The sequence below is a fragment of the Protopterus annectens genome, chromosome 10.part0 (assembly GCF_019279795.1).
Source record: "Protopterus annectens isolate FY-2018-M chromosome 10.part0, PAN1.0, whole genome shotgun sequence".
NCBI classification, from domain to species: Eukaryota; Metazoa; Chordata; order Ceratodontiformes; family Protopteridae; genus Protopterus; species Protopterus annectens.
This window is the reverse complement of record NC_056744.1, coordinates 1,486,297,979-1,486,370,067: the sequence shown is the minus strand read 5'-3', so window position 1 is coordinate 1,486,370,067 and position 72,089 is coordinate 1,486,297,979.

Sequence of the window (72,089 nt, the reverse complement as noted above, 5' to 3'; positions counted from 1 at the left end):
TTTCTGGCAAATTAGTGGTAAATCATTACAGATGAAAGTTAGAAAATCATGAAAGGCATTTGAGTTTCAGACTTCATATTCTTCAGAAAATTAATGTAGTATACTGACATAATTTGGTGATTTAATCATTGCACCTAGTTTGCAGTGGTCTGCAAACTTTATCAGCCACAACCCCTTAGTTTTGACCTGAATGTCTGAGAAGTATATACCAAAAAGTAGGGGGCTCAACACTGACCCCTGTAGCAACCCACTGGTTACAGGTCTGCTGGTTGATGTGGAGTCACCAACTTTGATAGTGTGTGTCTGGTTTGTGAGCCAGTTGACAACCAATCTTACAACAAAGGGGTTTACATTCAGTTTGCTAAGTTTATCGGTAATGCCTGAATGTGGGATTGTGTCAAAAACCTTTGCCAAGTCAAGGTATGCTGTGTGCACCGATTTGCCCTTGTCAATGGCCCTGGTCACATTTTTAAAGAAATTCACAAGATTTAACAAGCAGGGTCTGCCCTTGTCAAAGCCGAATTGGGTAAGATCCAGGGTTTGGAAGTCACCTATGTCTTTATTTATGAGGTCCATAATGATACATTCCATGGCCTTACAGATGAGACTGATCAGGCATATGGGTCTGTAATTCTGTCTGTTGCTAGGTCACCTTTGTGAAGGGAAATAACTGTTGCTATTCTCCATTCTGCAAAAACAAAGCCTGTGGTTAGACTATGATTGAAAAGGTTACTTAGTGGTGATACTAGTTCATGTTTTAGCCTGTTTAGAAGACAGCCTGGGATGTTGTCTGGTTCCATAGCGGCTATTGTTTTGCTTTGGACAAGGCTTTGAGAACCTGCTCTTCAGATATGTAGGGTGGGGGAGAAGTTTGGCAGAAGGTTTGTGATAAGTTAGGAGGGGATAAGGAAGTGAAATTTTCACAAAGCCTATCCATTAGCAGGTTTGCTATCTCTGTGGGGTCAGTGTGTATGATACCATTGGCTAATAGTTCTGCAAATGCCTGGGTCCTATGTTTTAGGCTATGTATGTAGCTGTAAAATACCTCATGGCTATCCTTGGATGCACTTGCTAAGTTTCTCTCAAAGTAGCCCTAGGAGGATTTGACAAATTGTCTTATTTGCCTGTTGAGGCTGAGGAGGGTGCTTTCCATTGTTGAGGCTTTATCTTTGTTTTCTTGGAAAGCAACCTTTTGGGTTTGTTGTAAAGTTTGTTGATGCTGGATATCCACCATGGCAGCTTGTTTTTACTTGGGGTTCTGGCTTTTGTTCTTTCTGGTACAGCCGAGCTTATACACTTATGCAAGTGATTGTTCGAGGCTTTAGTATAAGCTTCAGTGTAGCTACCACTTCCAGCTTGAGGTAGATCTTGGAATGCATTCATACCTTCACCTAAAAGGATATAGTTTGCCAGGTGAAGTTGTTTTAGTCTGATTTCACCCTTTGTGAGTTCTGATGTTAGTGCCAACTCAAAGGTGACTGATTTATGGTCAGTTTTAACTAATGAGGGTCTGACAGTTGTGGCATTACATCTGTTTCACATGCTGATGAGGACCAGATCTAGGATGTTTATTCTTCTTCTTGGGGTAAGGACAATTTGTTCCAGGGCATCTGAATTAACAAAGTCAAGGAACTTTTGCAGTAGAAGTTAGGGCTAGTGTAGGTTTCCCATTTGATGTTGGGATAATTGAAATTGCCCATAACCAGTGTGTTCTATAAAATTTGGATTGTCTCCACTTTAATCAAGTAGGCTTCATGGGCATTGTGACCTACGGAGGGGGATCTATAACTGGCTATAACTTGAATTGAGGTCTTACCCACCATATACTGGACTTGGAGTAACAACATGGAGTTGTCCATTCTAACTAGATGGTAAGTGAATTTATCTGTAATATAGATTGAAACACCACCTCCTTTGGTTTTCACACATTCATTTTGTGGTCTAAAGGAGTGGACAGCCTTGTAACCTTGCCAGGCCAGGGTATTCTCTGAGGTCTTGAACCAGGTTTTTGTGACTGCACAGACATCTACATCTTCTAGTGATAGAAATACTTCTAGGTAGTGCAGTTTTTGGTTTAACCACTTAGCATTTAGCAGCATGACCTTTATTTTGTTCTGATTGGTTAATTTCACATCAGTAATGTTTTTGAGACATTGCCTAAAAAAGGCAGTAGAGTGAGGCAAGAGCCTTTGCCAGCAGCTGTAAGCCTAGCGGTGCCAGGTGCAAACCATCTCTGGCAAAGCAGTGAGGTATGTCGACCATGGCTTTCCAAGCTGACTGGAACTGGATCCCCTTTGAATGACACCAAAATCTAAGCCAATTATTGAAGTCAATCATTTTTTGTTTATACAGTGGCATCATTATAGTTGAGGGTAGTATCCTGCTCAAGGCTAGGGACATACCTGCCTGGGACACATACTTGGAGAGCTCAACCATGCCTCTCTTCTTATAGTCCAGTGAGGTACATATCAGGTCATTCACATAAACATAAATTATGACAGAGTCATAATGGTACTTGCTGCTGAGAGACCTGAGTGCATGTGTGATCCGATGGATCCTGGCACAAAGCAGGCAGCTGACCTTGACTTTCCCTTTGCCCAACATGGTGAGTTGGACATCTGTGTGTCTCACTACTGAGTCCCCAATGACAAGAAAATTTGTTTTTTTGAGTGTAAGACGTTGTCGCAATTGATTCTCAGTTAGAGCGTCTTCTGTGTGGAGACATGCGTGAATGGGCGTGCCTTCATTGAAGGCTGTGCGTCAGAGCTGGTAACTCGGCACGTAAAAATCCACTGCCAAACATTAGTGGACCGGAGTTCCGCTGTGGCGACCCCTAACCAGGATAAGCCAAAACATACAACAACAACATGCCTTAAGGGCTTGGTGGGTAAGACACTGGTGTTGCTATGTGCCATGGGTACTGTGGAGACTGTGTTAGTTGTAGGAGTCTTGTGTTTTGGAGGTCTCTGGTATTTTAGTAAGTTTTTTGAGAGAACCTCTGCATATGTGGATTTCGTGTTCGATACTGGCTATGTGTACGAGTAGTGGTATGTGTGTGAATAGTGGTTCTATGTCCATATGTAGTGTTGAGTGAATTGAGAACCTTTTCCATGTTACTGTTTTGAGTGAGAGAGAGCATGGATTCAAGAATCTTTTTGTAGATACATCTCTCGCACTCTGTACTAGAATAAGTTGTTAGTAGAAGGTTGTCGGTAAGCATGAGGCAATTGCTACACTGCCTCAAGTGACCCAAGTCAACAAAGTTGGCAGGAGAAACAAGGGTAGTCCAACTGTACATAATGCTAAGTTGAAAATGCTGTCAGTAGGGGTGACTTTTCAGAATTGATCATGTTGGAGCTCAATGGATGGATATTTCTGCCTGGGTTTTAAGGAATAATTGCTGAATTTAACTGTCTGGCTTTGGCACACAATTGCACAGCTGTGCATGGTGCTGCACAGCCCAGAAACAAGCAGATACATGCTGAAATGCAGGGCCTAAATACCAGAAGCTAAAAACTTGGAAAAACATTTAAAAAGATTCAAAAGAACCAATGAGGATGCTTATTCCAAGCCGTAGACAAGCCTGCCTTTACCATACAGATCTCAATCAGCACAATCCTCTCAATAAAGTGCAGATAAGCACCTTCCAATCTAAGATGGCCTAGAAAACATGCTCAGTGCAAGCAAACAGTCTCAGCTACAGCAAGCCTGTATCTGAACTATGCTACAGCTACTAGCTACCCTAGTTTCAATGGGAAACACTAAGTTTAACACAGCAGAAAAATAGCAGTGAGACACTAAAAAAGCATTTAAAACAGCAGAAAACCAGCAAAGAGGTTCTAAAGAATGTTTTAAACAGCTAACAGATCAGTTATTTAAACACTGCTTGGCAGAAAAAAATGATATCTTTAAAACAGTGAAGCATAGCATGAACTACTTACCAAACAATGAGAATAGCAAAAAGAGCTTTCTAAACAGTGAAAACAGCAATACAATTCAATTTAACAGGCGCAGTAATGCAGTTTCAGTACAGCAGTGCAGTTTAGTACACAGTAAATAAATACAGTTTAAAAGTAGGTGGCAGACAATACAAAAGTGCAGTAGATTACATAAATAAGCAAAAAAATAATAATAAATAAAAACAGGCAACTGGTGTTTTTTCTGGAAGCCTAGAAGCCTCTAGTCATCTGATATATCATCTCAGACTTGTGGCTGGTAGCCCACCTCAGTTCAGCTCAGTACAAGCAAGCAGAAACCTGCTCAAATGAAGGGCCTAATTACCAGAAGCTAAAAACATGAAAAAAAAAAAACTTTAAAAAGATTCAAAAGGACTAATGAGGATGCTTATCACAAGCTTTAAATGTTTTTTTTCATGGGAGAAGGATTTGGGGAAAAAGTAGTGTTACTTTTAGGGCTGAACATGAGTTGTGGGTTACAAAACCATGTTTCACTAGAAATTGGGCTATGTTCAGGATGTATGATGGGATATTTGGCATAGTAGGACAAAAAACATTATTTGTGAACAATACAGGCCAAAATTTGAAAATTTGATTTGAGCACCCAGCAAAATTTGGTTCTGATTATTCTAATAAAGGCTTCAAAAAGTATGGGATGTGTTATATCTGCCCTTATATTTTAGATCAGAACTAGTTATATTTAACATGACTGGATATGATTCTGAAACTGAGATCCTGAGGAAAGGAAATTGTAACACATCAGGGAAAGTCTACATTGGAATATGTATCCAATGTGATTGTTACTACATTGGGAAAACAGAAAGAGCCTTTAAAAAGATAATTTACAAGCAGTTAAACACAATTAAAACCAAAACTCAAAACAGTGGACTTTACAGGCACACATTAAATTGTGACAAATATAGAGGTTTTAAGTTTGGGATTTTGGATAAAGTTGACAAGCAAAATAGGAATGGTGTGCGAGAACTGGATCTGGAAAGGAAAGAATTAGAGTGGAAGTTAAGATGCAATGCCACCATTTTACCAGGATTAAATGAACACACTTCTATAATGCCTGTGTTAAAAATTAAAGCATGGGATTTATGAGAATTTTGTGGAGTGTTATATTAAGTGTTCTATTAAATATGTTTTAATACTTGAAAAAATTTATTCATGAAGTATTTATTTACATTTTCCAATAATGATGACATTTTTATATTAAAATAATTTCTTATCTTTTTCAACTTTATATGATTATTGTTTCAAAAGTTTTAGAGTTTTAACATGAATGTTTTATTTAAGAACATATTTTCAAACAGTGCATTTATAATCACATCGTTTTGAAAAGTCTGACTTTGGAAGCTAGGCAGGGTTGGGCCTGGTTAATTCTAGGATGGGACTTTGTCTGGTAAAACCAGGGGGTTTATTTATGAGGCTGGTCATAGTACATTGTTTTAAAGTGTTTTAAAGAGTTTTTATTGCACAGTGAGGAAACAGTGTCTTACAAAATATTATATAGTTACTTACATGCATATTTACAAATATTGTATTTGTATATTCATTTATTTATGCAGTTTATACACATTGTATGATGCACCTTTAAGAAATGATAGATCATTAAATGATTATTTAATTAAGTCTTATTAACCATAGGGTATAAAAAGAGATGAGAGCTAAAAGATGGCAGATTCTGAAGAAGTCCAAATGATTTGTTAGGATGAAAGCACTAAACCTGTTCTTATGTTTTATTTTGTTATATTATTTTTTGGTGGTGTTAAAAATAAAATTTAGTTTTAATGGATTTTGGATCATTTGTTGGTAGGTTTCCTTTTATCATTGATGGATTTACAATATATTCCATTTGCATGAGAATGTAACAATGGCTGATGTCTTTGTGGCTATTACACTGGACTTGATTTAAGATTCAATCTTGGTTTACAGTGAGTGAATTAAGAAGACAATCTCCTGGATTTACTATTCCTCCATTCTGGACTAGCTTAGTCCTACACAGAGGCAGCCATTTAGGAGCAAGATGGCAGAGCAGCATGCATAGTAATGAGGCATGCTGCCTGAGCTCCTAGTCTTACATGGAATGTGTAAGAGTGCAGGGGGCATGTCTGAGAGCAGAGATCTCAAAATAATATACATGCCCCCACAATGAAGAACAGCAGAAAGGGGGTAAGAAATGAATGAGACCGCTCATAGGTGCCCGCATATCCCCACCAAAAGTCCCCCTTGTGTACAACAGCAAAAGTATACATAAATAAAATGAACAACCTCTTTTATTTTTTTTTTTAAATCCCATTAAAGCTAACCGTAGGTGCATGGGTGTGCCCATCACTTAGTTACGGTTAATACAGCTTAAATGACTGAAGAGGATAACAAGGAAGATATATGCAAATGATACAGCATAGCAATAGTATAGTGGGCAGAGAATTTGCCTTACGAGCAGGTATTCCAGGTTCGAGTCCCACTGCAGCAAATTCCATTTCCATGGCAAAACACGTTATGACTAATATTTATGTTGCATAACCCACTAAATAACATATTTTTATGAACTGGAGTACTGCAGTAAATGCACATGTGAAGTGCCAGTGTCATAAAGAATAAAGCACTAGTAAGCAGGTTTAAGCACAAATAAGCAGCAGTAAGCATGTTTAAGCACTAGTAAGTGAGCTTAAGCTCGTTTGCATGGTGGTAAGCAATCCCTACATTGGTTAAACAATTCTAAAGCTAACTCTCTGTAAGCATATGTAACGGCAGGTTAGTAGTGCTTACCATCATGCAATCTCACGCAAACCTGCTTACAAATGCTTAAAAGTGCCTTAATCACTCTGTATCCAATGGCCCTTCTTGTGCCCATCAACAAAATAAACAGCCATGCAGGTCTTGGACCCAGGACCCTATATAACATAGTCACATGTAGTTAACCACCAAACCATCACAGAAGTACAAAAGAATGAGGTATCAGCAAGCAAGTCTTCATCACAGTAAAACCAAACTGAACCTGTGAAAGGAATCAGTATGCAGTCATATGTTCCATAACCCACTACATAACATAAATATGTGAAAAGGAGTACAGCAGTAAGCCCAGAAGTGAGGTGTAATTGTAATAGAGTGTTGAAGTCCCCAATAAAATACAAGTACCCTGCAGAGTGTACATAATACACATTAATCATGGATACCAGGCAGATATATAAGATGTAATGAATAAGAAATCAATGCCAATGAAAATATAATGCAAAGTCTAATGTAAGCAATGCTAAGCATTGCACAGGCCAGCTTAGGAGGTGTAAGCAATGTGTAGGCCATCTAACTCATTGTGCTCAGTGGTATTCCCCTTTAAACCATGCCAGCCTTGGGTAAACAGGTTTGCCCATAGCTTAGCCTTTTCAAAACTGGCCAATCACGGAAAAGTGAGAAAAATCAGCCCTACTTAAACACAAGAGGTGGAACTACATCTCATAACTGGTTGTAGCTTCCCCTTGCAGGCACAATGGCAGTAAGAGGAGAAGGTGTGTGCTTTCAGGTGTAGAGCTGGTGCATCCAGGAATCCAAAGGTCATGGCAGGACTCCTTGTCAAAGACCATGATCAGAGACTGCTGCAGGGCAAGTACCAGGGCTCCCAATATAAGGCAGAGGCCTGGGACAGTCTCGCCCATGACCTCACCAGTGCCGCTGGCATACCCTGAAATGGTGATCAGGTCAGGCTTCTCTATGCCAACCTAAAGCAGCGTAAGGAGGACCTCTTGGAGGAGTGGATCCAAGAGGCTAGAGCAGCCGAGGATGTTCCAGTTATGTGTAAGTATCACCCCAGTATGTGTGTAATAATTTCCAGCTCTGGTATGTCATGGATAGGTATGGCTAAATAATCCTCTTATGTCCCCCACAGCTGCAATGGAGCAGGCTGCGTCAGTTGCCTGTCGAGGTTGCAATGTGAGGTAGGTCAGTAATACTCATGCATTTACTGCCATAGGAAATAAAAGCAAAAGTAGTAGTAAATTAATTGATGTATAAAACCTGTATTGTTCAAGACAAGTACTGCATACACTAGAGAATATGGCAGGAAGAGTATCATATTGTTTGTATGTTAATAAAAGTGTAATAGCCTGACAATAAAGGTCTAACTACTAGACTGCATGTGTATACTCTGGTATCATATGGTAATGTAGACTTGCAATCATGTAATAGTACTGTTGTATTAAGCACTGTTACCCACACTGTGCACCATAAATTGAATGTGTAGGAATGCCTGTATATGACAGGTGTAATCCCCAGAGGCCATTTAGTACAACTGAGGGACACATAGACAGTAAACAGGGAAAATGCAGACAACAAAAACCAAATAGCACATGCAACTGAGATTTGAACTGTTGTTTTTTTTAGCACACACAGCCATGGTTCGAATCCTGCCAGTGGTAGTAGTCTGCATACAGAATCATACCCCACAACTGTACAGATATGTCCAGAATGTCCAATAAAGTAGCCCAATATCTGTTGCCTATCAACATGTCTTCCTGGGAAATCAGTGGGATGATCCCAGATGTATAGGAACTGAAAATACAACTGATTGACACACATCTATGAGAACAAAGCTGGCACACTAGCAATTCCCCAATACCTTATGAGACTAAGAAGCCATGTATGCCCCATTTACACCCCGACTTGTCAAGCTGTGGTCAGAGTGTGTACAGTAACAGAGTGAGATGTATGTGCATAATAGTAATGTGGAATCTGGTACTATGTGTGGGAACATTCAGGTAGTGCTAATAAACATTTCTCCCACAGGTCTGTCATATACGAACACTGTGCCCAGAAATACAAGAAGGATACCCAGTACTGGTACTGTTCACATTAGTATGGCATGGCATTGCGACTGAAGCAGTTGCTCTGAATAATGAGGTATTACACATCACTGTCGCCCACACTGTCCTACAGCATATAACTGTCAAAGAAATCTGTATAAGAGGGTTGTAATACAAGGTCAGAATGCAAAATCACAGGGGATTAATAAGACAGAAAGTAGATAGGAGATATACAGCAATATCTATGTAGCAGACACAACTGTGATGGACAGTGTTTATAGCAGACACAGCCATGGTCTGAATCCTGGGAGTGGAAATAGGCTGCATACAGAATCATACCCCACAACTGTACAGATGAGGCCAGAATGTCCAGTATATGTGCCCATATCTGCTGCCTGTCCCCCTGTCCCCCTGGTAAGTCTGTGGAATGATCCCAGATGTTTAGCCAGCAAACAGGGAATACAAGTGATTGTCAAACATCTATGAGAACACACCTGTCACTGTAGCAAACCCCGAAACTGTTAGGAGAGTAATATTTCAAGTATGTCCTATCTACGCTCCCATGTTGTCAAGCTGTGACCAGAGGGTGTATAGTAACAGAGTGAGATGTATGTGCATAATACTGTACTAACGTGTAATCTGGAACTTTGTGTGGCAACAGTCAGGTAGTGCTAACAAACATTGCTCCCACAGGTACGTCAGATACGAACACTGTGCTGAGACATAAAGACCATTATAACCTGTACTGGTACTGTTCACTCTGGTATTGTAGGGAATTGTGAGTGTTGCAGTTTCTCTGAATAATAAAGTATCACTGATTACTGTCACCCACACTGTCCTACATAACATAACTGTGTAGGAAAGCATGTGTGTCAGGTCACTAAAGGTGGAAGAGGACAATATTCTAGATATGTCCCGGCACACCAGCATGTGGTCAACACATGGCCAGAGTCTGTGCAGAAAGAGTTGGATAGCTATGTGCACAACATCAACCTGGAATCTGGGAGTATGTGTAGAAACAGTGTTAACAAACATTCCCTCCTCAGGTGTACTAGGTAAGTGGTGCAGGTAAAACCAGTTCATGTGTAATGATGACAACAGCCATATCACTGTCCAAACTAAGGCTATAGAGTAGTGTAGTAAGACTTGTAAGGTACATATAGCAGCACTGACTAGGAAAGTAATGTGGATTACAGGAATATACTACTTGTTAAGTGACAGCTTTCTCTCCCCCCACCATATCTCCAACAATAAGCAACATACCCACCTCAAATGGTATGTAATGACATCTATGTTCTGATAATGTCCAATTGTTTGATAAATATTGTAATTCTTACCATGCATGTGCTATATTGAATTATTCCAACATTGGTGGCATGGTGCCATCAATGTACCTGCATGCTGTTCTTATTACCACTGTGGTCCTATATATGCATGTGTTCTGCTTGCTATGCAACTGTTCCATATCTTGTGTCTGGGTTAATGGGAATATCTATGCATGCTATTATACCTAACCCTGGAATGTGTTGACTCTTACTAGCCCACATATGGTGATGAAATCTGAACACTATAGCATGCTTGGGAAGGCTGGTCCCAGTGGACCTACCTGTCCCACCTCGGCTGGCCGTGACACCAGGCACCAGCATGTCTGGGGCCCAACCCAGGACCTTCCTGTCCATTGGTTCTGCACCAGCTTTGGGTGGAACCACCTCAGGGGATGGGACTCACCCCCTCGGGAGTGGGCATGGACAGGCACCTGTCACCTGGTTGGGATCATGGTGCGTAGAGAGATCAACCAGCAGTTTGCTGATCTTCTACGCCAGCTCGAGGGCCACATGTCATGACTAGAGGGTCAGCCTGGCTCTGCAACTCAGCCCCCAGCACAGCCACCTTTGGGACTGTGAAGGTGCAGTGGTATCTGCCCATGGGTGGGGACCTCAGTCCCACTGTTTCCACTAGGGGGCTCATGGGCTTCTGATTTCCCAACACCCCTCCCCATTAAGGTGTTTACCCCCCATATGTGTCATATACTGCCCCTGTATGCATCTTGTTTGTCTTGTCTGTTAACCTATCCAGCCTACCTCCCCAAATATACCTAATACCCCTCCCCAACATCCCAGTCTCACCTGAAAAAAGGCACTATCTATTCCCACAAAAAATCTTGCCCCATACATAGCTGTCCATTTCGCACACATGTCCACTGGACTCATGTAATCTGGTCTAACTGGCATCACAACTTATTAGTGTTGTCCTCACCCCCTCCCAGGGATTTGAGTGTCCAACTCTACCTCCAAATTCGGTGTATATGCACAGCTGTTGCTGTAGACGAAATGGGCAGCTATGGACCTTCCTTCCACCTTTCCTGCACATCCCTGGCTAGCTTCCCTACCATCTTTCCCACTTTGTGCCCCTTTTTCACCACTTTCCTATCAACCTCTTTTTCTTTTCTTTTAAAGAAATTAGTGCGGAGGTAAGCTGGAGTAAGCATTTTTAAGCAGCAGTAAGCAGGTTTAAGCCTGTTTGCACAGGGGTAAACAATGCCTACACTGGTTAAGCAATTGAGAAGCTAAATCAGTATAAGAAACTGTAACCAGAAGTTAGCAGTGCTGACCTCCATGCAAACGCGTGCAAACCCACTTACAACTGCTCAAAAATGCCTTAATCAGTCTGTATCCAACGGCCCTTGTTCTGCCCAGCAACAAAATAAACAGCCTCTGCAAGGCTCAAACGCAGGACCCTGCACACCATAGAGAACGTAATTTACCACTAAGCCATGTCAGATATACAGAACCCTGATGTATTCACAAACATATCATCCAGCCCAGTCATTCAACAGTACAGAGAATGTATTCCAACATGTAGATGTATGTGTATGTGTGTAAATATATTATCTAAACAGATACAGCATATCTATATATATATATATATATATATATATATATATATATATATATATAAATGTATATGAACATATATACATACAAATGCTTACATCTATAGATATATATGTCTACATCTATATGTCTAAAGATATACAGCAAGTTATGTATATATAAGCAGATATATATATATATATATATATATATATATATATATATATATATATATATATATATATATATATATATATATATATATATATATATATATATATATATATATATATATATATATATATATATATATATATATATATATATATATATATATATATATATATATATATATATATATATATATATATATATATATATATATATATATATATAGGTATATATGGACATACATCTGTAGATAACAATGAGAAAATAACTAAAGCATATATGTCCACATGCACCGTTAATTGGGTTGAGAGGCCCCAAACAATATACGTCTTGTACGAATAGGTATACCCCCCTACAGCCAAACATGTCTACCCTTCAATACACTACCAAGTGTTGCAGATCCCATAACCAGGACCTGACACGACATGGGCACAAGATGTTAACAGTACTACATCCCACCTGTATGATGTCAGGGTGGTATTGGTAACATATCATGCAGTACAATCTGGCTCCCATATGAAATGTACAATATGGAAGCTATCAACATCCCCAGGATACATATACACAGACACATATATGCAGATACAGATGTATATATATATATATATATATATATATATATATATATATATATATATATATATATATATATATATACATACATATATAGATATATGTGTGTCTACACATACACACGCAGAGATATGTACAGTAAGATACATATGTAGAAGGTGCACACAATATGGAACAGCCACTATACGTACAGTTGACACCTTAACAAGTGGACACTGTATGAGCCACCCATACAAATGATAATCATTGCCTGTAACATATACCCACAGAGAGGTCTTAGTATATAACATCACTGACAGGTTTGCATAAATGGAAATCCTTTATTTGTGTACTATTACCATTGTATATGCCATGTCATATAGCTGTTCAGACACTGACATCCTGATAAACAGAGTAATGCAAGTGTGACAGTTACACTAATACAGTAGTCTGGAAAGGTTCACAAATGTTGCTGTCCAGGCCAAGCCCTTCAAATACTACAATAGTAAAGACAGACTGGGCCACAGGATACCAAACAATCAACAGTATGTAATGCAGATGTATAGCTCAGCAGCCTCTATCTACACTCTGTACACAATCACTAGGTGGTGCAGACTTCAGTTGACACAATGGGATGTAACTGTTACATAACAAGGCATAATTGACACCATCACAAGCACACTGACAAACAGAACAGTCTGTATGGCAGGAGGATGTAGGCCTGCATTAACCCAATTTATGTAACTAATTTAAATATAGGTGAATTGTAGGGTACTGCACATCCAGATACCTTAAGGCAGCTCACCCCTGATATCACCACATTTTGTAACAGCCTAGGTTATGTATGGTGCATCCTGCCTAGACTCAATAATACAGGGCCATATACCACTGTTACATACACTGGCCTATGGAGTGCATAAGGACACACGTGTATTGTGTAGGTGAAGCCCACACATATATGGCCCCAGCCCCACTGTATGTGTGGTGGGTACAACAGCAGTGGACTGACTGCAAGAATGGCAGCATGATATACTCACAACCCACTACAGAACTACCCCTGACAGCATGTCATATGTGCAAAGCTTGGTATGTAGGTGGAGCATGTCGCTGGTGTTACAGGATAGTCTGCAACATACCCTTTGTCAGGGATTTGAGGTTAGAAACATAAATGGATGTAGCCATGTACTGATAGCACTCAACACACACTACCAGTGAAATATCTGACACAGGACCTGTGTGTTGGACAGACAAAACATGATAAGCACACCTCTGGCCATTAAGAGGATAGGCCCACAGTTGAGAGCTATGCAGACAGACTGTATTCCAAGGTAAACTAGTATGTACACATAAACCATGTAACACCAGTACTATACAAAGCATAACACAACTCTACTCACACTATGTCTGTAGTTCTGGAACCTCCTACAAATATGTTGCTGGCCTGAGTGTGCAGGTTCTCCTGTAAGAGGTATTGTTACCTGCTGTCTGTAACACTGATGCCCACACATAGGAAGGCTGTCCATCACACAGGAAAGGTAAAGGGATCACGCCCACATGATGTAGGGATTTATAGTAGGTGGTTGCCATGACAGTGGTAATTGGAAGCAATACACAGCAAGCTGCATGCAGTTAGCAACTGGAGGACACTGATAGGTGCAGGTATGTGAAGTATATATATATATATATATATATATATATATATATATATATATATATATATATATATATATATATATATATATATATATATATGTAATAGAATGTAGTATCTGGTCTATAATAATGGGATAGATGAATTGGAATGATTTATATCTGCCATCAGGTGTTGTGTGATGATGTTCAACTGAACAACTGCTATGGACAATAGTGTCTGTCCCCGTGGGTAGTAGGCCATAGCGATCAACTGTGCAGGTCAGCAGTGACTGACAAGATGTAAGCCATCATAGTGTGTGTTGTGTAATGGGAAGTATGCATATTACGTAGCCAATAGCTGGAGGTGGAAGTAATGCCATTATGATGGACATGTGGGACCCATGGCCCACCACTGGCAGGATACTCAGGTTAATCTTTAATGTAGCATGCAGGAATGCCATAGGTGTGTAATAGGGTTACCTGCAATTGGGTCCTACATATACCCCCTTAATGCCAAAACATGTCCATATGTGGCACCTTTCTGTGTTGTAGCAAGACAGAACAGTGTAGCTGGCAGGAAGATGTTGTGAGATTGTGGAGATGATGTCTGAATTTACCCAGGAAATAGGTATGCATTTGTGTACATATGTCACATATATATATATATCAGCATGTATGTCCACAAATAAACAGATACCCATGTGTAGACATATATATGCGCACATATATATATCACATATATCTACACATATCTAGATATATACCTATATGCACATGTCTACATATATACAAACACACACACAAACATATAAGTATGTAAAGACATGTCTCCTATATTATTACCACACTGATGCATGTTATGTGCAAGGCACCAGCACACATAGCAATACACACAGATATCTACAGCTGGTAGTGTGTGCAACATGTGGGTATGTCACATGTTAGTCCCTTGTTGGGACCGCATTGCCCTGTCTGTGAAGTATGCAATGAGAATATGGGGAAGTATGACAGGTATACTTGTAGAGGTGGCCAGGGGTGGTAGATATAGAGGACAGTCTACAGGGGTGTTATGTGACACATGTGGTGGGTAAACACCCTGGATGGTGTGTGTGGCCTGTGATGTGGATGCCCCATGAGCCCCAATATGGGCACAATGGGAACAAGCCCCCCACCCACTACTACTCACAACAGCATTCGACAACCTGAACGTGTCTGGCCTGGAGGCTGAGCAGAAGGATCATGTTAGCCCTGTGAATGTGTACTGGTTGCCTCAGACTGATGTAGCACATCCCACTAGTGTCTGTGGAGCCTGGTATGGAACAGACCCTAGACCTGACCTCAGGGGACAGGAGCAAGTCTGTGTGTGCCCCCAGGGGGGACAACATCCCCTGGGTTGGTTCTACCTGATGACATTGCTGGACCAGTACATGAGTAGGCCCCAGGTTGGGACACACATGTGATGTGGTCAGGTATCATGGGCAGATGGGTTTGGAGAGGTGGTTCTGCTCGCCAATAGAACATATACATGTTATTGTGCCACTGTTGTAAAACATATGTTGGTAGTAATAGTCTACACAATCCCAGAACATGTCCAACAGCATGCATAGATATCCCCAAAAACACAGAATGTCAGATGGGCAGCAATCCCAAAGCAGCCATACCACTGACATATATGGAACCATAGTAGCCCTGACAATGGCAGGCAGGTGAATAGTCTGTAACAGGCCAGCAATGATAGTGTCCACACAGGGGCATGGCTACAATCACATAGCAGAAAGTGTGGTACAATACAATATCTGTCCCACTGGTAGGTAAGCTGTAGCCATACCCAATGAGTTGTGTGTACAGTTTGTTGAAGCTGATATGGTGGGGGTGTTGACAGAGATGTGCATTACAAACTGTGGTAACCTTGCTGTATGAGTTGCTTAGACCTGTTTCCATCTTTATGTCTTTCAGCGAAGATGTCACATGCATGGTCACCCACCTATTCACAAGCAAAGAATGATGTGGTGATATCACACTTGATCTAGCACTACCCTGTGCTGTTTGGCAGGGCTGCACATGAGCAGCAGGAGTGGACCACCCTGTGGAACGACCTAGTCCACAGGGTCAATGATGTCGGACTGCACAACCGCAGTTATGAGCAGGTCCGGCATCATTGTACTGACCTGCTTTGCAATGTCCGTCGGCCTGCTGCTGCAGTCCGGAGGGATCACCTTGCTACAGGGGAGGCCATGCCATCCATCCCCCCCTGACATGTGTGGAGGAGCTGCTGGCCAGCCATGTGGCACCTGCCTGTCCAGCCAGCTGTCAACCGCTGGACACCTTCATGGAGGTGGGTATCACCCACACACCAGCCAAGGAGCATGCAGGTAAGGACACAGGGCACATCAGTAGACCACTGTTGTGTATACATCTGCATTGGTACAGGTAGATCATGCATATCTGACATGTCATAGATATATTGTGTTGCTGCATTTTAGTGATAAACAGATGTCCAGATGTGGTAGTATCGTGGGAATGTACTGTTGATGTATTTTAATACTGCACCCATCCTGTAGCACTGCCACAGGTGTGGCCAATTACATTGCATCTCTCACCCTCTTATGTAGGTCCCTCCAGGATACCACTAAGGCAGCAGCCTACAGCTGGTGAGTATGTTTTATGTAGATGCTTGCCAACACACTGGGCATGTAATGGCGATGGTATATTCCATGCACACATCTAACACACCTACTCTGAATGCATGCTGTACATGTGCATGTATTGTTGCTGTGAAATGCACGGTCTCACAGGGGTGACTATGATGGGGTATTGGAAGGGTATGTCAGACACCTGCATGATAACTAACATCCTGTCATTGCAGAATGTGTCCACAGGGAGTAACATACTGGTGGTAGACATGGCCTACAGTAGGGACATGTTCGGAACAAAACCCATATACAGTGCTACACCAGTGTTTATACCTGTAGGACAATGGCAACCACTGCAGAGATTCACTATGGCATAAGGCATTACAGTAGTCCACATTATCAGCTGGGTCTAGGCTGCAACATGTGGTGTCCAGTGTATGGGACACAGCAAAGTGACACACATGTAAGGCTTACTTGTCATGCATCTGCATAAAGGCTGAAGGGGGGGAGGGTTCAGCATGACACACCAGTGCACTACAGCAGGGATTCTAAGGATACTAAGAATGGCTCTATCTGCACATAGTCAAGTTCAGGACCTGTGGCAGCTGTAACCCTACCCACACAGCAATAGTGACGGCAGTGTGTGAACACCATAGGATGTGCACATGAGTAGACCTTGCAATCATGCAGAATAGGGGGAACATGTGTAGGGCAGAGTGAACATATACTGGCAAATGCAGATGGCCTATGCTGGTATACCCCTGCCAGGAGTAGTCACTGCTGTAGTAAGGGTGTGCACACATATGCCCACATGGTTTGTATGCATTGCGGTCAGCAGCCGCACACCTAACATAGTCTGTAGACAGTGCATGTGAAAGTACAGGACATATGTCACATATTGAGCTCATGTACTGCTAAGATATGTGGTGATGTGGTCCCATGGCAGATCAAGGATGTGTGTGTCAAATCAATAAAGGTGTGTACACTCCCCATAGCCACGGTATGCTCTGATGGTTGTCAGTGTAAGAGTATTGGAGTGGTCATACATGGTCTATTGATGTAGACAGCTGTAAATCAGGCATCAGGCATTCACCAATAACAACTGTCCACATATCATCCCAGGTATGTGTTGCTGAAAAACATAGGGGTTGTGAGAAGTAAAGCTCACATAACTGACACAGTACTACACATTCCACAAGGGTCTATATCAGAACACTGAATGTTCAAAATTTCGAGTGTTCTAATATCGAACCCTATGAATCGAAAATTTAAAACATCGAACATATAGAACAGTGAATTTTTTCCTAGGGAAAAAAATTGCTATTCCAAAACACATACATACACACAACACAAGCACACCAAACAAACAGCAATCCACACACACATGCATCTCAACTCTTACACCTAACCCTACACTAAACTATACATACACTTACCTTAACCCAAACCCTAACCCTAAGGTCCATCACTATCACACAGTCACCTCACCTGTGTCCTAACCCTAACTCACCTACCCCACCCTAACCCTCACATCCACACAATCGCACACTTACCTGACCCGCGCCCTAACCCTAACTCACCTAACCCGCCCTAACCCTCACATCCACACAATTGCACACTTACCTGAACCCGACTCATAACTTTCCACCACAGCACTGAAAATACCGAAGCAACAGAAATGGACAACCAACTTCTTTCCCTAGGAAAAACTTGGTTTTCTGTTTCTTCGATATTTTCAGCATTCGCTGAAAATGGGTCGATATTAGAACACTCGAAATTTTGAACGTTCAGTGTTCTAATATAGACCCTTCCACAATGGGTTGTACACCTGTGAGTTGTGGTGCACAGTACATGGCAGGGTGCCGAACAGGTACACAGCAATACTGTGTACATGGGTGCAGTGGTATCCAGGGGAAGGAGCATCGCCTAGTGACATAGCACATGCATCACACACATGTATACTGTTGCTAGCATGGATTGACTATAGTGACACTGCATGCTGTTCTGTACCATATGTTCTGCATGTTGACAGATGAATAATAGGAGGACTGTGTGTACTATTATTTTGCAACCTCACCTGTATGTGTATATGTGTTTGTGTGTGTGTGTGTGTGTGTGTGTGTGTGTGTGTGTGTGTGTGTGTGTGTGTGTGTGCATCCTGGTGGTTAGTTAGTTTGTCTGCAGGGTCACTCTGGTGAATTGGAGGGAAGTAGATGCATGTGGGATGCATGTGTGCATGTGTGCATTTGTGTGGGTGGCCATGTATGCACATGTGTGATTGTGGGGTGTTCATACAGCTGTATCTCCCTTTCAGACCATGCAGTACATGGACATGGACTACCACATTACTCACCAGGAATACCTGTCATGTGTGTAATAACAGGATAGCAAATAGTATAATATGGTCTGTAGAATGGACTAGGCATCCAGAGGGAAGGTAGCCACCAGGTATACCCTTAATATCACAGTCAGCAGAGAGGTCACCTACAATAAACATATGCAGCTCTAGAGATGCATTGGGGAAGTACTAGTCAACACTAGGGAGTGTATCCAAATATTACAGTTGTCACATGATAGGCTGAAGGAGCAGCATATCTGGCATGTATTGAGCATTAGATACACATGACACACCAGTGCGAGATATTATGGATACAACATAGTAGCCCACACATATAGGGGCCATGCACATCATGTCTGTGCATACAGAGGGTGCATACCGAATGACAGCATTGAGGCCATGTAAAACCACTACACACAGGTCAGGCAGGTAAAGTAGCAACAGGCCTTGTGTTGTGGCCACTTGTGTGGGCATTTAGAGAACTGAGACATTAATGAGTGGTATCAATGTATGTATGTTAACAAGTGTGATGCAGGATGGGGTAACACGTGGACATATACGTGAGACTGTCTGTAAAGCCATGGACAGGTAGGTATTATGGAGGTGTGTGTGTGTGTGTGTGTGTGTGTGTGTGTGTGTGTGTGTGTGTGTGTGTGTGTGTGTGTGTGTGTGTGTGTGTGTACTGTTAGGCAATGCTGTACAGGTTTTAAAGTGTGTTTATTGTTTTCCCCCACAGGCAGCGAGGTGGGTCAGGGTCCCTCCTGCATGCAATCTGATGTTGGTGTCCATGCAGGCACCAAAGATGATTATAGTACTGTTGAGGCACAGGTGGGGTTGTCAGGGGTCAACACTGCACCAACATTTGACATCCCCCTTTTAGCCACCCCAACCCTGCATACAGTTTCACTGCCTACACATACCCCATCACCAGTAGCCATAGTGGAGAAACAGCTGGCATTGGTGACAGTGCACAGGGAGGTGTGATAACCATGCCTACTGTGTCCAGTCACAGCAGGCATAGCCTAATGGCTGGCAGGGTACCACATAGGCAGATGTCCCAGGTTCCTTGTGGTAGGGCCACTAGACATCATGCCCTGGCATAGGCGACATAGCTGGTACCAGCAGGCGCATGTTTCAGGCTGTAATAGTGGCGCAGGGATGTATGGAATGTTACACCAGACAGGGCCTGAGGCTGCAGAGGGCTGCTGTTGCATTTGTAAGTGACAACCTCTGTAAACTGCCAGGTGCCATCCATGCTTATACTGAGCACACAGACGGCATAATGAGATGATGGCCCTCATCGACTGTGGTGTGTCTGTGCTTCAACGTGTGGTGGGGATGCAGTGATGCCCGCATGGAGGTGGTCCAGCAACACCAAGAGCTGGCAGTCAACGTGGACATGCTAGGACACCAAGGGGCTCCCATAGTGGCAGTAGCAGCCCTGGCAGTGCAGGGAGTGTGCTGTCCACACTACACCACAGTAGGCCATGTGCACATGGTCCTGGCCAGTCCCAGGAGGGACCTGGTACCAGCAGACAATTGTCATCAGCAGGTGAAAGTAGCACATCATGGCCTGTACCTGGACGTGCCTGTGGAACCCTGGCAGGCACAGTCCATGTGTCCGTGACTGGAGGCAGTGAACTGTACACCCTGCCATATATGGTCTGCAGCTGTCTATAAACACCTGTGTAGGGCAGCCACATGGCAGAACTGTGTGCATGCATACCCACACACTATGCAAACACACCTAGGGCAACCCCATACCTAGACACAACACATCACCTCACCCAGCTCCCAACAGTACACCTCTCACCCACACACATGTCAAATGTATGGCCCACCCTTGGCCTCTGGTAAACCAACATCACACCCTGTGCATATGATGATACCTGTGCCACATCCCTGTCATCAATACCATCAATGCAGGGACAGGCTGATATGGTTCTGATGCACATGGTGACTGTACTGCAGTGTACCACAGTACTGCAGCATAACATGTTGTAGGGAGGAGAGTGTAATGCATATATGGCAGGTAGTGTAGCCATCCAGCAATGATGCCTTATACCTGTTAGTAACACTGGTTGGATGTGGTCTTTATAATGTTATCCATTTGTGTTGTAGGTATACATGTGTCAGCTCAAGGATGGTTGGCAGTCATATTCCACAATGGGGTATGTCACTGCGGTGACACCTTGCCTGTGACATATCTGGGGTACAGTTGAACACATGCCACAGGTTGCTAAACCAGTTATTGCCTGTGCCACATGGACGGGTGGCCTGCTGAGGCATGTATACTCTGCAACCTGATGTCGACCCATCCACATACATGCACACTGTTACTTGGCAACACTGGGAGTAGACCCCTACCTAGCTATGTAGTGATACTGAAGTGTGTAGCTTACATTGCACACACCACACAGCATTTAAGGTGAGGTGTGTCCCAGTTTACATGTTACATGAAGAACATCCCCAGACATGTACAGTATGCTAATGGGGGATGTGATGGGTGTATTTCGACAATATGTAGTGTGACATACCGTCATATACACATTTACAGACACATAATAGCCAGACACACATCCGAGATACCAGAGCCTATCGCTGCTAACTAACCTGACCATTTGTCCAATGTGTTACAGGTAGGCTGCACACATCACATGCATAATTGGCTTGGATTGAGGTAACATTTATCTGTATGGTTGATGTGACAGTGGTAACTACAATGTGGTACATGGGATATATACCGGGTGTACCATGGTGTAATGACAGTGTACACAGCACCCACATCCCCCAATGGATATTGTACTCCCTGAAAACCATGATGACACACTGCCATACCCGCCATCACACAATGGCTGCAACTGCGATACAAACCATAGTATACCCCAACAGTGGTACTACAGGGATATGCATCTCATGCACATGCCACACGCATAGTAGGGTGTTGCATTGTCATGCCTCACCTATGGCCAGCAACAACACTATCTGTACTACTGTGTGGCAATGGGTATTGTAATTGGAGTATGTGGCCTCGGAATGCTGTCCCCTACAGATATATGGATGTGCACACCTACACACACATGCCAGACCACAATGGGTTTCCCAAGCCTATCACCCCATTTGTAAAACACTGTTGTGCTGGTACTGCAAGGCTTGTGTAGCCGGTATGGGGGGAGCTTAACAGGGTACATGTAATGTTCCATACAGCAGCAGCCACAACTGACTATGGCAGTAGGTGTTGTGCTGGTTGTGAAGGCCCTCATGGAATTCCCAAGCACAGGTGTGCTAACACACAGACACTGCTATACTCAGTCATGCACATGTACAAATGTGTCAGTACAAGGGTGCATCCCTGCAGGTGGTCATAGCTGTGTACCTAGCTATTGTCCAAGGGGAGATGGGTTGTGTAAGGGTTGTGTGTACAGTGTTATCCTGCCACCTGCCAGGTGGCAGCAGGCATCTATCGACAGACACTACTGTCGTGACCCTCAGGGTGTGAATGACATGCAGCAGCCAATCCTACAGGTGCCACCTGCACATGGCCACTGAGGTGATCAAGTTGACATCTATGCAACATGCATTACAACACATGGTTATTGTCTGTGATGTGACCTGTACCCAAACATGTTCGGTTGACTGTGGTAATGTAGTGGAGGTACCTGTGGCATGTGATGCATACAGGGTGACATTTCCTATATGTGCCATTTTTTACACAGTTGGGCAGGCATGTCAGTATCAATCAAGCTTAGGTTGCCTGTACATATCCCAGCTGGATACCTGCCATCTGCACATCTGTACAAGGACTGACAGTCATCAGCTTGGCAAGTAGCTATGCAGTCGCATGAGGGTGATGACAGATAGACGTCTGACAACAATATATATGCCATAACTGCATGTCAGAAGCCCTCAGTAAGATGTGCTGTACAGACAGTAGTCTACAGTTACATTCCACATGATGGACCATTACCCAGTAAGGGGTATATACAGTGACACAGCTCACACACCTGGGATACAACAGGGAGGACTCAGAGTCCAGCTATGCCTGCAGGTGTGCTTGTTGTCAGTTCTACATTTAGCACTCTGCTCTTGCCTGGGTAAGCACTGTCAACAGTAGTACTGCCATGATACACTACATGCCAGTGTGACAGCACATATCCTGGGCTACCACCCCTGTATGTAACACATTTACATGGATAACAGTGCTGTACAGGCCTCATATATGTCTGTGTCTCAAACATGACACTCACACCCCTTGCTACTGTAATGACAGCACAAAGACGCATGTATTGTACATGGGATTACATACACTTATTACAGATGTCATTACCCTGCTATGTTATCAGACTGGGTGGTATGACATGGTTACCAGGGTTAAGCCATGTTTAGCAAGTCTCATCATTGGTGAAATATAACAGCTAAGCTGGTTTGCGCACTGGTAAGTGAAGCCTACACTGTGTAAGCACCCGTATGTTTACCCATAGCTTAGCACTGCTTAGCTTTGGCCAAACCCATGCAAACCCACTTAAAGCTGCTCAAAACTGCCTTAACCATTCTGTATCCAACAGCCCTTGTTCTGCCCAGCAACAAAATGAACAGCCCTCGCAGGTCTTGAACCCAGGAGCCTGTACACTAAAGTCACAACACTTACCCACTATGACATGACCACATTGAAGTTGGCCATTGTTTTACAAATATAGCTGTCAATACACATATTGAGTAGTATTGAACAATTGCCTTTATTTCCTAAATTGTGTAGTCTTTGTTATTAATATTACTGTTGTATCACATATGTTGTTTTATCATAATGTACACATAGCAAATACATATGGTGAGATACATCTAAGAGGGTATACACAACTGTGAGGTTTACACATGACAGGGATATGGTTATATACATATAATAGGTCTATATATGTCTACATGTAAATACACTTGTATACACATGCATATGTCTGTATACACATCTGTATAGTGCAACTTATATATGGCCATGTGTACATCCCTTTGTATGTACACACATATATATATATATATATATATATATATATATATATATATATATATACGTATATATAGATAGATATATGTATATATAGCTATATATGTATGCACACTCCATGTGTACAGTTATGCCTAGTTATGTTGGTAAATATGTAGATATGTACAACTATATGTGGATACATATCTATTGTGATATACCTACAAATGTCAATATATATGTAGCTATCCATACGTATATGTGCATATGTATCTCTATCTGTATATGTGTAGACATATATTGCTCTGTATATGTATATAGCTGAGTGTTTATATGTATATATATATATATATATATATATATATATATATATATGTGTGTGTGTGTGTGTGTGTGTGTACATATACATATCCATCTATGTATGTTGATATTATATGTGTATATATCTATATAGATATATGGATAATTAGATATACATATATGTTCACCATATGTCCTGAACATGGAGTGGAGCCCTACCTCAGCCCCAATAGTCCCAACCTCATAGTGCAAGGGGATGTCAGGTATGTCTTGCAGGTATATTTGTAGACTATTGCTTCTGTAATAGAGATTGTCTTCACAGACATGGTGTGTGTGAGAGTTCAGATCTGCTTTTAACATGTGCACCATTGGCTACTGACAGACATCTTAAGGACATCATAGTACAGTACCACTGCTAGCACAGTAATGCTCCTGTGGACTACAGCAGAGATATGGCCAATATATGTAGGCAGTCTGACACACTCTGGACAGTTCAGAGGTATACACAGAACCCCTTAGTGCAAGACATGTGGACCAAGCCTGACAATGTGGATGTTAACAGCCATGTAGATGGGTATAGCACGTAACTTCTGGTATACATATGCCCCATAGGTTATGCAGTCATACTCCCCTGTCTGTCCTGACACCAAATAACCACTAGTACAGAGGTGCCATGGCCACATACTACCCACTAGTTATTGACATTCATCTGTACAGCATCCCACAGCTTTGTCTGACGTACATGACTGTTATAGTGGCCCAGCAGCAGTACATCTGGCAAGTATCTGGACATGACATCTCACTGGGTAAGTACACTAAGCTGCTAGGCATGTAACAAAGCACTGTGCAGGCTACAGGCAGACTGACTCGACACTGGCCTACATTTCCTATGAGGAAATACACATGTATCTGCATTTATAGCAGGCTCTACAGGCATGCCACAACACAGAGTAATGGACACCTGTATGAAAGTGCATAACCACAACCAATGTGAGCACAGCCACAGCCACATATGGTAACCTAGCATACTATTATAGTATATGGACTATCTGTTCAACACCATCCTCATATGTGCCACTCACACACTAACCCTATATATACTGGGCCACTACACATTGTGGTCTGATGCCTGTCTGTGGTATGGGATATGTGTGTATTTGGCCCTACAAACATGTAAGCCAATAGGGTAACATACAGTGGAGCAGCATGTAACATCAGATAGAACAGGACTAAGAACAATGACATCTACCACAGTCTGTACACAGGCCAAGGTACATACTAACCATACACACACTGTCGACAATCACCATAAGTACACAGACCTCAGTACTGTACACACAACTACAGACTATCCAGATTATGTCATCAAATATAACCCCTACGATACATAACATGTGTAACAGTCTCACTGGCTTGTTATCAGATATGATGTCAATAAAGATGGTGTACAGCACATATGCACCTGTTACTGCATGACATATGTACAAAGGTTGGCAGAGTTGTGGCTGGAGGCACAAACACTGGGCCATTATTGACATGTTGCTGTGATAACCTCATACATTTACTGTTGTAACAGGGTTTGTTGTAATATATGTCCTATGAGGGATATGAGATCAGTAACTCTCACAGCTGTCACCATCTACAGACTACAATCCTCACACTTCCTTCTGCAGTTCACAGATAGGTGTTCTGTGGGTAACACAAGAAACAAAAGGCACCACACACTGCCCAGTCTGCAGATGTTGCTACTGATGGGGGTTCCCCATAAACATAGCACTGACATGACAGATATTAAAACATGTAGGACAGCCATATCCACACACTCCCTGTTAAACCAACATTACTCCAATTGCTGTATAGCAGCACTTACAGACTGTAGTCAAGTCAGGCACATCCCCCTCCTGTGTGTTGGCCTGTTTCCACAGTGCATGTTGTTAGAGGCAAATCCTCAATCCATCTGTTATGCTGTTTGCCAAACAACAGATCTAGTTCCTACCCACAGTGAATGAAAAGGCCCAACACCAACATGATGTTCCTCAATATTGGAGTATGTTTCCATGCAATTGGCTATGGGACTGTTACCACAGCTGTCCCACATGCAATCAGCTAGAGGAGAGCTGCAATTCATGCAGAGGCCATCAGCTGATTATGCACATCATTTACAATACACATGCTGCTGCCTAAGCAAAGCAGGTTTAGGTCTCCACATCCACCAGAGAGGGAGTGACAGAGGCAGACAGTAGCAAAGTAAAGTCAGGGAGGGGTGGGAGAGTAAAACTTAAGCATGTTTGTGTCGCACACCTACCGGCACAGGGTATCAAACCCCTGACAACTATGTAGTGCTATCACATTTCTATGCAGTTATCAGATGCACCACATAGGTTACATGTTGAGAAGCCTTCAAAACATATATGTGATGGTGAGTGGCATCTGCAACAGGGATATGGTAACTATACGGTAGGTTTAGTACACGTGCCTGTCCACATGAACAGGTGCCAGTATCAACACAACCACACTTTCACAGGACACACATTGACACACATAGCAAGGCCAGGAATACAACTCATCACCAGTGAGATTGTCACAACACATTACTGTAAAGCTATCACATGCACCACAGGGGTCATACAGGGGTTATATGGGCAAAGGGTATATGGAGGTGTCTGACATTGGACAGCATGCTTCAGTATGCCAATGGGGGTTGTAGTGAGTGTGAATGTGATCATGCGCATCATACAACACACACACACACACACACACACACACACACACACACACACACACACACACACACACACACACACACACACACACACACACGGTGCCAGTACTGAAATGCATGGGTGCATTGCTTCACAGGTGTGTAGTGGTCGACTGTGCCAGACAGCTATACAAGGCTAGGTGATGGGTATATCTTGGCATCAGCCCACATGACACTGGTCTGCATTGTGGCTCAGGGGTGTAGTTTCAGGATTTGCCCACACAGATGGGTGTTGTAGTCACCATCCAGTCACCTGGGTGACTATTGTGTGTGGCCAATGCTGTGCATTGCTTGCCATGTATGTGTTCCTTAGTTCATGACATGGACAGTGTCTGGGATATGCACACCTCCCACATGCATGTACAGTGACATGTGGAACTGTACCTAAGGTGTCTGGCCCATGTTGTGTACACAGATTATCATCAGATGTGCCAGTCCTGGCATCATGTGGTGGTAACTGGTAATGAACAGCAGGTTTACCCTGCACCTACATTGATAGCATGATACCAGCATTCCCTGGTGTCAGTGGCATCTGTCCATACAGGACATGTTTTCAGGTAGGGTATGTCCTTTGTGGGTCACATTTGATGGCACCACAGGTGTTGCAGGTGTCAAGTGGAGAACATGGAGAAGTTGCACTGCCGGCATGTCTGTGCCAATTGGACAGATGGACAGGGTACCATGTCTTCTGTAGCCCACTGCAATCACACCATAGTTACTATGAGTGGCAATATGCAGGGCACTATGAACATAGCAGCTGTTGTCTAGGCAAGTGTGTGTGTGTATGACACATGGGTTGAGAGTATTCTCTGGGTAATACTACTGATGAATTATTGAAACGAAAACATACTGCTGACATTAATGTAGTTTTTTGTTTTTATTTTCATTGTGTTTTGCAAATAAACTTGGGTGTCATCAAGTGCGCTGTCCAAGAGTGTTATTGCTTTATCTTCCCAGGTTACCTTGGCTCATTTATTAATTATGGTTTGGTGACCTTGCAGGCTCTTTTTGGATTAATTAATACTAGAGCTGCTAACATTGTTTGCCTGGCCTTGATGTCACATGTATGGGTATGGATTTGTACACCAGCCTCTCAGCTATTTCACATCTGTATCCCTGTATAGTGGACATTGTGATATATACTAGGGCCAGCATATAAGAAATTTGCAAAACCTCAGTTGTTACACATTCACAACCACCTCCACACAGGATATGAGTCTCTCTCTCTCACACACACACACACACACACACACACACACACACACACACACACACACACACACACACACACACACAGTCTGGGATTAGAACTCCTACTTAACTAGTTTATTACATTACAGCACTATGCAGTTATAGGATGCACCATGGAAATTATTTGGAGTACTCATTTCTTAAAGGTGTATTTCACATTGGATGACAGCAGGATTGCCAAAGTAGGGCATTCAAATTGTACTGAGTGTAGCTAGGCTAAAATGCATTGCTCCCTACACAGACATTAATACACACACAAAACATCCACAACCGACATGTATGGATATAGAACCCCTACTAGAGTTCAATATCACACTACAGCTTGAAGCTGTTATTGGATGCACCAGGGGGATTACTGGAGTACTTCTTCCCCAAAGGTGTATTTCACAATGAATGACATCAGCAGGCTTGCCTAAGTAGGGCATTTGAATTGTAGTGAGTGTGAATAGGCTAAAATGCATTGCTCCCTATACAGACAGAGACACCCACACACACACTTGCCATGTCTGGGATTAGAACTCATACCTAACTAATTAATCACACTACAACAGTAAGCAGGTATAGAATGCATCACAGAGATTACTGGGCTACAACTCTCCAAAAGGTGTATTTCACAGTGTATGACATCAGCAGCCTTGACAAAGTAGGGCATTTGAATTGTAGTGAGTGTGACTAGCCTAAAAAGCATTGCACTCTACACAGGCATGGACACACAGTTGGCATGTCTGGGATTAGAACTCCTACCTAACTAGTTTATCACACTACACCAGTATGCAGTTATAGGAAGCACCATGGAGATTACTGGCCTACACCTTTCACAAGGGTGTATTTCAAAGTGAATGACCTCAGCAGGCTTGTCTTAGTATGGCTATGTGGAGGGCAGTGTGTGTGCATGGGCCATAACCCTTTCATCTCGAGGTTGACACACCACATGCAGGCACATGCATGGTTATATTCCACAGGTACATGTTTACAGCTTCTAGATGACTACTTCCTTGTACAGTCATGTTGCACAGCTAGCACTTGCATCACATAGTCCGTCATGCTGACAGATACCAGTGGCTAAGGTCTACAGTGAGTGACAACCAAACCTCATTTGGTTGAAGCCATTTGGCTGTGTGCTGGGTGGGACAGGCCTCATAATGGATGGCCCCTTGTGACAGTCACTCTATTCTATACATTTGTGTATGTCTACTTTTGGCTTATTATAGTGTGTTGTCCTTTGATATATGCCTGTATTCCTATCCAGTGTGTGTGCTAAGCATAAGTGCTGCATACTGAGGAATGACTGCACTAACATCTGCAAATGCCAGATATGTCTGTTCCACTGTTGTTTGCAGACATGGCCTTCATTTGTTTAAGTGTGTGATCATGCCCAGTATGCCCTTCTGTATTGAATGTGTGGATCAATTCCAGGTAGTTTGTACTGCAGTGCAGACCTTTGTGCTGTGCACCTACAGGTAGCATACTGTTTTTGCAGGATTTCCATCAATCATTTGGCAATATGGGGACAAACTGTGCAGGGGATAGTGTGTACTGTAGGTGATTTTGTTTGTGCTGCTTCAGCTGCATGGTATTACTGTGGGACATTAGATGTTGATGCAGGCCAGATGTGACAGGCCATTGCATTCTGTCAGTCCTACAGTCCCAGACCACCATACAGTATATTCCTCTAGGGTGACAGGGTAGATGTGATAGTTGTTCATGCCAATGCCTTCTATCAGTCTTGATTAGGTGTTGTGGATGCTGGCAAGGTGCTACCTAGAGCTAGGGACACACCTGCATGGGACACCTGCACTGCATGCTGCAGTCTTCTGCTGTTGCCATATACAGGTGGGGTTGTACTGTACCCATTCCCCACAGCAGGGATATTGCCAGAGGGGTGCCTGTGGGTGGTTTTTGCATGGCTGGGTGCATGTGTGTTATGGACACTACTTGCATCTGACACACAGATATGCATGGGGCATTACAGTTATGCTGGCATGTGCAGGTACATCAGCTGATTCCCAATACATTAGTCCCAGTACATCAGTTACTGTGATGCATACCTATAAGTACAAATCCAAGAGTGTCACCATTTCACAGTGACACAATATATACTGTATGTCTGGGGTACTTTCCCCTGTGTATTGCTTGTATATCTAGCCCAACAGGCATGCCATGTCAGTCTTTCAGATGGTGACACATATTACCACCATATATTTACAATGGCTTACTGCTAGCATATGTCATACTGGTGAGGATTGTCTTTGGCACTGCAGTTGTGAGGGCTTGTCCCTGTTATCAGCAGTAGTGGGCAATGGCCACCAGGTCTTACCTCAACATGCATACATACTGACCACTCTCACACATTTTGAAACACACACCATCCTAACACAAACCTGCATATTGTGCAAATGCTACAATCTATCCTGCTACCTTGCAAACACAGCACAACTGGTCAATGACCAATAACAACAGAAAAAACAAAGAGTTCCCACCGAAACAATGAAGCCAATAATGGTTTATTGCTCAATAATCTGCAAAAGTTGCACATAAATATCCACGAACAACTAAGCGCTTTTGCCAAGGTTAAAAAACCATAGGCATCTTCAGAGTTGTTCATTTACAATGCATTCTCCCCTTTAGTATAACTTCAATTACATTAATTAACCAATCATTCAATAAAAATTGACAATCATTAAAGACACAGTAAAATATTAACTTACGCCTACCTAGTATATATAAAAATACTTGTCAGTTATCAAGTTATAATAAATCCCCATGTATAGACATAAGTAAAACACTTTGAAATGTGCTTAAAACTTCAAATTTTCACTGATACATATAATATATATTATTTTCACTGAACAATCATGTCTAATAATATATACAAAAATATTTGTATATATATCAAATTGTACTTTCATTGCCTATTGATAAATGACATGTAAAAAAATATATATATATAAATGAAAAATACACCTGTAGAATCAACACATTTTCCCATATCCTAAAATAACACAAACATTTTTATTATGTTAAACTAACCAATTTTGTTCTGTTTTATTTTTAAAAAAGGCTTTATAGAAATAAACTTGTTGAGCCCTGGTAGACTTGTTGCATTAGTCCATATTTGCCACAAAGACTCATATTCCTCTAAAATGGACTCCCGATCTCCGCCCCACTTGTTGTCAATGATTTTATCAATCACAAAAAATAAAAATTTATTAAAATTAACACACTGCCTAGAGTGCAAGTATAAGGCATTATGTAGATCCTTGTTTTTAATAGCTCTTAGATGTTCACTGATCCTGCCCCTTAATCTACGGGTGGTCTTCCCTATGTAAAAACTGGGACAGGAAAGACAAGTGGCCACATAGACCACTCTCTTAGAGTTACAATTACATTTTCCTGGACAATTCACCGAGACACCAAACCCACTAATGTCCACATAAGGTCCATTGTTAATGTACCTGCAATGTCTACAATTCTCACACTTGGACATGTAAGAGACTTTACTAAAACCCACATATTGTGCCTCCAATATATTTTTAATATTGCTACACCTGCTGTGTATTATTTTTGGCTTGGCACCTGTAACAGAAAACATGTTCCTGTCAAAAATAATGTCCCAACCTTTAATGATTATTTCAGTAACTTCAGATGTTCTGTTACTGAATTGTACAACCATACCTGTTGTTCGAGACCCACTCTTCTTTTGTTTTTCTATTTGTAAATAACTTTCCAAGGCCAATATAGGTTGAAAATTACTCCATCTTTTCTTTACTACCTCCTTCTTCACATTTGTTAACAACTTAAGGGGGTACCCTCTCTCCAAAAACATTCCAACTAAAATATACATTTCCTCTTTAAATTTACTTTCCTCACTGGTCAACCTTGAGATTCTCACCATCTGTCCTTTAACCACACTACGCTTTTGGAATAGAGGATGGGCACTGGTGAAATACAACAGACTGTTGGAATACGATTCTTTCCTATAGATGGAACTTTGCAAAATACCATTTACCACACTAAACCTGATATCTAAATAATTAATAAATTTCAAATCCCACTTATATGTAAACCTCAAGAATCTAGTCGTCCCATTCAAAAACTCTATAAATTCAATAACTTCCTCAGCATTCCCTTTCCATAGTATTAGGATATCGTCCAAGAATCTATTATAACACAAAATGTGTTGGGCAAATTTTGAAGCTAAAACACATCTATTTTCCCACACAAACAAAACCAAATTCGCAAAAATGGGGGCACATTTGGCCCCCATAGCTACCCCCAAAATCTGGTGAAATATTTTGTCTTTAAACATCATAAAATTGTTCTTAAGGGCAATGTCCATAAATTGGACTACTATTTCGACTTCTCCCGTGTCCATATCTGACAATTGATGAATACTACTCCTGAACATCTCTATACCAGTTGAATGGGGAATGACAGAAAACAGGTTTATCACATCTATGCTTAAAAAGCTAATAGAATCATCTATTGAATAATGAAATTTAGATAGCCGTTCAAGGCAGTGCCAAGAACCACGAATAATATGTGGAACCAACCCCCTTCACTAAACCCCCCACCTTATTTTCAACCCAAGCCGCAAGGGGCTCTGTTTTTGAGCTCCTTGCAGAAACTATTGGTCGAAATGGAGGGTTAACAACAGATTTGTTTGTTTTTGGTATCCCAAAAACTTTTGGGATTACGGGTTTAAAAACAGTTAGGAATTCTTTATCCTTCAAACTTATTCTTCCTTTTAGGACCTCATCCTCTAGAATAATATCCAACCATCTATAGGCCATATTGACCTAATTTCTGGAAACCTGTATATAAGTACACTTTTCATTCAAAACTTTTTTCATCTGTATGTTATAATCTATACTTCACATTATTACCACCCCTCCCCCTTTATCCGGTGTTATAATGCGAAGCTGCTTGTCCCTAGCTAATCTACTCAAAATTTATTTTTCCTTTTCAGTTAAATTAAAATCAGTGGCACATTTCTTTTTATTTAAATTTCTAATTTCTCTCTCACAATACGTCTCAAACAACTGGACTTGGGCATTAGATGGCGGAATGAAAATACTGGAACATTTACATTCGTTCCTTCCAGTAATTTCTATGTTTTCTTCCTTGTCCTTGAAAAACATTCGAAGATTCAATTGCCTCGAATATAATTTCAAATTCAAAAGTGTTTTGGCCACATTGAATTTATTTGTTGGAACGAATGACATTCCCTTCTTCAGAAGGCTGAAATAACCTTCCGTAATGTCTAATTCAATATAATTAAAAATACTGAACCCTTCTTTCACTATTGTTTCACATCTCAACTGATGTTCTGTTTCGCAAATACCATTGACAAACGTACTTTCTCTGAAATCTATGGTTTCCACATCTATTTCCATCTCTTGCCCTGCCCTGTCCCCCACTGTCCCCTTTGATATTGATTCCCCTGTTGATTCCAACACCCTATCCATTGGTTGGACTGTGGACCCCTCAGGTTCTTCAACCGTTCTGATCTCCTGGGTCCGTTTTCTAAAAAAACTGCCTTCACTATTAGTTCTATTTTCCTGCCTAATTTTCCCCGTTTCACCTCCAACATTAACCTCTGTAGTTCGTTCATTGGCCCCTCTAAAATTAATCTTGTCACCTTCATTGTGACCCTGTGGATAAGCTACATTATTAGAGTATTCTTGTGTGTCACGGGCTAGTTTGCACTGTTTGGTTTCAATACCTTTTTTAACAAAATTCTCTACATCATTTAGAACCTTGTTATAATTAGCTTGATAAGGTTCAAATAGAACATCCTCCATAATACTCTTATTTAGTTCATCAATTTTTAACTGCAATTCTTTTATTTTACAGTCATTATTTCTAACGATAATGTCCAGCATTTCAAGACCAGTCTTATCAAATAAGGAAATTAACTCACAGTGAGCTGTAATCCCATAATCAACCCCCATAGGTAATTTCCAAATACACAAGCCCTTGGGAACATGTTTTAACTCAAGCGATTTACGCAAAAACATATTGTCCATCTGTAGAGAATGAAATTTGAAACATGACTTCTCAAAAGACGCCAACTGTTCCATCCATGTTGGTGTATTTTTATTTGAATTTGAATTAGTCCTTCACTCATTATTACATAACCAATCCACATCCGGAATACTGAACTACATACTGAAATCTTTACGCTCCCCTCTTGTTTCTCGACTAGAAGCACCAAGATCTCTTAAAGAACCGGCAACCTTATTGTTGACTGTTTGAATCGGAGAATGCAAGGTAAATAATTCGGCCTGGCTGTCAGTAAAAAGCTGTTAATTAGTGCAATTAGCACAGTTTACCACCTCTTTTTCTTTTTCTTTAATGAGCAAAGATGTTAAAGTTTTAACGGACTCCAGCACTTGTGCCAAAAATTCCTCCATTACTTTTTAGGCCCACAGAGAAACAGAAATAGTTCAGTAAAAACGTATTGCTATCCCAAATTACAAAGCCTCAGCCAAAACAAGACTGAGGACATTCACTTGAAATGTGTTCCTGTCCTAAATAACGAAGCCTCAGCCAAAACAGGACTGGCACAAAATGAGCACTCCCGTGGCCGCAACGAATGGTGGATGACTTGTAAACACAGCACAACTGGTCAATGACCAATAACAACAGAAAAAAAAAAACAAAGAGTTCCCACCGAAACAATGAAGCCAATAATGGTTTATTGCTCAATAATTTTTGAGCAATAAACCATTATTGGCTTCATTGTTTCGGTGGGAACCCTTTGTTTTTTTTATCCTGCTACCTTGGCCACCTCTGGCCATCTGTGCTTCACTCATATTATACCTACTCATACATGTTACTACATTTCTACACAAGACTGGGGATGCACACCTGAGTGTCACTACATTTCTACACTGAATTTGGGGAAGGGGCAGACCTGTCTGTTTCCACATGTCTACATAGGCATGGGGGGGCACACCTGACTGTTACTACATTTCTACATAGGATTGTGGGGGACACACCTGACTTTTTTTACATTTCTACACAGGATTGGGGTACACACCTGACTGTTACTACATGTCTACACAAGATTGGGGGGCACACCTGATTGTTTCTACATGTTTACATGGGAGTGGGGGGGGCACACCTGACTGTTACTACATTTCTACATAGGATTGTGGGGGACACACCTGAATGTTTTTACATTTCTACACAGGATCGGGGGGGGGGGCACACCTGACTGTTCTACATTTATACACATGATTGGGGGGCACACCTTACTGTTTCTACATATCTACATAGAATGGGGGGATCACACCTGGCACATGCACACATTTGCTATGACTATACTGGTATGTCTGGTACCCCATTTCATTCTGTATTCTAACCTATCATACCGACTAGAGGCATATCAGTGCACTACAGGTCTTAGCTATGGTTGCCGTACATATTAGTGTCTGACTTCCTACCCTTCAGCACTAACATCCCACTGCCTGACCTGCTGTAGTCTGTCTATGTAGGCCTGGGGGGGAGGTTACCCATAGGCATCATTCAGAGGCCATAGCACAGGCTCTGTTTGGGTTTGTTTACACCTGTCCAGCTGGCTGAGACTGTTGTTGGGTATGTGAACCTCCCTGTTTGGCATGTGTGAGTTATATGGACACACATGTCACCCAGCACATTTCCTGCAGTGGGTTTTATCACCCTGTGCAATACTGGCTACTATGGTGACTCCAGTATGTGTTACAGATGTCATGGTGCCAATATGGGTGCCTACTATCTGCTGCCAAAACATTCAGCCACACATTCCCTTGCATACTCACATCCATACCAAAGATACAGTTAACGACACATTATACCTCATTTGGCAATTGGTAGGTTGATTGAATTACCTTGTGTGTGTGTGCCAGTATTGAGGATGGTGCTGGAGGGCTGCCTATGTCAGATGCACATAGTACACTCCCTATACATGGTTGAGCACAGGTAGTGCCATGTTTGACATCCCTTTTACTGTATGTGCGAGTCAGAGGAGAGGTGTCATTCCCTGGGTCCCTGCAGTGTCAGTGTATGTGCTATGCATTGTCTCTTTGCCACGGCCTGATTATACTAGGCACACCTCCATCTGCCTACTGGGGCAGGCTCAGGTTGTTCCACCTCCAAGTCACTTTGTGCCTGTGCAGGCCTTGGCATTGGTGGGAGGCTGTGTGGGTCTGCCCTGTGCTGTTCCTGCTGCAGCTGTTTCTGCAGGATCATATTGTGTAGCATGGCACATACCATAACAATTTGGGTACGTGTAGCGGGTGAGTAGTGCAAGGCTCCACCAGATGTGTCCAAAGACCAGAACTGTCACTTGAGCATCCCAGACACATGCTCTATTATAAGTCTGGTCTGTGCGTGTGCCTCATTATGGCATTCTTGTTCAGGTGTGTGTGCATTTCTGATGAGTGTCATCAGCCACAGCTCCATTGTGTAACCAGCATCCCCCACTAGGTGACCGTAGGGGATGTCCCCATTGACAAATCTGTGGTACAGCTGCGTCAGATGCCAAATGTGGCAACTGTGATAGCTTCCAGGACAGCCAGCACACACATTCATTATAATGCCCTAGACATCACACACAATCTGGTAGTTGATGGAGGGGAGGCTCCTGTGGATGATGTAAGCCCTACCCTGATCACTGGGTGGTGTTTTGATGCATATGTGCATGCAGTCTATAGCAGCCCCTACCTCAGGGTATTCTGCTATTTGGTGGAAGAGATGCATATTGCTGGCCAACACCTCACGGGTGTTGAGGAAATATACGTGCTCACTGGCATCCAGGAACTGGTAGAATACTCTGGATGCTGATGCCTCTGAGATCCCCATGATATCCCCAGTTGAGCTTTGGGAGGTACCTGTGGCTAGTATTCCTAGGCCTACACATACCTTGGTATCCACTGGGATGGATTCCCCTTGGTCTGTTTGGTGTGTCAGGTGTGGCTGGCACAGCTCAACAATTTGCTGTAGGAGGTCCATGTCCACCCTATAGTGCTCCACTATCTCCAGCCCATGTAGCACCTGGTAGGTTATCCTGGTTCTGTACACTCTTCTCCATCTCCTCACTATGGGTTGATCGGCAGCATTCACATCCTCAACACCTCCACCCTTTTGCACATGTTGTTCTATGTTGCCTGCTGCAACCCCTCTCATTTTGTAGTTTTGTTTGTTAAAAGTTCCCCGCTTGTATACACCGGTGGTGTAGAGTTTGGGAAAAACAATTAACAACACTGACATTCTTGTACTAAGAGCACACTGTCTATCATATGTTTAAAATCTGTCTGAAATGCTGATTTGCTATATCACACATTGAAAGAAAGATGAAAATAAATGGCCATGACACTGTGTTTCTGTAGTTAAGTCGAGAGGAGGGGAAGATGTTTGGAAAATAAAGAAGTAGCTGGCAGTGTTGGCAATATGACATTAAAATGGTATGGAGTACTACTAGTGTAAAGTATTGGTCAATATGACATTGTTGTAGACATATTCAAGCAAATGAGAAAGTAAAATTTTCTACACCTGTGTTGGTGGCAAAGAGGGATAAGGAACATGACTGAGTGTGTGTTCTTATTGCACTGAGTTGAAGGCTCAGTTCTAGATAGTGTGCTATCTGGTAGAGTTAATGCATGTTTTCTGAGTGTATGATCAGGACATACCACACACTGATCTAAGGAACTTCACAATCCTGCCTTTTCATTAGTATTACCCTATATTTATTACTACTGATGATTGTCTTTTATTTTTATTTTTTTCTCTTATTTTGTGTTCCTCATTTGCATGCATTTTGGCAAAGTGCAATCTTGAGTAGCAGTATTTTGAAGCAGTGAATGATGGTCCACTGCCCAAGGTACCAAATGAGAAATTGAATTTGTCTTGTCATCAGTAGCATATTTCTCAGTAGCACAGGTACACTTTTTACAGCAGTCTGAACAGCAGTAAGAGAAAAAAAAAACTCTTCATTGCATCTAAGAATCATTGTAACATGTCAGTTAAATGAAATGACTTTAATGAAACAGGAAAGAGGATGTGGTTGTTTGAGGCCACATACTGATTGGAATATTTGCAACAGATGTGAAAATTTAACTTGTGATTTTTTTGTGGAATATAAATTGTTACATATGTTCTTTTGCCTGTGTTATTTCAGCACTTCTTAGCAGAGTGCAAACAGGGCTCACAGTTAAAGAAAACCAGACAATTTCACTTCTGTAATCTTCATTAGCACAAACATGTTTGGCACTGATATGTGGTATTTCTAATGAGTGAGTGATGTGCACATTTTGCATACCTGCTTCTGTGGCAGGGGCTGTAAATGCACTGACTTTGGCCCCTTAACACAGGTTCTCTGGGGTTCAGATCCATACAGAGTGAAGGGACTGCAGACATTATTACACCAGATGTAATAATCAATTTCATCATAACTTTATATGCATTTTTTCTGTTCTTTGCTTTGTGCACTTCCTCACTGGTGAGTGGCATGCAGTCAAGCTTACTTGCCTAATGAAAAAAGTGAAAAATGTTATTTGGGTAGCTGTCTGTAGTGCAGACAGGCTTAGCAGCAATGTGGGAATGTCAACACTCTGGACAGAACAGAGTGCAATACATCCACCTGCTATTTAATTGTCTCCATGGCAGAAAGTGTAAGAGCACTGATTTTAAAGTTAAACACAGGTTAACCAGGGTTCAAAAAACACATGACGCATATTTTTACGAAGGTTGCCAAATCTTCATTTAGGAAGGTAACACTGCATACAAATGGCTATCATAATTATATTCACTGCAATACATGTCTCATTAATACTTTGATAAATTAAGTTTTATAAGTAGCAGATGTTGTTACTAAGTTACAAATGTAACCAGTTGAAAATGTGTGTAATTGTTTAAACAGGAAATTTTTGACACTGGAATAAAAATAAAAATGCACTTACATATCTCTGATGGACAGAATACCAAAGTTAAAATAACCTTTGCTCCTCACATAGCTCAACACTGTGTTTAGTTACCATGGTATGTATTCTGAAGTATGTATTTAACATACTCCAACCTGTAATATTCAGCTCATGAGAGTCTATACATCTGACATAATAGTAATAAGGCCTTTTCATGGCAATGCATTTCACAGGACTTCTTAAAGTCACACATGCGTGCATATCTGAAATATACCTCCATTCATACTGAATGCAGTAAATTTTTAATAAACATAGTTGAAGTTTTCCTGTAGAAATGACAATCCCCTTGCTTGAAACGTATACATTATTTATTTATAGGTTTGAGTCCCACATTGGTCAACTAACATTTTATAGTGTGTCATCCTTTTAACCACCAAAACACCAGGGATAAAAAGCCAAGTAATTGAGGGTGATAGTGTTGAGCATCTGAAAAAGTTTATTATGGAAAGGGGCCTTAGTACCTGAATTGGTCATGTTGAAAAAGTGCTTTGTCACATTGCCAAGACAATGTCACATTGAGCCCTGACACAGAAATCTGAGACAGGAAACAATGATGACAGTTTTGAGTGTGAGAACTAGGTTCTCAGGCTTAATGTGGGTGCACCTCTGATGCACTATGCCTATCTTTGATCGTGGAGTCCTCTAAACTTTTGAGTCCATCACCATTCTTGTCTGTTATGTTTGTCCTGTATGTCTGCACTTGCTTTTTCACTTAACCTTCCTACCTGACCCTAACATTCCTAAATACATTCCCCAGCATTTATGCCTCTTTGAAAGAAAAAAAGAAAAAAATGGGCACCTGTCCCACAAGAAAATAATGACCCATACATAGCTCTCCACTTCACTTATGTGTCTTTTTGATGCACTTGATTTAGTACAATTGGCTGTACAACACTATTCTGTTCTTGTCACCTACACTTGGTGTAGTGATAGTCCAAATTCAGCAAATTGTGACTACACTTTGACATTTATATTTTGAAGTGTGTGTGTGTGTGTGTGTGTGTGTGTGTGTGTGTGTGTGTGTGTGTGTGTGTGTGTGTGTGTGTGTGTGTGTGTGTGTGTGTATATATATATATATATATATATATATATATATATATATATATATATATATATATATATATATATATATATATATATATATATATATATATAGTTTTATTTTTGGATATTAAATATGAAGCTCTTTTCTCCAGTCCCCACTGAAAATAAGAGTTACCCAGTAAGACATTTCCCTGTCAACAAAGACAAAAATAGATGTCAAAGGAAAAAAGTGAAATACGAGTAACCAGGAGTTGCTTTAAGTCCTCTCCTTGTAGCTGAAGAACAAATCTCCTCCAATAGGAGCTACATATAGTCAGATTGGTTGAATCCACTAGCAGGTCTAAAAGTAGTAAATGGTATTTCTGTCTTTAACTCATTTTATTACTGTATATAAGTAAATAATTAATACAGAATAGTAATTAAAGCACTAAAGTGCATTCAGTACATTGCAGTGAGCAAGCGTGAGAGCTATGTGTGCATATAAGTGCAATATTCTATCTTTAACTGATATTATAAGATGTTAAGTATTTATAATTGTCTGGCAGTTGGTCGACAGTATTAAGGAGCTGATAAAGAGCTGTTTCCTGTGGTGCAGTGCTGCAAGTTTCATTCCCTCAGCCTTCACTGCCTAACTGTGTAACTCCAAGCAAGTCACATAACCAGACACCACTCCTGAGAATGAATATGGTTCATGGAGATCAGTGTTCTACCCCAGTAAACAAATAAAAACATATCAAAGGTAGTCTCAGTGCAATATGGCAAAAATGCATATCATGCACAAATGTTATCATTATGCTTGTGTAGAAGACTGCAGCATTTAAAGGCACCATTACATGATAGCAAACTCTGTCCTGATATGTAAGGATATGCACATCCCATGCAAATTCATTCTAAAGTCTGCTTAAACACTTCCCATACATTTTGTTTTACACTAATAAAGATTTATAAAATGCAAATGCTTTAAAGTAAGAAATTCAATGCTGTGTAAAATTGTGTGAATTTATTGTGTGTATTTTTCTCTTTTGTCTCTTGCCCATTTTCTCTGTTTTTTATTTTAATTATGCATTCCTTTGTCCTTTATTATGTTTTTCTTTCCCATTTATGTCATTTTTTTAATAGATTCAAAATCCTTTGGAGCAACCCAGGCAAGTACCCCCAGGTTAGGAAGCTTTCACTTTCTGCCCATCCAGGGACATTCTCACAAGGTTGGGGTGGTGGCACCAGTTTTGCAGGCACTCTGGCAGATGGCAGCCTGGCAAGCCCTGTTAAACAGAGACTTTGGAACTTGGTTGATGATGTGCAGGATGTGGTAGCTGACAGAAAGTTTTAGCCCGTCAAAGCCTGTTAAAAACAAGCGGTTCCAGCAGGTGCCGACCACTGTAACACTACAACACCAACCCCCCTCAATATTGTGCTCCTGCATCGCACCACCATTTGAAAATTGAAACATTTGAGGTTCTATGGACTGCGACTGATGCTGAAAGTTCTTCAACCCTTCTTCCTTATCCTTTTGACTACATGCTGCTATCTACTTCTCCACCAAACTACCTATTATATAAAAAATTGATAAATTAAGTTGGTTTCATTCCCTGCCAAAAGCATTGTGCATGTCTTCTACCACCTCCTCCAGCAAAACCCTCTAGATGATTTTCTTCTATGTTCCCTAATTTGTTGTGTCTCCCTTTTTTCAGTTTTTACTGTCTACCAGTTCCACCCTTTAATGAAAAAATCACAATGTCCGCATAAGGGCTCCTCTATATAAATATTTTAAACCCTGCAGCTTGCCTTAAGTCTTTCAAGTTTGATTGCATATAACCACATCCACAATTTCCAAATATATATGGAGTTATAAGAAGCATACAGCTTTTCCATAGTACTTCATATGTACTTAATGCATAATTTGAAGTACTTTACACTTTTGCCATAAGTGGACGTGTTCATCAAACTCAACAAATGACACAAATACAAGATGCACTATATCATTTACAGAGTGAAATGCAATGGAAAACACTCGGGTGGATGTTTTGAGGGAAAACAAGCACAACTTGGACCTAGAATCGCAATAGAATATCTCAAGGGTTCATATAAGCCATTCAAGACTTCCAGGAAGTGCTTATTTGAGGAAGAATAGTATTGATTCTCAAAGAAACAGACATACGGACAAAAAATGACAAAAATAGTAAATTTAGAGAATGATTTATTAAGCAAATGACTTTGAATACTGAGACTACACCTTATCCACACTTGACTCTGAACAAGAGGAAGATGGAATGAGAAAATAAATTATTGAAGGTACAACATTTACAGTATGATAACTGTTTTTTAAATTAAAGTTTGAAAGTTTAAAGGATACCAAAAGGCCTTAGGTCTTATAAGTAATCTAATGGACTATTTTTAACTGAACTGGAAATTAACAAATTAAATGATATGTTTGACAGGCACGCTTTAGCGCTGATGCATTGCTTTGTAAAGTTTACTAATGTAAGAATTCCTGAATTTTTGGAAGAAGTTCAATTTTTGAATTCTGAAATAATAGGTGATTTATTATTTAAATTCAATGTAGACAGATATGAAAAAAGTGTCTGACAAGTTTGAATGTCAAGTTTAAATTAATTTAGAAAAGAAGCAGAAAAAATGTATTAAGGGATACATTTGACTACCGAAATACAACAGCATACCCATTGCTTTCACAAAAGAGACAGCAGGGAAGTAAAGAAATACATGAACAGAATGACAGTTTAAACAACTCTAATTAACTAAGACAGGGGGAATAGAGGGGAAAGTACACATTTTAACAAGGGGAATGCCAGAAGTAATGTAGTGAGATATGATACTGATGAGATTGTGGAAATTACTGAATCTAAGGAAACTAATAACCAGGTGTTAAATGCATATGAAAAAGCATACCCTCCCCTTAGAAGGTCTGAAAGACTAGGAAAAAAATGACAAACTCTTTTGTTAGCAAACCCCCACCCCCAAATCAACAATGAGTTTATGGGAAAGGCAGAGGAAGGGGGAAGAGATGGAACAATGTGCATCAATGGAAAAGATGAGTAGTGGGAGGTATAAAATCAAGTTATCAGAGAATGGGGTTGTGTGCATATATGACAGATACAAAATATTTAATTATACTAGCCTAAATATAACAGAGAGCTATTTTAATTTATTTAAAAAAAGGCTTGAAATATGTCCCTGGAAAGAAAACTGACCCAACTGATGTTTTATAAGCATTAAGTATTTTTACAAGAAAATTTAATCTAAACCTTTGTTTAAAGAAAAAGGGCTCAGTTCTAGATAGTGTGCTGTCTGGTAGAGTTAATGCTTATTTTCTGAGTATGATCAGGACATACCACACACAGATCTAAGAAACTTCACAATCCTGCCTTTTCATTAGTATTACTATATTTGTTACTACTGACAATTGTCTATTATGTTTCTTTTTTTTTTTCTTATTTTGTGTTCCTCATTTGCATGCATTTTGGCAAAGTGTAATCTTGATTGGCAGTGCTTTGAAGCAGTGAATGATGGTCAACTGCCCAAGATACCAACGGAGAAATTTAATTTGTCTTGCCATCAGTAGCACATTTCTCAGTGACCCAAGTACATTTTCTACAGCAGTCTGAACAGCATTAAGAGAAAAAATTCTTCATTGCACCTAAGTATCATTGTAACATGTAAGTTAAATGAAATGACTTTAATGAAACAGGAAAGAGGATGTGGTTATTAGAGGCCACATTCTGGTTGGAATATTTGCAACAGATGTGAAAATTTAACTTGTGATTTTTTGTGGAATATACATTGCTACATATGTTCCTTTGCCTGTGTTATTTCAGCACTGCCTAGCAGAGTGCAAACAGGGCTCACAGTTAAAGAAAACCAGACAATTTCACTTAATTATTAATCTTGATTGGCAGTGCTTTGAAGCAGTGAATGATGGTCAACTGCCCAAGATACCAACGGAGAAATTTAATTTGTCTTGCCATCAGTAGCACATTTCTCAGTGACCCAAGTACATTTTCTACAGCAGTCTGCACTGCATAAAGAGAAAAAATTCTTCATTGCATTGCACCTAAGTATCATTGTAACATGTAAATTAAATGAAATTACTTTAATGAAACAGGAAAGAGGATGTGGTTGTTTGAGGCCACATACTGGTTGGAATATTTGCAACAGATGTGAAAATTTAACTTGTGATTTTTTTGTGGAATATAAATTGCTACATATGTTCCTTTGCCTGTGTTATTTCAGCACTGCTTAGCAGAGTGCAAACAGGGCTCACAGTTAAAGAAAACCAGACAATTTCACTTAATTATTAATCTTGATTGGCAGTGCTTTGAAGCAGTGAATGATGGTCAACTGCCCAAGGTACCAACGGAGAAATTTAATTTGTCTTGTCATCAGTAGCACATTTCTCAGTGATCCAAGTACATTTTCTACAGCAGTCTGCACTGCATTAAGAGAAAAAATTCTTCATTGCACCTAAGTATCATTGTAACATGTAAGTTAAATGAAATGATTTTAATGAAACAGGAAAGAGGACACAAAGTTTGAGGTCACATATGCTTGGAATATTTGCAACACATGTGAACATTCAACTTGTGATTTGTTTGTGGAACATAAATTGATACATATGTTCTTTTGCCTGTGTTTTTGAGCACTGCTTAGTTTAGGGCTGAAAAACAGGGCTCACAGTTAAAGAAAACTGGACAATTTCATTTCTGCAGTCTTCATTAGGGCAAAGCACTGTTGTGCTCTATTTCTAATGAGTGAGTGATGCACATATTTTGTATACCTGCTTCTGTAAATGCACTGACTTTGGCCCCTTAACACAGTTTCTCTGGGGTTCAGATCCATACAGAGTGAAGGGACTGCAGAAATTATTACACCAGATGCAAGAATGAATTTCATCATAACTTTATATGCTTTTTTCTGTTCCTTGCCTTGTGCACTTGCTCACTGTTGTGCGGCATGCAGTCAAGCTTAATTGCCTAATGAAAAAAATTGAAAATGTTATTTGGGCAGCTGTCTGTAGTGTAGACAGGCTTAGCAGCTATGTGGGAATTTCAACACTCTGGGCAGAAAGTGTAAGTGCACTGATTTTAAAGTTCAAACACAGCTAAACCAGGGTTCAAAAAACATATGACATGTATTTTTAAAAAGATTGTCAAAACTTCAATTAGGAGGTAACACTGCACACAAATGGCTATCATAATTATATTTACTACAGTACATGTCTCATTAATACTTTGATAAATTGTTTTGTAAGTAGCAGATATCGTTACTGAGTTATATATGAAACGCTGTTAAAAATGTGTATGTAATTGTTTAAGCAGGAAGGTTTTGACACTGGAAAAAAAATTCACTTGCATATCATCTGATGGACAGAATACCTAAATTAAAATGAGCTTTGCTCATCACATAGCTCAACACTGTGTTTAGTTACCATACCATGTATTCTGAAGTATGTATTTAACATAATCCAACCTGTAATACTCAGCTCATGAGAGTCTATCCATCCGACATATATTTACAAAGAGTAATGATGCCTTTTCATGGCAATACATTTAACAGAACTTCTTAAAGTCACATATGCATGCATATCTGAAATATACCTCCATTCCTACTGAATGCAGTTAATCTTTAATAAACATAGTTGACATTTTCATGTAGAAATGACAAATAATCACCTAGCTTGAAACTTATACATTATTTATTTATAGGTTTGATTCCCACATTAGTCAACTAGCTTTTTATAATGTCATTTTAACCACCAAAACACCTAGGACAAAAAGCCAAGTCATTGAGGCTGACAATGTGGACCATCTGAAAAAGTTTATTATGGAAAGGGGCCTTAGTACCTGAATTGGTCATGTTGAAAAAGTGCTTTGTCACATTGCCAAGACAATGTCACATTGAGCCCTGACACAGAAATCTGAGACAGGAAACAATGATGACAGTTTTGAGTGTGAGAACTAGGTTCTCAGGCTTAATGTGGGTGCACCTCTGATGCACTATGCCTATCTTTGATCGTGGAGTCCTCTAAACTTTTGAGTCCATCACCATTCTTGTCTGTTATGTTTGTCCTGTATGTCTGCACTTGCTTTTTCACTTAACCTTCCTACCTGACCCTCACATTCCTAAATACATTCCCCAGCATTTATGCCTCTTTGAAAGAAAAAAAGAAAAAAATGGGCACCTGTCCCACAAGAAAATAATGACCCATACATAGCTCTCCACTTCACTTATGTGTCTTTTTGATGCACTTGATTTAGTACAATTGGCTGTACAACACTATTCTGTTCTTGTCACCTACACTTGGTGTAGTGATAGTCCAAATTCAGCAAATTGTGACTACACTTTGACATTTATATTTTGAAGTGTGTGTGTGTGTGTGTGTGTGTGTGTGTGTGTGTGTGTGTGTGTGTGTGTGTGTGTGTGTGTGTGTGTGTGTGTGTATATATATATATATATAGATATATATATATATATATATATATATATATATATATATATATATATATATATATATATATATATATATATATATATATATATTTTTATTTTTTTGGATATTAAATATGAAGCTCTTTTCTCCAGTCCCCCACTGAAAATAAGAGTTACCCAGTAAGACATTTCCCTGTCAACAAAGACAAAAAATAGATGTCAAAGGAAAAAAGTGAAATACGAGTAACCAGGAGTTGCTTTAAGTCCTCTCCTTGTAGCTGAAGAACAAATCTCCTCCAATAGGAGCTACATATAGTCAGATTGGTTGAATCCACTAGCAGGTCTAAAAAGTAGTAAATGGTATTTCTGTCTTTAACTCATTTTATTACTGTATATAAGTAAATAATTAATACAGAATAGTAATTAAAGCACTAAAGTGCATTCAGTACATTGCAGTGAGCAAGCGTGAGAGCTATGTGTGCATATAAGTGCAATATTCTATCTTTAACTGATATTATAAGATGTTAAGTATTTATAATTGTCTGGCAGTTGGTCGACAGTATTAAGGAGCTGATAAAGAGCTGTTTCCTGTGGTGCAGTGCTGCAAGTTTCATTCCCTCAGCCTTCACTGCCTAACTGTGTAACTCCAAGCAAGTCACTTAACCAGACACCACTCCTGAGAATGAAAATGGTTCATGGAGATCAGTGTTCTACCCCAGTAAACAAATAAAAACATATCAAAGGTAGTCTCAGTGCAATATGGCAAAAATGCATATCATGCACAAATGTTATCATTATGCTTGTGTAGAAGACTGCAGCATTTAAAGGCACCATTACATGATAGCAAACTCTGTCCTGATATGTAAGGATATGCACATCCCATGCAAATTCATTCTAAAGTCTGCTTAAACACTTCCCATACATTTTGTTTTACACTAATAAAGATTTATAAAATGCAAATGCTTTAAAGTAAGAAATTCAATGCTGTGTAAAATTGTGTGAATTTATTGTGTGTATTTTCTCTTTTGTCTCTTGCCCATTTTCTCTGTTTTTTATTTTAATTATGCATTCCTTTGTCCTTTATTATGTTTTTCTTTCCCATTTATGTCATTTTTTTAATAGATTCAAAATCCTTTGGAGCAACCCAGGCAAGTACCCCCAGGTTAGGAAGCTTTCACTTTCTGCCCATCCAGGGACATTCTCACAAGGTTGGGGTGGTGGCACCAGTTTTGCAGGCACTCTGGCAGATGGCAGCCTGGCAAGCCCTGTTAAACAGAGACTTTGGAACTTGGTTGATGATGTGCAGGATGTGGTAGCTGACAGAAAGTTTTAGCCTGTCAAAGCCTGTTAAAAACAAGCGGTTCCAGCAGGTGCCGACCACTGTAACACTACAACACCAACCCCCCTCAATATTGTGCTCCTGCATCGCACCACCATTTGAAAATTGAAACATTTGAGGTTCTATGGACTGCGACTGATGCTGAAAGTTCTTCAACCCTTCTTCCTTATCCTTTTGACTACATGCTGCTATCTACTTCTCCACCAAACTACCTATTATATAAAAAATTGATAAATTAAGTGGGTTTCATTCCCTGCCAAAAGCATTGTGCATGTCTTCTACCACCTCCTCCAGCAAAACCCTCTAGATGATTTTCTTCTATGTTCCCTAATTTGTTGTGTCTCCCTTTTTTCAGTTTTTACTGTCTACCAGTTCCACCCTTTAATGAAAAAATCACAATGTCCGCATAAGGGCTCCTCTATATAAATATTTTAAACCCTGCAGCTTGCCTTAAGTCTTTCAAGTTTGATTGCATATAACCACATCCACAATTTCCAAATATATATGGAGTTATAAGAAGCATACAGCTTTTCCATAGTACTTCATATGTACTTAATGCATAATTTGAAGTACTTTACACTTTTGCCATAAGTGGACGTGTTCATCAAACTCAACAAATGACACAAATACAAGATGCACTATATCATTTACAGAGTGAAATGCAATGGAAAACACTCGGGTGGATGTTTTGAGGGAAAACAAGCACAACTTGGACCTAGAATCGCAATAGAATATCTCAAGGGTTCATATAAGCCATTCAAGACTTCCAGGAAGTGCTTATTTGAGGAAGAATAGTATTGATTCTCAAAGAAACAGACATACGGACAAAAAATGACAAAAATAGTAAATTTAGAGAATGATTTATTAAGCAAATGACTTTGAATACTGAGACTACACCTTATCCACACTTGACTCTGAACAAGAGGAAGATGGAATGAGAAAATAAATTATTGAAGGTACAACATTTACAGTATGATAACTGTTTTTTAAATTAAAGTTTGAAAGTTTAAAGGATACCAAAAGGCCTTAGGTCTTATAAGTAATCTAATGGACTATTTTTAACTGAACTGGAAATTAACAAATTAAATGATATGTTTGACAGGCACGCTTTAGCGCTGATGCATTGCTTTGTAAAGTTTACTAATGTAAGAATTCCTGAATTTTTGGAAGAAGTTCAATTTTTGAATTCTGAAATAATAGGTGATTTATTATTTAAATTCAATGTAGACAGATATGAAAAAAGTGTCTGACAAGGTTGAATGTCAAGTTTAAATTAATTTAGAAAAGAAGCAGAAAAAATGTATTAAGGGATACATTTGACTACCGAAATACAACAGCATACCCATTGCTTTCACAAAAGAGACAGCAGGGAAGTAAAGAAATACATGAACAGAATGACAGTTTAAACAACTCTAATTAACTAAGACAGGGGAATAGAGGGAAAGTACACATTTTAACAAGGGGAATGCCAGAAGTAATGTAGTGAGATATGATACTGATGAGATTGTGGAAATTACTGAATCTAAGGAAACTAATAACCAGGTGTTAAATGCATATGAAAAAGCATACCCTCCCCTTAGAAGGTCTGAAAGACTAGGAAAAAAATGACAAACTCTTTTGTTAGCAAACCCCCACCCCCAAATCAACAATGAGTTTATGGGAAAGGCAGAGGAAGGGGGAAGAGATGGAACAATGTGCATCAATGGAAAAGATGAGTAGTGGGAGGTATAAAATCAAGTTATCAGAGAATGGGGTTGTGTGCATATATGACAGATACAAAATATTTAATTATACTAGCCTAAATATAACAGAGAGCTATTTTAATTTATTTAAAAAAAGGCTTGAAATATGTCCCTGGAAAGAAAACTGACCCAACTGATGTTTTATAAGCATTAAGTATTTTTACAAGAAAATTTAATCTAAACCTTTGTTTAAAGAAAAAGGGCTCAGTTCTAGATAGTGTGCTGTCTGGTAGAGTTAATGCTTATTTTCTGAGTATGATCAGGACATACCACACACAGATCTAAGAAACTTCACAATCCTGCCTTTTCATTAGTATTACTATATTTGTTACTACTGACAATTGTCTATTATGTTTCTTTTTTTTTTCTTATTTTGTGTTCCTCATTTGCATGCATTTTGGCAAAGTGTAATCTTGATTGGCAGTGCTTTGAAGCAGTGAATGATGGTCAACTGCCCAAGATACCAACGGAGAAATTTAATTTGTCTTGCCATCAGTAGCACATTTCTCAGTGACCCAAGTACATTTTCTACAGCAGTCTGAACAGCATTAAGAGAAAAAATTCTTCATTGCACCTAAGTATCATTGTAACATGTAGGTTAAATGAAATAACTTTAATGAAACAGGAAAGAGGATGTGGTTATTAGAGGCCACATTCTGGTTGGAATATTTGCAACAGATGTGAAAATTTAACTTGTGATTTTTTGTGGAATATACATTGCTACATATGTTCCTTTGCCTGTGTTATTTCAGCACTGCCTAGCAGAGTGCAAACAGGGCTCACAGTTAAAGAAAACCAGACAATTTCACTTAATTATTAATCTTGATTGGCAGTGCTTTGAAGCAGTGAATGATGGTCAACTGCCCAAGATACCAACGGAGAAATTTAATTTGTCTTGCCATCAGTAGCACATTTCTCAGTGACCCAAGTACATTTTCTACAGCAGTCTGCACTGCATAAAGAGAAAAATTCTTCATTGCATTGCACCTAAGTATCATTGTAACATGTAAATTAAATGAAATTACTTTAATGAAACAGGAAAGAGGATGTGGTTGTTTGAGGCCACATACTGGTTGGAATATTTGCAACAGATGTGAAAATTTAACTTGTGATTTTTTTGTGGAATATAAATTGCTACATATGTTCCTTTGCCTGTGTTATTTCAGCACTGCTTAGCAGAGTGCAAACAGGGCTCACAGTTAAAGAAAACCAGACAATTTCACTTAATTATTAATCTTGATTGGCAGTGCTTTGAAGCAGTGAATGATGGTCAACTGCCCAAGGTACCAACGGAGAAATTTAATTTGTCTTGTCATCAGTAGCACATTTCTCAGTGATCCAAGTACATTTTCTACAGCAGTCTGCACTGCATTAAGAGAAAAATTCTTCATTGCACCTAAGTATCATTGTAACATGTAAGTTAAATGAAATGATTTTAATGAAACAGGAAAGAGGACACAAAGTTTGAGGTCACATATGCTTGGAATATTTGCAACACATGTGAACATTCAACTTGTGATTTGTTTGTGGAACATAAATTGATACATATGTTCTTTTGCCTGTGTTTTTGAGCACTGCTTAGTTTAGGGCTGAAAAACAGGGCTCACAGTTAAAGAAAACTGGACAATTTCATTTCTGCAGTCTTCATTAGGGCAAAGCACTGTTGTGCTCTATTTCTAATGAGTGAGTGATGCACATATTTTGTATACCTGCTTCTGTAAATGCACTGACTGTGGCCCCTTAACACATTTTCTCTGGGGTTCAGATCCATACAGAGTGAAGGGATTGCAACAATTATTACACCAGATGCAAGAATGAATTTCATCATAACTTTATATGCTTTTTTCTGTTCTTTGCCTTGTGCACTTGCTCATTGTTGTGCAGCATGCAGTCAAGCTTAATTGCCTAATGAAAAAAATTGAAAATGTTATTTGGGCAGCTGTCTGTAGTGTAGACAGGCTTAGCAGCTATGTGGGAATTTCAACATTCTGGGCAGAAAGTGTAAGTGCACTGATTTTAAAGTTCAAACACAGCTAAACCAGGGTTCAAAAACCATATGACATGTATTTTTACAAAGGTTGTCAAATCTTCAATTAGGAAGGTAACACTGCACACAAATGGCTATCATAATTATATTTACTACAGTACATGTCTCATTAATACTTTGAAAAAATGTTTTGTAAGTAGCAGATATTGTTACTGAGTTATATAAGAAACACTGTTGAAAATGTGTGTGTAATTGTTTAAGCAGGAAATTTTTGATGCTGGAATAAAAATTCACTTGCATATCATCTGATGGACAGAATACCTAAATTAAAATAAGCTTTGCTCATCACATAGCTCAACACTGTGTTTAGTTACCATACCATGTATTCTGAAGTATGTATTTAACATAATCCAACCTGTAATACTCAGCTCATGAGAGTCTATCAATCCGACATATATTTACAAAGAGTAATAATGCCTTTTCATGGCAATGCATTTAACAGAACTTCTTAAAGTCACATATGCATGCATATCTGAAATATACCTCCATTCATACTGAATGCAGTTAATCTTTAATAAACATAGTTGACATTTTCATGTAGAAATGACAAATAATCACCTTACTTGAAACTTATACATTATTTATTTATAGGTTTGATTCCCACATTAGTCAACTAGCTTTTTATAATGTCATTTTAACCACCAAAACACCAAGGATAAAAAGCCAAGCCATTGAGGCTGACAATGTGGACCATCTAAAAAAGTTTATTATGGAAAGGCGGCTTGGTACCTGAATTGGCCATGTTGAAAAAGTGCTTTGTCACATTGCCAAGACAATGCCACATTGAACACTGACACAGAAAACTGATACAGGAGGCAATGATGACAGTTTTGAGGGTGAAAACTAGATTCTCAGGCTTGATGTGGATGCACCTCTGATGCACCGTACCTATCCCTGATCATGGAGTCCTCTAACCTTTTGAGTCCATCACCATCCTTGTCTGTTATGTTTGTCCTGTATGTCTGCACCTGCTTCCTCACCTAAACGTCCTACTTGACCCTCACATTCCTAAGCACCTTCCCCAGCATATATGTCTCTTTGAAAGAGAAAAAGGAAAAAAAGGGGCACCTGTCCCACAAGAAAATAATGACCCATACATAGCTCTCCACTTCACCTATGTGTCTTCTTGACACACTTGATTTAGTACAATTGGCTGTACAACACTATTTTGTTGTTGTCACCTATACTTGGTGTAGTGATAGTCCAAATTCAGCAAATTGTGGCTACGCTTTGATACTTATATTTTGAAGAGTGGATATATATGTTTTTTTCCTATTGCCCTCCTGCAAATTCCTCTGTTCGTTTCCCTGGTGTCCTCCCCTCTGCTTGTAGCCTGATTTTATCACTTTCCTATCAACCCCTTTTTCAAACCTTTAATCGGGTCAAAAATGGACTCACACATAGCACAACAGCCAGAAATAGCCCATAAGAAATCCTTCACATGTTTTGTCTCAGCATTTGTGCAGACGTTAGCATCACATACTAATGCTGAATGACAGGGAATGGCTGTTTGTGTGCTAATGCAAAACCTAGTCAACTGTTGCCATCACCTACAGTAGTCCGGTTATCCTTGTACAAAGGTGCTTAAACATGCTGTACTATATGAATACAGAGTAAAGGCAGAATAAATGCAATACTTTGCAACAGTTACTTTAACAGTTCTGTGACTACTGGGTGCAGTAAAGTGTAATTTCCTCTATGGAATGTTGACATAAATCAAAAAGACTGCTTTTAAGCCATAGCATCAAAGGTTCAAATCCAGATGTATGTCACCTTATTACTTACTGTGATCTTATACTTCTGTGATATGTTTAATATCATGCATCATAATTGTTTACCCAGTAATAGTCTCTCATGAACAGATTTTGAATACTATTGCAAAACAGCTTTTGCAAACACATCCATGCTCATTAGGAAGTATTATTAACGTTATACATTTCTCAGCATTGTGTATTAGGAATTTGGAACAAAAATAAATATTGTTTCTGATGACATTATTTCATTGCATAGAAACTGTGTAATGTATTCATGTGAAACACAGTCTCACATTTCAAAAGTCAGGCTTTTGCAGCGTCACTTGCATAATTTACTATATCCTCTAGATTGCATAACTAGATAGGTACAGGGTTCTAATCTTACAGCCATCAAGGTGTGTGTGTGTGTGTGTGTGTGTGTGTGTGTGTGTGTGTGTGTGTGTGTGTGTGTGTGTGTGCGTGTGTACGCGTGTGTATGGAGTTGTGTTAATATGACCTTACCTTTTCCTGTCCATAGTGCAATAGTAACCTGGGATTAATTTTACACTGCAGGGTGAGTCTTCATTAATGTCAGACCCTTCTCCCAACATCTTCTTCTCTGCAACACCCCACCGATGCCATCTTGTATAAAGTGTACTTTCACAATGTAAAAGTCAGAGTTCTGTGGTGGCACTTGCACTGAGTACTGTGTCATCTAGATTGTACAACTGCATAGGTAGAGAGTTCTAATCTCACAGCAGTTCATTTGTGTCTGTGTGTATACATGTGTGTGTGTGTGTGTGTGTGTGTGTGTGTGTGTGTGTGTGTGTGTGTGTGTGTGTGTATGGAGTTGTGTAAATATGACCTTAACTACTGGTATTTTGTATTTATATTTACAGTACAGGATGAGCCCACATCAGTGACAGACCCTTTTCCAAAAATCTTCTCTGCAACACCACACTGATGTCATCCTGTATAATATGCACTCTCACACTATAAAAGTCAGCCTTCTGTAGTAGTGCTTGCATTAAGCACTGTGTCCACTGGACTGCATGGCTTGACAGGTATGGAATTCTAATCTCACAAGAATCAACTTGTCCATGTAATGGTGGGTCCATTACCTTGCTGGGGTGATTAATTCAACAGGTGTGCTCATTTGATTCCCACTTGTGCGAAGCATTTGTATGGTTAGATCAATCCTACATCCCCTTTTCAGTCTGTTGACAAATGCATACTGTCTGCAACACACTGATGATGTCATTATTTCAATAATGCACTCTCACACTATTTAAGTCAGACCTCTTCTGTGGCATGTGCATGTAATATACTTGTTTGTAGATTGTGTCACTCAGTAGGTAGAAACTTCAAATACAGCAGTGACATTCCTTATTGTGTGTGTGAATGCAAATGCAGGAGTATCTTACACCTCCTAGTATTGACTACATTTAGAATTATACATAGTGGCAGAAGTCATTTTTGCACACACAGTTTCTTTGCAAGACACATCTTATATCATTATTTCAAAGATGCAGTGTAATTCCCTTGCCATCAGACATCTGTTGTTGTGCTTGCATATAATGCACTTGTTTGTAGATTGTGTCAGTGCTTAAGTAGGGAGTTCCAGTACAGGACTGACTGTCCTTTTTGAGTGTGTGTTTCTTCCTCAGTCCTGAAGAGGCTGCAAATACATATATGAGATATAGCTATACAGTGTGCTTGTGCTGTACAACCACTTTTTAGCTGAAACATGATGGTCATACACAACGGTGATGGCATAAATTAACATGTGCAGTATCACAGTTGTCAAATAAATCTGTATTTGTTCTTGTGTTTCAGCAAACCTTCATTAGACTATGATGTTAGTTATAGATTTCATATCCTGATGTTACTGCTTATAGTCGGCATATATGTTGTTAACAGTACTCACTCACTTGCGTTGTGCTCATCTATAGATGTTATTTCATTTTACATGACCTCATTATACATTATTTTTTTAGAAAGGCAGTATTGAAGAGTGATGCTGTCATTTGAAGAGACTGTCATTCCATCACATTTGTAGTGAGACACCTCCTCAGGACCAAAGACATGAGACAATGTAACGCATGCTGCTCCCCAAGTAAAGCACATGTTTTACTACAGGATTATATCCACATTGTACATAATTGTTGTTCTACTATAACAGTCACAACAACAGAGAGCTACAGGTGCATTTGGGTATATCTAGCATGAGGCAATACTGACATACTGCAGGCATCTTTCTAAGTAATTACAGGGACACATATTCCTTGATTCAGATATATGTTGTAATACTCTCACATAACCACAAATATTGCAATCAGTGATGCACTTATACCATGGTACATACATTGATACTACTATAATGCTGATTTTATCAACTGTTAGAGAAATCTTCCAACCCAGCATTGAGGTAGGTCTGCATTCCTTCCTCCTTTTCTGCAAGGAAGACATCCACCCCAATTATACTTTGTACATATAGAGTGACAGAGGCCTCACTCATTAATTCTAGCAGATAGAAATTATGGGCAGACAAAATACAGCTGATTAAATGACTTCACATAGGTAGAGTTCAACAGATGTGATAACAGTTCCACTGTGGCAACTATGTTCATTAGCCATATTGTTATTTGGAGGAGTTATACACTTGATGATCAGTTCTAGCATAGGGATTCATCTTGTGTGAATGTACTAACATCAAACCACAGCCATTACATCACATCAGCCTTATCCCTTGATATGTTGCATGAGCACATGTGAGCGCAGATTTGGATTTCCTGAAAATACGCATTTGTTCTATCAGTGTAATGGTGAGAGTGCCACTTTGGCACATGTATTGAGTACTGTAGTATACAAGAGTATGCAATAGTTCTTGGATGGTATGTGTACGGACATACAGAGAAACCTTCTTTGACCATGGACTATTGATATAGGACTGATCACAATTGTGTGCACATGAGCATACTTATTTAATAGCTATCAGTTTGACATGCTAATATGACATTCATTATCTTGGGTCTTTTCTTAATTCACCCATTAGTTTCATTTGTTTGTCACAACACCCATTGCTTCTTCCAGTAGCAGACACTGACAATACACAGCTCTGGAGAATACATTGCATCATAGATTTTTTTTTTGCATCTATTCTTATCTGTCGGCACAATAACTGTGTCAGGCAGGAGTGCCTTACACAAGGGTATTACATATGTGACACTCTGCTCCCACATTTATAATACCTCACCCACCTTCAAATGGGATGCTTAACTATTAGGATAGTGAGGTACATAATTCCCTTCAAGGGTGATCCTCCTCATGTATGTGCTAGGCCTATTTCTGTGGTATACACCGTTAATACACAGGTCAATGTTCATATTGATGGGATATGTTTGATCCTTGCAAAAGGAGATTGTGGCTTCTGAGCCATTCCTATTTTCCATCATTTAATATTTACAAAATGCACATTGTGAAAATATCCCATAATGTATGTATTATACTTGTGAACTGTCAACTAAACTCAGCATATCAATGACATTTGTATGTCATGTAATTCTCCTGTACGACAACCTGAATTTGTGTAACTGTCACAGCCTATAATATTATGTCTGCTTTTATTTACCTACATTTGTTTAGGAATTATGGCCACCATTAATTATTCCGACATATGTATTGCAAAATCTTATTATTACAAATTTGTCTTTGTGACATAATGACATAAGCACCTACACATCAATTATCATACTCGATTTTGAACATTTACCCTCCCCTCTTACAACTTTCTATATACATCACTTTGATTTCTGTGCACATTGTCCTCAGTACACTTTTCCTCTCTGGTAACCCATGTATTATAAGTGCCCTTTCTGTTTCACATCCTCTCTTGCTTATTACTGAATGTATGTTTCATTTATATGCACAGTACACTTTCTCTGCCTGTGTACAGCATGCATTATTTGCCTTATGTTGCTGTTCATGCTGTCTGCACAAGTACACTTAACAGGTTTGCCCATAGATAAGCCTGTTTGTTTACTGTGTGTGCTCATGATGCCCAACACTGTTTCCTGGCCAATGATACTGTTGAAGGAGTTGGAAGTGTGTTTGTATTTGTTTTAGTATGATGAGAAGTGCACGTTGTGTAGGCATCTCGCAAACCCTACATGATTGCATATGGATCCAGGGTATATCTTTAAAAGAAAATAAAACTCATATTTAAAACCACAAAGGAGAAACTTGTTATAATTTTAAAATAACACATTTGAGGATATACATGTGCAACAGGGAGATATACAGTAAACTCTCAGTTAACCGGAACTCAAAACAACCGGCAAAAAAATATCAAAGAGATACAGCACAATTTTCATGTGTTTGCACTGTCTGTTTTCCCCCTGCAGAAACATACCTTACATTTTTAGAGTTTCTGAGTTTTAAAAAGGAAGATAGGAATAAATTCCCTCTCTCCCCAACCTGAAAACAAGTCAAACCAAACAAATAGTATAGGGTACAGTATTAGTCAGGCCTGTTTTTAATAGTAACTCTCAAGCAACCAGAAACTACAGATATCCAGCATCTACCAATCCACATAGCTGCTGGTTAACTGAGAGTTTACTGTACATGTGTTTAAAAGCAGATGTATATCTGCATGTTTACATGTTTAAATGCAGATAATGTTGAAAAATATAATCTGAGCCAAATTATTGGACTCATTGATTCCTGGAATGGTTTGCAATACTTTCAACTTTACTGTAAGACTACACTTGTGAGAGCCAAGTTTTACCCTTTCTTGGTGTTTTCTCTTTTTCTCAGTGATGTGCAGCAGTGGAGATAGTATATATAATTTAGGATGGGTTTGGTGGCCAAAGTCACCCACATAAAATGCATGGTGCCTTCCAAAATATATATATATTTTAGTAATTTTCCCATTGTTCTATAGATGACAATTTGGGGTGTTTGCATTTTTTGATAAGTGAATAGAAATTCTGGTTTCAACTTCTTATAGTTTCATAATTTTTGGTAAACAGCATAATGGACAAAGACCATAATAACACAAGTTTCGAAGTAAAAGAGCACACATTCAAGCCATACCAAGTATTTCAGGATTTCTTGAATGATTCTTATGAATTAGATTTCCTTACTTGCAATAGTAGTCTATTCTCTGATCACATAATACTTTGATACATTTTAATGTAAAAATGGTTTTGCATTTTGTTGTTTGAACATTATAATTTTTCACCTGAGAAGTTTATTCATGCAATTTTATTTATTTATTTATTTTACATTTGTTGACCAGGTTAGTCCAACTGAGCAGATGCCTGTTTTCAGTGGAGACCCGAGGAGAAAAGCTGCAAAAGATAATTACAAGTAACATGAAAACAGCACATTAAGTAAAATGGTGCAAACAGTTTAACAGTAATTATTAACAGTTTCATCCTAAAGCATAGTCACAGTAGAAGTATAAACTAAAAGTATAACAATAATTACAATACAGTTTCTTCCAGCAACAAGTCAACAATACAGTTACCAGCAGTTTTGAAGCAGGAGGTAGGTAAAAGAAGAAAAAAGAATGCAACTGTTCAACAGGACAAGATATTTTTAGTGTAATAAATCTTAGGGTACAATAAGAGATGGAGTGAAACAGTCCATTTTAAAGGAGGGGATTAGGAAAGAGAACAAGTAGATTAATCTGGGTGAGTGTAAGACCAGGGCCAAGAATTTAATAGATAATCTTTTAAAGTTTTTTGGTACAGTTTAACTTAGAGATTGATCTTAGAAATAGTGGTAGTTTGTTCCATGCACTGGCTACTGAGTAATTATCAACTCAGCATTTATTTCTTCATCATGAAGTGTATGGTATACTAGGCCCAATCTTTCGTGTAATCAGTGATAAGAGGAAATAAAGTTTCCTGAGACAGATCCATTCAAAAGAGCATCATTTATTTAAGCAGAGCTGCCACTTAGCAGTGGGGATGTCTGTACTAGATGAGAAAGCCAACAAGTCAACAGTGGAACATTTAGTTTAAGCTCCATTCTGAATTCTATGGAAAGAACTCAGAAGGAGTAAACAATCAGTGGGTGACTGTATTACAATGAGGCCCACAATGCATAAACTCTTTCAGACTTCTTGAATCTCTATGGTTCTTTAAACTATCAGTACAAATTAGCTTACACTCGGACTAACAAATCAGAATGTTCCAAGTCAATCCAAAGAAGAAATTTAGACATCCAGGGGCAATAGCAAGTCACCTCTCTACTAATAACTATATTCAGATGCTTTCTTGGAAGAGTTGGCAGACTAACACTGAATTTTCAATGAATAAAGTGTATGCAGAAAAAATGTTAAATGGAATATAAGTAATAATTTAATAATTTGTCCCAAGATGACTCAGTTAGTCCTAAAAGGCTACTGGTATTTATACTACTAGGGAAAATTTGTCTAGAACATCAGAATATCCTTCTCTTATTGATAAGTGCCACGGGGTCTTCTGATATACACCTAAGCTACCACAAACTGAAGCAGATGGGACATTGGTTTAACATCTCACCCACACACTCAGGAGTGCAGCACTCCTTTTTGCTGAACTGCAGCACCGTTAACCAATCTCCTTTGTGTAGGAATTAAACCCACACCTTTCAGCACCCCAGAAGTGTGTGCTACCTGTTGCACCATTGTAGCAGTTACCTGTAGAATGCTCCAGGAGAGATACAGCACACAGTAAGCAGGGTACTTTATATGAAAACAGTGTCAGGAAAATACAGAGCATCGTATACAAAATGTGCCATATGAGAAGCAGGGGAATACATATTCACTGTACCAAGAACATTTAGTATTTTTACATGAGAAAGAAAGGGACAGAGAGAACACTTCCTGAGAAAGGTACATCAGTCATCTCAAAAAAGCTGCTCTTCTCAATAAAATACTGTACTTATTTTCAGAGGACCAGATTTTTGCCAAGAAATTCTTGTCAAAAATGCTTTTTCTTCTTGGTGGCACTCTAATCATTAGCCATTCTGTGAGCACCCTACGGTCTCATCCATATCATGTTCCTGCAAGCCTCTCATTGAGACCTGAAATGGAATGGAAATGCTCTTATGCTGAGGATACAAAATGTGGTTTCAGTCTGACATAATCTTTAACACTTACTGGAGTTTTGTGTTTTTCCTAATCATAGAAATGCACATGCCACTGAACTGGGATGCACAGTATAGTCCAATGGTATACGCACACATGCATATTTGGTAATCCTAGCTACAGTGACCAACACTGCTTTCAAAGCCAAGCACGTCTTCAATCTGCATGCTGCTGCATTATCTCCTTGTCTCCATTAGAGTTAACACTGCAACACGTAGGTCTGCATTTCTTCCTCCTGAAGTGAGCAAACAAGTACTGGGTACCTCCCCTTATCCCATTGATGGCTCCTTCAGCATATGGGCTGCTAAACCATCCAAATTGGGTGGGTTGGTTATAATCAAGGCTTTATCTATGCCACAGTGCTAGCCATTGATTTACTATTATTATTATTATTATTATTATTATTATTATTATTATTATTACTATAATATCCCTGACATCAGATGTTCTGCAGTCTCACGATTCATTCTTCAAGGCAACGCATCCATTTGAGGTACCCTTAAACCCAGGGAGAGGACCAAATATACAGGGGTCATCATACTATTTCCATTCCCCCAGATTTACTGAACTTCCATGCACAACTAGCTTAGTCCTGCATGGAAGCACCCGTTTAGGAGCAGGATGGCAGCCCACCATCCATATAAATAAGGTGCCCTGCCCGAGCTCCTAGGCTTACACGGAGCGTGTAAGAGTGCAGGGGGCATGTCTCAGAGTAGAGCTCTCAGAATAAACACACCCCTGCAATGTAGAACAGTGGAAAGGGGTAAGAAATGAGCAAGACAAATCATAGGTGTCCACATATCCCCACCAACAGTCCCCCATGTGTGCAACAGCAACAGTACATATAAATAAAATGAAGAAACCCTATTATTTTTTTTACAAATCCGATTGCAGCTAACCATAGGTGTGCAGGTGTGCCTATTGCTCAGCTATGGTTAAAGCAGCTTAAAAGGCTGAAGAGGATAACAAGGAAGATATATACAAATGAAGCAGCACAGCAATAGTGTAGTGGGCAGAGCATGTGCCTAACGAGCAGGCATTCCCAGTTTGAATCCCACTGCAGCACGTTCTTTTTTACATGGCAAAGCACATTATGAGCAATATTTTTGTTGCAAAACCCACTAAATAACATCTAGTTATGAACTGGAGTACTGCAGGAAATGCACATGTGAAGTGTCAGTGTCATAATGAATAAGGAACTAGTAAGCAGGTTTAAGCACAAATAAACAGTAGTAAACATATTTAAGCACTAGTAAGTGGGTGTAAGTGGGTTTGTGTGGGGGTAAACAATGAGTACACTGGCTAAGCAATTCTAAAGCTAACTCTCTGTAAGCAGATGTAATGGCAGGTTAGCAGTGCTTACCGTCACGCAAACCCACTTACAACTGCTCAAAAGTGGCTTAATCACTCTGCATCCTATGGCCCTTGTTCTGCCCATCAACAAAATAAACAGACATACAGGTCTCAAAACCAGGACCCTATACACCATAGTCCCAGCAGTTATCTGCCAAGCCATCACAGAAGTACAGAAGAATGAGGTAGTAGTAAACATGTCTTCATCATAGTATAACCAAACTGAACCTCTGAAAGGCATCAGTATACAGTCATATGTGCCATAACCCACTATATAACATAAATATGTGAACCGGAGTACAGAAGCAAGCTCAGAAGTGAGGTGTAATTATAATAGAGTGTCAAAGTCCCCAATAAAACACAAGGACTCCATACAGTGTACATACGCATTAATCATGGATACCAGGCAGATCTATAAGCTGTAATGAATAAGGAATCAATGCCAAAAAGAAAATTTAATGCAAAGTCTAATGTAAGCAATGCTAAGCATTGCACAGGCCAGCTTAGGAGGTGTAAGCAATGTGTAGGCCATCTAACTCATTGCACCCAGTGGTATACACTCTTTAAACAATGCCAACCTTAGTTAAGCAGGTGTGCCCATAGCTTAGCCTTTTCAAAACCAGACAATCATGGAAAAGTGTTGAAAATCAGCCCTACTTAAACCCAAGAGATGGGAATACATCTCATAACTGATTGTAGCTTCCCCTTGCAGGCACTATGGCAGTAAGGGGAGAAGGAGTGCACTTCCGGGCATGGCGCTAGGGCATCCAGGAGTCCAAGTTCATGGCTGGACTCCTAGTTAAAGACCATGCATGGAGACTGCTGCAGGGCCAGTACCAGGGCTCCCAATATAAGGTGGAGGCCTGGGACTATCTTGCTGTGACCTCACCAGTGCCACTGGCATACTCCGAACTGGTGAGCAGGTCAGGCACCACTATGCTGACCTGAAGCGGTGGAAAGGGGACCTCTTGAAAGAGTGGCTCCAAGATGCTAGAGCATCAGGGGTTATCCCAGCCATGCATAAGTATCACCCCCAGTATATGTGTAATAAGTGCCAGGTCAGGTATATCATGGATAGGTATGGCTAAATATTCCTCTTATGTCCCCCAAAGCTGCAATGGAGTGGGCTGTGAACCAGGAGGCCCACATCAGCCGCCAGGTGCTGTTGCGACATGAGGCAGGTCAGTAATACTCATGCTTTTAATGTCATAGGAAATAAAAATAAAATAGTAGTAAATTAATTGCTAGTATACAACCGGTATTGTTAAAGGCAAGTACTGCATACATTAGAGAATATGTCAGGAAGAGTCTAATATTGTTTGTATGTCAATAAAAGTATAATATCCTGACAAAACAGGTCTAACTACTGGACTGCATGTATATATTCTGGTATCATATGGTAATGTAGATTTGCAATCAAGTAATAGTACTGTAGTATTAAGCAATGTTACCCACACCATGCACCATAAATTGAATGCGTAGGAATGGCTGTATATGACAGGTGTAATCCCCAGAGGCCATTTAGTACAACTGAGAGACACATAGACAGTAAACAGGAAAAATGCAGACAACAAAAAAAAATAGCACATGCAACTGAGATGTGAACTGTTGTTCTTTTAGCACACACAGCCACAGTTTGAATCCTGCCAGTGGTAGTAGTCTGCATACAGAATCATACCCCACAACTGTACAGATATGTCCAGAATGTCTATTAATGTGGCCCATATCTATTGCCTATCAACCTGTCACCCTGGGAAATCAGTGGGATGATCCCAGACATATAGGCAGCAAACAGGAAATACAACTGATTGACACACATCTATGACAACAAACCTGGCACACTAGCAACTCCCCAATATCTTATGTGTCTATGAAGCCACGTATGCCCCATTTACACCCCAGATTGTTAAGCTGTGGTTGGAGTGGGTACAGTAACAGAGTGAGATATATGTGCATAATAGTAATGTGAAACCCGGTACTCTGTGTGGGAACATTCAGGTAGTGCTAATAAACATTCCTCCCACAGGTCTATCAGATACCAACACTGTGCCCAGAAATACAAAAATGATATGCAGTTGCTCTGAATAATGAGGTATTACACATCACTGTCACCCACACTGTCCTACATCATATAACTTCAACGAACCAAGTATTTGCACAAACTCTGTACCAAATTAAGGAAACTACACTCCTTCACTCCTCAAGAACATCCAGTAAAGAGACCAGTAGCACTGGAATAATAGACTTTATTAATGAACTTAAGCTTCTTTGCGAGCTTTTTGTCAGTTTAAAATTCACCTACTTCCTCAGAAACACTGAAAGCATAAAAACGGAAACAACGTCACTTAAAACACCACTCATTTAAATACCCTTTCATAATGATTAAAGCAATAAAACAAATTAACAATGTATAAAAATGCTATCAATATTTAGAAAAAACATTGGAATACCACTGTATAAAAGTATGAAAAAACATGGAACATGATTCCCTCGTACTAAATACAGTATATCTTACTTCTGCTTGAAATAAAAATATATAATCAAAAATCATTACAAAAATCGCAACACGTGAGTCCATGATATCCCACTAGTTAAATCTAATAGTATTCTATTGAGCAATAAATATATAATCCCTAGTACTGATGAAATGGAAATGAAGTGAAAACAACAATAAAATGAAATAGAATAAATAATGCTATGCCCTATCTCATGAGGCTCTTTAATCTCAATATGCAAGAAACAGACAACCTATTGTTGATACCCGGGTGGTGGCAGGCATCCAATCTTAGTTGCCATAGCAGCTCTCTTCCCTCTAAAATGAGAGAATCAACGGCACCCCTGCCATCCGATCTAACATGATCAATGATAGTAAATGAGAAAAGGTGGGAAGGATTTTCCTTTACGTGTTTTGCCAATGCATTTCCTACCTTACCTTTTCTGATTGCGTATGTATGTTTGTAGATAAGCTCATTTAGATTTTTATCGGTCTTGTTGATATAGAAAACTGGGCAATGAGAACACCAGGCTAAATAAACAACTCCTGAACTGGTACAGTTGAATCTACCTTGAATAGTATATCTAAATTCTCTGATGATAAAAGATGAGCCCACCATAATATACTTACAATACCGGCACATGTTACATTTATACATGCCAGATCTTGCCAATATAGGCTCATACTGGGACTCTAAGATATTTGTTTTATTGCTTTAATCATTATGAAAGGGTATTTAAATGAGTGGTGTTTTAAGTGACGTTGTTTCCGTTTTTATGCTTTCGGTGTTTCTGAGGAAGTTGGTGAATTTTAAACTGACAAAAAGCTCGCAAAGAAGCTTTAGTTCATTAATAAAGTCTGTTTTCCAGTGTTACCGGTCTCTTTACTGGATGTTTTTGAGGAGCGAAGGAGTGTAGTTTCCTTATTTTGGTACACAGTTTGTGCAAGTACTTGGTTCATTGAAGTGTTTTGTTTTGAGATGGATACTACCCCTTTAGTGCCTTCTGGTACTGCTTCGGAGGATACAACTCCTAGTCTAACTCAACTAGTGGAACTTTTGACCTAAAAGTTAAATACTTTATCAGACCATTTCAACGGCTTTATGGAGTCCCACGGGAGCCCTGAAGTGAGCGTCACAATTCCGCCACCAGATACGAATGTTTCTGGAGACAACCAGGACAGAGTTCATTCTACTAGGCGACCAGGCAATCTGGAAGATAACGTCTCCCTCAATGGCAGCACAGGTGGAGCTAACCGACTGGAAGGTCTTAATCCAGTACCCGGTGTGGGCATACAAGGTGAAAACATGCAGAACATATATTCCAGGTGAAATGTTCCACTATATTCTAATATTGCTGCTGGTTCTACTGTCAACAATCAGTCGGAGTCCTTCAATCTTACTACATGGCTCAGTCGCCCAGTTTCCTTACAGGATAATCAAGGGTTAACTACAGAGACTTCAGGTATGTCCGAATTTATAGATCTGCCATCTAAATTGAATATGTTCGATCAGAGCCTGATGAAATTGAGAAAGATTAAGCTGGAAGTGGCTTATTTCAATGAGTGTAAACTAGCTAAAGTGGTCCCCAAAGGTCTTAGGTCCTGGCAATACCCTACCCGGTTGGTGGAGGGATCCACATTCCAGTTAGACTTGATTCAGTTGTTCGACAGGCATGGTTTTGAACTATTGGACTTGATTAAAGACCATTACCAACAGGTGGCTGATATTTTAACTAAAGAAATAACCAATTTGGATGTGGAAATCAAGAACGACTTGAATTTCCATCGTTACCTCTTTGAATATAAGAGGTCATTCAACAGTATAGACCAATATATCAAGAAAATCACAGCTAATAAAATAAAAAAACTCAAAAGGGACATTAAAGCCTATGGGGAGGGTATGGTATATCCTAAACCGCCCCCTTCACAAGGAAATTATTTGGCTTCCAGTGTGAGTAATTTGGGAAGAACTAGGAACTCCATCATGGAAGAGAGGGCAAATTCCAGTGTCACCATCCAAGGGGAGTTCGATAATTCATCACCTGGAGAGGAAATTTGACGGAGTGATCGTTTGGCTCAACAACAGTGAGCTTCTTTTACTGTCCAGGAAACAGACCAGTCACATTTTCAGAATTCAGCTTCTCATCATTCCTCCTACAAGGGCCGGAAGACCAGGAACAAATCCAGGAACAGGAGGAATTAGATGAGTCCCAGGATGTAGAAGTCCAGCTTTCTAGAAAGACATTTGTTATTACTACCAATGCTGATTCGGACTTCAACATCTATAACTTTTCTTTCACTTTTCCAGTGAACTGGTGGAATTATTAGCCAAGGGCCTCAGTTTTGTCCCTACTAAATGGGCGGATCTGGCTAAAACTTTACTGGAATTGAAGTTATTTGTCAGAAATTTAAATTTGCTCTTCTTGTTGGGCAAGGGTTCTAGAGATTTGGGTGTTTTTAACATCCCTAGTACCTATAATCCTCCTTTATGTCCATCACTTGAAGTGTTCGAACAGATTTGTGAACTGGACATCCGTCATCTATTATGCACACCCTCTTTATCCCATGATGTAACATTTAACATTAGTAAGCTAGAAAGAAATCTTTTGGATCTTCTTTGTAAAGCACCAGTTAGAGTCATGGCACCTGATAAGGGGGGAGGCTTGGTAGTGAAGAACCAATGTGATTATATCAGGAGAATGGAGGATATTTTGTCTACTGATACTTACAAGGAAATATCTAAGAAGAGTTAAATATAGGCATTGCTAGAATTGCAGGTTATTATAATGATATGTTTATTAATAATACAATAGATCTACATTTATTTAACTACATATTTATACCAGCACCTAAAATTCCTATAATTTTCGGTTCTCCCAAAATTCACAAAAAGCTTGAAGACCCCCCCCCTATGCACCAGTTGGTTAGTGCTAGAGGGAGCATAACCTATGCAGGGGCTAAGGTGGTTGATTCTATTTTGAAGAAATATGTAGCGAGTGAAGTTCAGATTTCAAAGGACTCTTGGTCATTTTTGTCAAGAGTAAATCAAACCCCTTATAAAGCTGATAGCTATTTTTTAACTATAGATGTGAGGGATTTATATTCTTCTATCCCTCATACAGTGGCACTGGATTGGATTCCAATTTTGATGAATGTTAAAGGAGCACCCAAGGAGGAAATACAATTGGTCAGTGAATTGCTGGATATAATTTTATCTAACAATTATGTATCCTTTAACAACAAATACTATTTACAGAAAATCGGTGTACCTATGGGTTCTCCATGCGGTGCTAGTGTAGCGAACTTGGTGATGGCATTTTGGGAGAGGGAATATGTATTTACATATCCTCTGTTTCAGGAAAAGATATTGTTATATACACGCTTTTTGGATGATATTTTTATCATCCTAAAAGGAGAAATAACTACAGTGGATCTACTTTTAAATCACTTCAACTCTTCTACTGATTTCTTAAAATTCACTTTCAACATGGAAAGTGACAGAATTTCTTATTTGGATGTTGATCTTTCTAAAGAGAGGGGAAACTAATCGTTACATAGCTAGAATACACCGCAAAGAAACATTCTCTAACAGCTACCTCCAATTTAGCAGTTGTCACCCTTTTTCTCAAAAGATATCGATCATTAAGGGGCAACTGGTGAGGGCTGCGAGAATGGTGACGAGAGAGAGTGATTTTGTTAATGAATGTAAATTCATGGAGAGTTTTTTCTTAAGGAGAGGGCACCCGGCTGATCTAATTTTGGACTTGGGTTATGAAGTCCATAATAAGCGGGTGTCAGGTTTTTATGTTCCGATATTAAATTCTTCCAATACCAGTGAGAATACAAGTCCAGCAGTTAAAGCTAGCAAGACAATCCACCCCTTTAGTCTTATTCTCACATATAATGTGGATGTAAAGGATATTATTTCTATTATTTATAAGAATTGGAGTTATCTCATGCAAGATGGGCTGTGTAGAGCAAATGCAAGGGACTTCCCCAAAATAACATTCAGGAGGGGTAAAAACCTAAAAAATATCTTAGAGTCCCAGTATGAGCCTATGTTGGCAAGATCTGGCATGTATAAATGTAACGTGCCGGTATTGTAAGTTTATTATGGTGGGCTCATCTTTTGTCATCAGAGAATTTAGATATACTATTCAAGGTAGATTCAACTGTACCAGTTCAGGAGTTGTTTATTTAGCCCGGTGTTCTCATTGCCCAGGTTTCTATATCGGCAAGACTGATAGAAAACTAAATGAGGGTATCTACGAACATACATAAGCAATCAGAAAAGGTAAGGTAGAAAAGGCATTTGCAAAACACGTAAAGCAAATCCTTCCCACCTTTTCTCATTTACTATCATTGATCATGTTAGATCGGATGGCAGGGGTGCCATTGATTCTCTCATTTTAGAGGGAAGAGAGCTGCTATGGCAACTAAGATTGGATGCCTGCCACCACCTGGGTGTCAGCGATAGGTTGTCTATTTCTTGCATATTGAAATTAAAGAGCCTTATGAGATAGGGCGTAGCATTATTTATTCTATTTCATTTTATTGTTGTTTTCACTTTATTTCAATTTCATCAGTACTAGGGATTATATATTTACTGTTCAATAGAATACTATTAGATTTAACTAGTGGGATATCATGGACTCACGTGTTGCGATTTTTATAATAATTTTTAATTATATATTTTTATTTCAAGCAGAAGTAAGATATACTGTATTTAGTACGAGGGAATCATATTCCATGTTTTTTCATACTTTTATACAGTGGTATTCCAATGTTTTTTCTAAATATTTCTAGCGTTTTTATACATTGTTAATTTGTTTTATTGCTTTAATCATTATGAAAGGGTATTTAAATGAGTGGTGTTTTAAGTGATGTTGTTTCCGTTTTTATGCTTTCAGTGTTTCTGAGGAAGTTGGTGAATTTTAAACTGACGAAAAGCTTGCAAAGAAGCTTAAGTTCATCAATAAAGTCTGTTATTCCAGTCGGTCTCTTTACTGGATGTTTTTGAGGAGCGAAGGAGTGTAGTTTCCTTATTTTGCTACATCATATAAGTGTCTAGGAATTCTGTATAAGAGTGTTGTTATACAAGGTCAGAATGCATAAGCACAGAGGATTAATAAAACAGACAGCAGATTGGAGATATACAGCAATATCTATATAGCAGACACAACTGTGATGGACAGTGTTTAAGTTGTAGCAGACACAGCCATGATCTGAATCCTGTGAGTGGAAGTAGACTGCATACAGATTCATACCCCACAACTTTACACATGAGGCCAGAATGTCCAGTATATGTGCCCATATCTGCTGCCTGTCCCCCTGCACCCCTGGTAAGTCTGTGGGATGATCCCAGATGTGTAACCAGCAAACAGGGAATACAGGTGATTGTCAACCATCATGAGAACACACCTGTCACTGTAGCAACCCCCAAAACTGTTAGGAGAGTAATATTGCAAGTATGACCTATCTACACTCCCATGTTGTCAAGCTGTGACCAAAGTGTGTACAGTAACAGAGTGAGATGTATGTGCATAATGCTAATGTGTAATCTGGAACTTTGTGTGGCAACAGTCAGGTATTGCTAACAAACATAGCTCCCACAGGTATGTTGGATACGAAGACCATGCTGAGAAATACAGACCAATATAACTTGTACTGGTACTGTCCACCCTGGTATTGTTGGGGATTGTGAGTGTTGCAGTTTTTCTGAATAATAAAGTATCACTGGTCACTGTCACCCACACAGTGCTACATAATATAAATATGTAGGAAAGCATGTATATGTGTGTGTGTCAGGTCACTAAAGGTGGAAGACGGCAATATTCTAGATATGTCCAGGCACACCAGCAGGTGGTCAGCACATGGCCAGAGTCTGTGCAGAAAGAGTTGGATGGCATAGTGCAAAACATCAACCCATAATCTGGGAGTATGTGTACAAACAGTTAGTCAGTGTTAACAAACATTCCCTCCACAGGTATACCATGTAAGAGGTGTATACTGCAGGTAACGATGACAACTGCCATATCACTGACCAAAATAAGGCTATAGTGTAGTATAGTAAGACTTGTAAGGTACAGATAACAGCACTGACTAGGAAAGTAATGTGGACTACAGGAATATACTACTTGTTGATTGACATCTTTCTCTCCCCACACCTTATCTCCAACAATAATCAACATACCCACCCCAACTGGTATGTACTGACTCTGATAATGTCCAATTGTTCGATAAATATTTTAATGGTTCCCATGTTTGTGCCATACTGAATTATTCCAACATTGTTGGCATGGTGCCATCAACGTACCTGCATGCTGTTCTTTTTACCACTGTGGTCCCATATATGCATGTGTTTTGTTTGCTATGCAACTGTTCCGTATCTGGTATCTGGTGTCTGGGTTAATGGGAATATCTATGCATGCTGTTATACCTAACCCTGGAATGTGGTGACTATTACTACCCCATATATGATGATGAAATCTAAACACTATAGCATGCTTGGGAAGGGCAGTCCCAGCGGACCCACCTGTCCCACCTCAGCTGGCCGAGGTACCGGGCACCAGCATGTCTGGGGCCCAACCCCAGACCTCTCTGTCCATTGGTCCTGCATCACCTTCAGGTGGAACCGCCTCAGGGGATGGGGATCACCCCACCCCTGGGAGTGGGCATGGACAGGCACCTGTCACCCATTGCCAAGTCGGGGTCATGGTTCATAAAGCGATCAACGAGCAGTTTGGTGATCTTTTGCACCAGCTTGAGGGCCGCATGTCGTGAATGGAGAGTCAGCCTGGCTCTGCGGCTCAGCCCCCAGCACAGCCACCTTTGGGGCTGTGAAGGTGCAGTGGTGACTGCCCATGGAACACCCCTCCCCATCAAGGTGTTTACCCCCCACATGTGTCATATACCACCTCTGCATGCATCTTGTGTGTCTTATCTGTTAACCTACCCAACTTACCTCCCCAAATATACCTACTACCCCTCCCCAAAATCCCATTCTCACCTGAAAAAAAGAAAAAAACGGCAATCTGTTCCCACAAAAAAATCTCGCCCCATACATAGCTGTCCATTTTGCACGTGTCCACTAGACACATGTAATCTGGTCTAATTGGCATCAGAACTTATTATTGTTGTCCTCACCCCACTCCCAGGGGGTTTAGTGTGCAAAGCTACCTCCAAATTCAGTGTATATGCACAGCTATGGACCTTCCCTACACCCTTCCTGCACATCCCTAGCTATTTTTCCTAATGTCTTTCCCTCTTTGTGCCCCTTTTTCACCACATTCCTATCAACCCTTTTTTCTTTTCTTTTAAAGAAATTAGTGGAGGTGTAAGCAGGAGTAAGCACTTTTAAGCAGCAGTAAGCGGGTCTAAGCCTGTTTGTGCGAGGGTAAGCACTGCCTACACAGATTAAGCAATTTAGAAGCTGAGTATATGACATTGTAACCAGAAGTTAGCAGTGCTTACCTCCGCGCAAACACATGCAAAGCTGCTTACAACTGCTTTAAAGTGCCTTAATCACTCTGTATTCAATGGCC